The sequence below is a fragment of the Hibiscus syriacus genome, unplaced genomic scaffold (genome assembly GCF_006381635.1).
Source record: "Hibiscus syriacus cultivar Baekdansim isolate YM2019G1 unplaced genomic scaffold, ASM638163v2 tig00110332_pilon, whole genome shotgun sequence".
Taxonomy (NCBI): domain Eukaryota; kingdom Viridiplantae; phylum Streptophyta; class Magnoliopsida; order Malvales; family Malvaceae; genus Hibiscus; species Hibiscus syriacus.
The window spans coordinates 5086292-5158380 of NW_024062688.1; the positions used below are offsets into that span (position 1 = coordinate 5086292).

The 72089-nt window shown below is 34.7% G+C and overlaps 7 protein-coding genes and 2 pseudogenes across 7 annotated transcripts in view; 7 read left to right on the forward strand and 2 right to left on the reverse strand.

The window, feature by feature from the left end:
• The first annotated feature begins 1533 nt into the window (after window positions 1-1533).
• On the forward strand, window positions 1534-1998 carry LOC120119987 (casparian strip membrane protein 1-like). The gene has a single exon (XM_039139762.1). It carries the CDS (start codon window positions 1534-1536, stop codon window positions 1996-1998), a length of 465 nt encoding a protein of 154 aa, XP_038995693.1.
• Window positions 1999-12608: 10610 nt separating this feature from the next.
• On the forward strand, window positions 12609-15556 carry LOC120119988. Its single transcript, XM_039139763.1, has 2 exons — window positions 12609-14031; window positions 14766-15556. The coding sequence occupies exons 1-2, from the start codon at window positions 12609-12611 to the stop codon at window positions 15554-15556; spliced, it is 2214 nt and encodes a 737-aa protein (XP_038995694.1).
• A 2912-nt stretch (window positions 15557-18468) lies between these two features.
• LOC120119520 (chaperone protein dnaJ 10-like) lies at window positions 18469-23210 on the forward strand. The gene is given in 12 exon segments (XM_039139338.1): window positions 18469-18683; window positions 19011-19072; window positions 19252-19334; window positions 19457-19616; window positions 21128-21148; window positions 21150-21256; window positions 21735-21841; window positions 21844-21891; window positions 22109-22287; window positions 22380-22460; window positions 22565-22717; window positions 22896-23210. Coding segments are annotated over 11 exon segments (975 nt in total). The 5' UTR covers window positions 18469-18598; the 3' UTR covers window positions 22607-22717; window positions 22896-23210.
• Window positions 23211-26679: 3469 nt separating this feature from the next.
• LOC120119989 lies at window positions 26680-41026 on the reverse strand (annotated as a pseudogene).
• A 133-nt stretch (window positions 41027-41159) lies between these two features.
• Window positions 41160-41543, forward strand: LOC120119991 (G-type lectin S-receptor-like serine/threonine-protein kinase SD2-5). Its single transcript, XM_039139764.1, has one exon. It carries the CDS (start codon window positions 41160-41162, stop codon window positions 41541-41543), a length of 384 nt encoding a protein of 127 aa, XP_038995695.1.
• Window positions 41544-44366: 2823 nt separating this feature from the next.
• Window positions 44367-47602, forward strand: LOC120119521 (annotated as a pseudogene).
• Window positions 47603-49645: 2043 nt separating this feature from the next.
• Window positions 49646-52626, forward strand: LOC120119992 (CBL-interacting serine/threonine-protein kinase 1-like). Its single transcript, XM_039139765.1, is given in 9 exon segments — window positions 49646-49651; window positions 49926-50081; window positions 50174-50236; window positions 51720-51816; window positions 51898-51980; window positions 52080-52160; window positions 52243-52422; window positions 52499-52511; window positions 52514-52626. Coding segments are annotated over 9 exon segments (777 nt in total). The 3' UTR covers window positions 52612-52626.
• A 3388-nt stretch (window positions 52627-56014) lies between these two features.
• On the reverse strand, window positions 56015-61254 carry LOC120119524 (histone-lysine N-methyltransferase ASHH3-like). The gene is made up of 14 exons (XM_039139339.1): window positions 61208-61254; window positions 60904-60953; window positions 60616-60745; window positions 60366-60474; window positions 59290-59389; window positions 58837-58915; window positions 58557-58728; window positions 58387-58467; window positions 58053-58230; window positions 57689-57716; window positions 57519-57609; window positions 56681-56729; window positions 56520-56603; window positions 56015-56250 (listed from the first exon to the last, which is right to left on the reverse strand). The coding sequence occupies exons 2-13, from the start codon at window positions 60919-60921 to the stop codon at window positions 56532-56534; spliced, it is 1107 nt and encodes a 368-aa protein (XP_038995270.1). The 5' UTR covers window positions 60922-60953; window positions 61208-61254; the 3' UTR covers window positions 56015-56250; window positions 56520-56531.
• Window positions 61255-65202: 3948 nt separating this feature from the next.
• The window catches only part of LOC120119993 (testis-expressed protein 2-like), a 7901-nt gene continuing 1014 nt past the window's right edge, over window positions 65203-72089 (forward strand). The window contains exons 1-6 of the mRNA XM_039139766.1: window positions 65203-65611; window positions 65710-65924; window positions 66730-67381; window positions 67615-67957; window positions 69949-70028; window positions 71977-72089. The exon at window positions 71977-72089 is cut by the window's right edge and continues 82 nt beyond it. Of these exons, the coding sequence (XP_038995697.1) occupies window positions 65417-65611; window positions 65710-65924; window positions 66730-67381; window positions 67615-67957; window positions 69949-70028; window positions 71977-72089 (1598 nt within the window). The 5' untranslated portion in view covers window positions 65203-65416. The remainder of the gene's footprint in view (window positions 65612-65709; window positions 65925-66729; window positions 67382-67614; window positions 67958-69948; window positions 70029-71976) is intronic.

Here is a 72089-nt window from a genome sequence, read left to right on the forward strand (position 1 = left end):
AACTGGTTTGGTTGGCCATGATCAAGGTTGGCATGATAGGCTTTAAATGGCGCACAATAACTTTTGTGAGAAATTTGTAGATCACTGAATAAAGATTGATAGGGCGAAAACCACCAAAAGTTTCAAGGGTAGAAGTTGTTAGAATCAAGACAAGGAGAGTTCGGTTGAGGCCAGCTTCCAAAGGCTCTCCATTGAAAATGTCTTGAATGGTCGAGCATATCGAGGGGTCAACAATGTTCTAATTCTTTTGGATAAAATCAGCATGGAGACCATCAATTCCCAGAGATTTTAGTAGAGCCATGTCCTTAAGAGCTGCATGAATTTCGTCGGTGGAGAGAACATCATCAAGGGTATGTATGGCTGAACGAGGGATATAAGGGAAGGCACCCTTGATCGGAAAGTGTCTTTGAGGGTTATCATCAAGTGAGAAAAGATTACGGAATAGTTGACAACCTCAATTTTTAAGGTGTCATTATCCCTATTGCCTAACTCGAGAGTCGAGATGTTATTTTGTTGTTTGTATAAGATGATTTTTCTGTGAAAGTATTTTGTATTTTTGTCTCCCATAATGATCCAATCGGCCCTAGACTTTTGGCACCAAAGCAATTCTTCGTAAGAGCAATTTTGTCACACCCCAATTTAGGGGTTATGTTTCTTCTATATTAAATATGGAAATTAAATAACTTTTTAATTAAAGTATTGGGTTCAAAAGAATTTTTGGAGAAAATTCATGGACTTTAGTTATAATTTTGTCCTCCTTTGTTATTATAAATTTAAGAGATTTCTAGAATAAATTATTTTGTTATTGTGAAGTGATATGAAGTTTGGTTGGCAAATAATTTTTTTTATCAGACCAGTATTTTATTAAACAAATTGAGGATAATGAATTAGGTAGGATACGGATAAATTGTTGGGTGAGATAGGAAATAAAATAAGGATTATTCATCCACTTGCATTGAAAACTTTCCTCAAGTGTCTGCCCCAACACCCTATCCTTATCCATATCTCTCTGTCACCGCCTTTGATCTCACCAGAGGTATTCTACTAAAGAGAGACAGTCTTCATTTGTTGACCTCAACTCTCTTGAATATTTCATTTCCAAGAAAGACAGTGATGCCGTGAAAGAGGCACTTGATTCAACTTACTGAAACTGGATGGTCCAAGAAATGGAGTTCACAGTCGTATGTCTCTCGTCGTACGGTTAGTCTCCGATATCGAGTCTGAAGTTTTGGGAAAAGTGATCACTCAAATGTTAGCTTGCATACGCATAAGCATACATACATCTCTTCGGGAGTTGACTAGCCTCAGTATTAAAAATGCAAAAAATATTGCAATTCCAAGTGTTTGAAATGATGCAACATTTCTTTTCACAGTAGTTGGGATAACATGGTTTTTGGGAGTTCTTGCTGACCAGCTTCTTGGGGATTGGGGTTTCTTTGTACCATATTAAATCAAAAACATTTTGTTGATAGTGTTGGCAGTGTGGAGCATTTCGCCTGGGTTCATCTCTCTCTTACCTCCCAAAAAAATTGAATGAAGAGCGAAGATCACTCAGCCATTAATGTCCCGGAGTTGAGTACCGTTGAAAAAGGCAAAGCGCCTCTCATTTCTACTGCCAGGGAGCAAAAGAGCGGATACAAGAAAGGGTTGGGTATTTCTGACTTCCTTCTAATACTAGGAGCCATTATTGCAGCTTTAGCTACAGTTGCCACCATGAGAACTAGTGATGAAACGCTTACTTTCTTCACCCAATTCTTACAGTTCGAAGCCAGTTATGATGATCTTCCCACATTCATGTTTTGTGTGATTACAATAGCACTAGTTGGTGGATATCTCGTCCTTTCCCTACCTTTCTCCATAGTCACTATCGTTCGCCCTCATGCGGTTGCGCCTAGACTCCTTATCTTTATTTTGGACACTACATTAGAAGCTGCAAAGAACCCTGAACGCATGCATGAATTGATGAGTGAAAGAAGGAAGGAAATAAGAAAACTATGAATAGAAAAGAGAGAGCACGTGGGCTGTTTGAAAAAGTTAATAAAGGATGAAGGGTAAATCACAACATGAGTCATCCAAGTTTGGTGAGAATTCAACTTTGTCTTCTAGTTTCTATAAAGTTATGAATGTTGTCTAATGGTTTGAATAAGATTATTTTGGTCACTCACCTTGGTAGATAAGTATTAAATTGGCTCTTTGAGTTCTTAATTTGGTCAGTTATGTGCCTCTATTATAAAAAGGATTTTTAATAATTTATTTTATGGCGAGGAAATTTATTTTATATTTGGGTTCGTATATTTGAAGGTTTGGGTTCTTGAGATAAAGATTGGAAGTTAGAAATTTAGATTGATGAGCTTGAATTCAAGAGTTATTGTTTGGGTTTTATCGACGTCTTGAGTCCAAAACCGAAATTCGTTTTGCCAAATTCGTACCCGGTGAGCTGTTTTCAATGATTTATCTTTGGATTCAATATGGTTTCTCAATTAAATTACATGTTCTGAAATTAAGTGATAAATGAATCAACCATGGATATGTAGATTATAATTTATCTCATTAAAGGTAATTGTATGATAAATTATGAGAATATATCGATTAGGTAAAATTATGAAAATACCCATAGATTGTAAAATGATAAGAATTGTCCCTGAGAGTTGATTAATAACTCTGAAAAGACTTATTGATCTGATAAAACTACATATGTGTATAAGGAATGCTAGTTTGCTTAGAAAATTTGGATAATCAATTTTAACTCCAAGAGGGTTTGTGCAAGATACTAGAAGTCTGTTAAGGGAATCATTTCAAGATCAGAGAATGTTCAAGAAAGCAATAAATCATAGGATCTCTAAATTATATTATTTTTTTAAGAGTTAATACCGAAATTATCTGGTTAAGAAATTACGAAAATGCCTTTGAGAGATAAAATAGTCCGAATTGACCCTGTATGAGAAAGTACTTTGAGGATTTGTACTTAACTTGATTAAGTACGAATTAAATTGTTAAGATCATGTCTTTGTACAGAAAAATTTATAATATTCCGTTTGTAAAATCTGAGAATACACTTGACCCGAAAATATTCGAATAAGGAGTAAATACTTGAAGAGTAATTTATCGGAGGTATTTTGCTGTCAGAATTGTTCGAAAGGACTGAAGACCGGATGGAAGGAAATGATTGAAATATTCTAGAATTGTAAAATGACCAAAATACCCCTGGAATGGAAATGACTCAAGAATGTCACCAAGCTCAGGAATGAATGGATATACTCAAGCTTTGAAATGAATAGAAAAATATTGAGCACTAAAATGACCAAAATACCCTATTGGCCTAGAATAAGTAAATGTCTTGGATTAATTAAGGAATCCAAATAAACATGGATGTTGTACTGCTCTTAAAAGTTATGGGACGCAGTTTAAGTGATCAACCAACGTTAGTGTTATATCATTACCTGAATGATTTAAGTACCACTTGAATGTTTGTTCATCTTCTCAAATTTGGATCGATGATAATTCTGGAAGTACTTGGCTCAGCTCAACTCTAGAGCGCATACAGTACTAATAAGTGGGTATTCGTGAGTCAAATCAACCACGAATACCAGAAGAACTTTATTATATGAATAAAATGAACTGAAATGAAGTACAACGTGTATTTGAAATTCAAAAACGTCTGAATTATTCTGGAAAACTTTAAAGTAATTGAGATAGACTTGCTTACCAAACGAACTAAGTAACATCAATGACTAAGGATTAAATAGGTGATTTGATGAGTTTGGAAACACTGTTGAACTTACATGATGAATTGTCATTATGGGTTATGAGCCATGGATCAAGTACGTAAGTATTTCCTGATATTGTTGAAACGTGGAAATGAAATAAAGACCGTCGGAAGATTTATTCAGTGATGATTATGGGGATGATCTATGGATCTGCATTATGGTATTAAAGAGTGAGTACACTGGAAGGATAATGAATTGACTTGTTGACATGCATCAGTTTGAGAGTTGTGTAACTCGAGTTGTTTGATAATATGATCGATAGTCATAGATTATAAATGACTTGAATCTTCGATTCTATATTTCATCTAAAATCACTTCGGTCATGTTTGAAAAAAAAACAAGTAACGCATAAGGAAAAAATTCTGAATATCTCATTTGGTTCAATTGGGCTGAAATCCTATGAATTCAAAGTATATTCATGAATACCCCTGATTGTTTGGGTAATGGAATCACTCGTAGTAAATCCGAATTTAGAATTATTATGTATAAAGGTTCCTGAACGTTTTCCTAATGCACACGAAAATATAGTGGGATTCTAATGTATCAACCTTAAATGTCTGGCTAGATCGATTAGTAATCGATTCTCCTCAATAGGACCTTATTCCTGGAATTCAATCAAATTTCATAAGTTTCATGTTATCCAAAATGATAACTACAATGGCCTCTGAAAATACTTGGATTCTCTAGTGTGTTCCCTAATTATTACTGAACTGTTTTATTGGTTTTAATATGAGGTACACTGAGTTCTTTGGTTACTGTTTTATTGATGCACCATTTTAATGTGATGATTTATGAAATTTGTTTCACGGTGCAATTGAACTTTTGGATTGAATTACAATAGTATAGCTCTAATCAAGCTAATAAACAGAATGGGCCTAATGTGACTCTTGGGGCCCCAAGATACATTAGGTTGGCTTCCCTTGCTGTGTGCTTTGGGTAAGTTATATGGACTTGGACTTACGGGCTTAAGGATACAAGCTATAAAGCTTATCCTTAGGTTGGCTTTCTTTTTCCTGTGTGCTTAGAGTAAGCTTTATGGAAAATAGTTTTGGAAATTACTGATGGTGTACAAGAAAAGAGTTTAAACTATGATTTTCAAAAGTTAAATTTCATTATGATTTTATGAGATTTACTGAACTATCATTTGATAAGTGTACCTATTATGATTTTATTATACTGTTGGAACACACTAGACATCCTATTCGATCTCCTGAAAATGTCATACTTTGAAAGGTTTCTTATGAACTGAGATTCAGGGCTTCTACTCGATGAACTTCTAAGGGAACCCCAAATTATTCTACAAATTGGTATACGTATGATTCAATAAGGAAATTATATGGCTTTCCATTTATCTATATGTCATGTAGCATCATCTGGTAGTTCTGTATTACTGAGCTTTCCGAAGCTCACTCTATTACTCAACATTGCAGGTTAAAAGAATTGTACCAGTGCATCTATCGATATCAGTAAGGTAGTTCTTCCGGCGTTGTTTTCAGAGTATGATACATGTGATTAGGGGGCATGTAGATTGTATTTTGTTTTATATACGAGTCTGAAAATATGTTTTATTTCTGAATGTTGATAAAGCAATTATGAGTTACATGTTTTAATAAAAGTTTTAAATTTTCTACTATTTTTACAATGGGTCGCTACGGTGACCCTAATATGACACTCCAGATCGGATCGGGATATCCGCATCGGTCTGAGGGGGTTACAAATTTCAAGCTTCGTAAAAAGATCATATTCAAGATTAGAAAGGAACCCAGAGTAATGAATGCTTAGGGCGCACTGAATACCTCGAAGGTGAGCAATAAGAGAGCTTTTCTTTTTACCGATGTAGCCAAAAAGAAATTGGTTCCAAGTATCCGTTACTTTAGTGAAATTAAAGATAGTTTCAGAAAGGTTATTGCTCGAAACCCAGTTATCCTCAATCATACGATGGAAGTCTATATGAGAATGCCAACTTGTAAAGTATCTAAAAGGAATTTGGAAGGACGCAGATGAGGTCCACCAACCTATAGAAGAATAGGCATGTGATTAGAGCGCATGCGAAGAAGATGAAGGACAACAGATTCAGGAAAAGATTCATCCCAAGGAGAGTTGCAGATAACCCTGTCAATGTTAAAAGTTAGTTTCAAAGTTTGGTAAATGTTTCTTTGAAAAATATTTTTCAAAGTTTGGTAAAGTTTGGTAGATGTTTGTTGAAAATAGGAATGGGTAAATTCACTTTAGTCATTGCACTTTAGGGTATTTTCAAAGATTAGTCCCTAAGTTTCAACTATAAATACCCTAGCTCATTTAGCTTCAAAATCATCCCAAATCCCAAATCATTTCTCTCCCAATACTAGAGAGTTTCTTATGAGTAGTGAGTGTTTTGTAAACACCTATAAATTTCTCTCTTAGTAAAAGATCTGTAGCAGTGCGGAGACGTAGGCACAATTGGCTGAACTCCGTTATCAATTTTTTGGGTATTATTTTTCTGCTTTTATTTCGCATTCTCACTAATATGGTTATAGGGAAATTACTCGTACTCTGTTTATTTCCTAACAACTGGTAATCAGAGCTTTTGGTTGTGAATTTTGTCAATTTTTGTGAGATTACTATTCATTACTATTCACGTGATAAGTAAATTTCGTGAATAGTGAATTTTTGTCGGTGATACGAATTTGTCGACAGAGGTGTTCTAATACACGGCGGTTCGCGAAAATTGTCAGAACGATCCAAAGAAGCCAGATTCGAGTGGGAACGATGGCTGCAGACGAAGTGAATGTGAAAATTGAAAAGTTCGATGGTGCAGACTTTGGCTTTTGGAAGATGCAGATTGAAAATTTTCTGTACCAGAAAAATCTATATCAACCCCTCTCAGGAAAGCAACCAGAGGGCATGAAGAATGAAGACTGAGCTCTTCTCGACAGACAAGCCCTCGGAGTTATCCGACTGACGTTATCCCGCAATGTTGCTTTCAATATAGCAAAGGAAAAGACCACGACGGGTCTTATGGTGGCTCTCTCCAGTATGTATGAAAAGCCATCGGCCTCAAACAAAGTTCATTTGATGAGGAGATTATTCAATTTGCGGATGACAGAAGCGGCATCAATGGCACAACACCTAAATGAACTCAACACAATCACAACTCAGTTGAGTTCAGTGGAAATTGAATTCGATGATGAAGTTCGAGCTTTAATTCTCTTATCATCTCTACCAGACAGTTGGAATGCTACTGTTACAGCAGTCAGCAGCTCGTCGGGAAACAACAAATTAAAATTCGACGATGTTCGGGATCTGGTATTGAGTGAAGAAATTTGACGAAGAGAATCGAGTGAAGCATCAACCTCCTCAGCCTTGCACACGGAGTCCAGAGGGAGAAATTCAGAAAGAAATTTAAATCGTGGCAAATCCAAATCCAGAAGGGGAAAATCAAGAACAAGAAAGAAAGATTTTACCTGTTATAATTGTGGCAAGAAGGGTCACTTTAAAAAAGATTGCCGAGCACCGAAGAAAAATATCGGCGCACAGGAATCTGCCAACATGACAAAAGAGACAGGTGATGCCATGATTCTAAGCGTCAACAGTCCGATTGAATCATGGATCTTGGATTCAGGGGCATCTTTCCACTCCATCACATGCTGAGAAATCATGGAGAACTATGTCAGTGGTGATTTTGGGAAGGTTCATATAGCTGATGATGAAACCTTGAAGATCGTCGGAAGAGGAGACATCCGACTAAAGCTACCAAACCAGACCATCTGGACGCTGAAAGGTGTGAGACATATTCCTAACCTAAAAAGAAATTTGATTTCCGTAGGACAACTTGATGGAGAAGGTTATAGTACAACCTTTTCAGGCTGTGAATGGAAGATTACAAAAGAAGCACTCGTCATTGCTCGTGGTAAGAAGACTGGTACTCTCTAAGTAACCTCAAACTTAGAGAATATCATTGCAATAGCAGACGCTGATAGAAAATCAAACCTATGGCACCAAAGGCTTGGCCATATGAGCGAGAAATGGATGAAGACACTTTTTTCAAAAGGGAAGCTGTCGGATCTAAAGAATGTAGATGTCGGACTATGCGAAGATTGCATCTTTGGCAAACAAAAGAAAGTCAGTTTTGCAAAGATTGGCAAGACACTCAAGGCTGAAAAGTTAGAGTTGGTTCATACTGATGTATGGGGACCATCTTCAGTTCCATCTCCTGCAGGCTCATTATATTATGTCACCTTCATCGATGATTCTACAAGGAATGTGTGGGTTTATTTTCTGAAGAAGAAATCAGAAGTCTTTGATACCTTCAGAAAATGAAAGGCCATGGTAGAAAATGAGACTGGTTTGAAAGTCAAGCGGTTGAGGTCTGATAATGGAGGAGAGTACAGAAACAGCAGATTCAGAGAATTTTGCGCAAGCAATGGGATCAAGATGGAGACAACAGTTCCCATGACACCACAGCAAAATGGCGTAGCAGAGCGCATGAACAGAACTCTGAATGAACGTGCCAGAAGCATGAGGATACATGCCGGATTGCCCAAATTTATATGGGCTGAAGCTATCAACACTACAGCTTACTTGATCAACCGTGGGCCTTCAGTTCCTTTGGATGGCGGAATACCAGAGGAAGTTTGGAGCAAGAAAGAAATAAACCTTTCACACTTAAGAGTGTTTGGTTGAATTTCTTATGTACACAAAGACTCTGCTGAAAGAAGTAAACTTGATGCTAAGTCCAACAAATGTGCCTTTGTTGGTTATGGCGGTGATGAGTTCGGTTATCGGTTTTGGGATTACAAAAATCGAAAGATCATCAGAAGCAGAGATGTCATTTTCAATGAGAATATGATGTACAAAGACAGGTCAATTATAGAATCAAGTAGCTCCAATACCGAAGCTAAAACAAAGGAATTTGTTGAGTTTGAGGAGATTTCTAGAAATGATGTTTAGATCAATTCTGAAGAAGTTCAAGAAGAACAAGGCACACCAGAACTGAGACGCTCCTCCAGAATTCCTAAACCAACCCAACGGTATTCTCCTTCTTTGCACTACTTGTTGCTGACTGACAATGGTGAACCAGGGTGCTATGATGAAGCAATGCAAGTGGAGGATTCAGTCAAGTGGGAGTCTTCCATGAAAGATGAGATGGACTCGCTTATGTCAAATCAGACATGGGAATTAGCTGAATTACCACCAGGCAAGAAAGCGCTACACAACAAGTGGATTTAAAGGATCAAAGAAGAGCACGATGGGAGCAAACGCTACAAAGCGAGATTGGTTGTCAAAGGTTTTCAGCAGAAAGAAGGTATTGGCTACAATGAAATTTTCTCTCCAGTCGTAAAACTGACTACAATCAGATTGGTGTTGCAAATTGTAGCTGCAGAGAATTTACATCTTGAGCAGTTAGATGTAAAGACAGCTTTCCTTCATGGTGATTTGGAGGAAGAAATCTATATGAGGCAGCCAGAAGGCTTCATAGAGGTAGGCAAGAAAAACCTGGTATGCAGGTTGAAGAAGAGCTTGTATGGTTTAAAACAAGCTCCTAGACAGTGGTACAAGAAGTTTGATAGCTTCATGGGTAACAATGGTTTTACCAGATGCCAAGCAGATCATTGTTTCTACATCAAGAGGTTCGACAATAGCTTCATTATTTTATTGTTGTATGTTGATGACATGCTCGTTACAGGCTCAAACATGCAAGAGATTATACACTTGAAGCAAAAATTGTCGAAGCAGTTTGCTATGAAGGATCTGGGCGCTGCAAAGCAAATTCTTAGGATGAGGATCAAGAGAGACACAAATTCGGGGACTTTGATGTTATCACAGGCTGAGTACATCAACAAAGTACTCTCCAGGTTCAACATGCAAGATGCTAAACCAGTAAGTACACCTTTAGGTGTTTATTTTAGACTCTCCAAAGAACAGTCACCAAAGACTGAGGAAGAACGTGCATACATGGTGAAGGTGTCGTATGCCTCAGCAATTGGAAGTCTAATATATGTCATGGTTTGTACCAGACCAAATATTGCTCAAGCAGTGGGAGCTGTTAGCAGGTACATGAATAATCCGGGCAAGGTACACTGGGAAGTAGTCAAATAGATCCTCAGATATCTGCGGGGTACTACAAACAAAGCACTTTGTTTCAAAGGTGGAGATACGATACTGACAGTCTATGTAGATGTTGACTTAGCCGGAAATATTGACATCAGAAGGAGCACTACATGGTATGTCTATACTCTAGGAGGAACTGCAATGAGTTGGGTTTCTCAACTACAGAAGATAGTTGCTCTCTCCACAACTGAAGCAGAATATGTCGTTGTTACAGAAGCTAGCAAGGAGATGGTTTGGCTCCAAAGTTTCTTGGAAGAGTTAGGCAAGAAACAAGAAAACAATGTCTTGTATTGCGACAATCAAAGTGCTATCCATCTAGCAAAGAATCCGTCTTTTCATTCCAGGACGAAGCACATACAATTGAGATATCATTTTATTCGATCTCTTCTGGAAGATAGGATTTTAAAACTTGAAAAGATTAGTGGAGCTCAAAATCCGGCAGACATATTGACAAAGACGGTGACTACGGACAAACTGAAGTTGTGTTCAGCTTCAGTTGGCATGCTATAATAACAAGACCAGAAATACTGTTGCATTGATCGAGGTGTGAATACAGATTAAAATCAGTCTTCAAGTGGGAGATTGTTAAAAGTTAGTTTCAAAGTTTGGCAACCAACTTTGAAAAAAGTTTTTCAAAGTTTGGTAAATGTTTCTTTGAAAAATATTTTTCAAAGTTTGGTAGATGTTTGTTGAAAATAGGAATGGGTAAATTCACTTTAGTCATTGCACTTTAGGGTATTTTCAAAGATTAGTCCCTAAGTTTCAACTATAAATACCCTAGCTCATTTAGCTTCATAATCATCCCAAATCCCAAATCATTTCTCTCCCAATACTAGAGAGTTTCTTGTGAGTAGTGAGAGTTTTATAAACACCTGTAAATTTCTCTCTTAGTAAAAGATCTACAGCAGTCCGGAGACGTAGTCACAATTGGCTGAACTCCCTTATCAATTTTTCGGGTATTATTTTTCTGCTTTTATTTCGCATTCTCACTAATCTGGTTATAGGGAAATTACTCGTACTCTGTTTATTTCCCAACAGTCAAGAGGAACATGAAAAACACCCTGAGACCAAGTGAAGTTAGGGCCCATATCTCTAAGATCACATTCATAAAGAATGTCTGGGAAAAGATTATAGGGTTTAGAAGATATGACACAACCTTTTCTTTCAGTAGAAGAGAGAGTGGCGTTGAAATCACCGAAGATAATCTAAAGAGTATTGATCGTAGAAGCAAGGTTATGGAGATGAGTACAAAGAGCACGTCCTTTAGAGGCATTGGGATAATAGCTAAAAAATAGTATTTTTTGCTTTGATAGAAATACGGGGATCATTAGCGGGGCTAATGGAATCTGAGGGATCTGCTGTCGCGCTTTCGGTGATCCGTTCTTCTCTTCTCTTCAAAGATCTTCCATCACGCTCTCTTTATCAGACTATTCAAAGCTTTGTACGGTCTATTGATGGACTGACGTAAACTATTTTCTTACTCCACTGGGACTCAGTTACAATATTTTCCCCCAAATTCCCGAGATGGGATCCCGACTGTTCATCCACCGCCGGAAGTGTTCGAAGGTGGAACTAAAGAATGGGGTCTTTCGATTGTTGGGCAATTTTTTGGTGATGCTCCTAAATTAGCTGCTCTGCATCAAATTATCGATTCTATGTGGAGACAGCCCTTGCAAGGAGCCAAGGTGCAGATCAGCTATGCAGGTAACAACACTTACCTTTTTTTCGTTTAGTTCAGAACATGTTCGGGATTGGGTATTGGAGAATGGCCATTGGCACATCTTCAACAAACCTTTAATCCTTAGAAAATGGGTATCAACATGGAAAAGCTGTATTTTGATTTGTCAAGAATTCCTATCTGGGTACACTTATTTAATGTTCCCCTTGAATTGTTTAGCTGCGAAGGCCTTAGCTATATTGCTAGTGCCATAGGTTACCCCCTTTCAATGGATTCTATAACCGCCTCAAAATCTAGGTTAGAGTTTGCAAAAATATGCGTTGAAGTTGGGGCGTCTGAAGCTATTCCTAAGCTTGTTGATATTGTTCTTAGCAATGGTAAAACAATTTCGATAGTTGTCGAAGTACCATGGATGCCACCTTGTTGCAAATTCTGCAATGTGTTTGGACATAGTGTTAAAGGATGTAAGCAAAATCCTATCCCTCAATCCCCAACAATGGTTTGGAGGAAAAAAGATTCTGCCGCTCCATCCCCCCTGGATCCTGAAATTGCTTGCACTGAAGATAATCAAAATCCAACGTCTGCTGTTCCGAAATCTTCTTTGAACATTTCTTCTAAGTATATTGAAGGTGGGAACCATTCTTCCTTAGAGCCATATCACTTTGTAATCGAATCTGATGCCTCGGGTGCCCCTTAAAACCAGTATCTTATACGGGTAATGATCAAGGAACTCATACTAATCCTAATAAAGAAGATTACTCCAAAATTCCAGTTCAACTAGGAAACTCTGTAGAATTAATTTCTTCTCCTCCAGTCCTTTATAAAAGAAATAGAGGAAGGCATGTTAAAGCTCACGATGAAACAGGGTCCAGCAACCGTTTTGAGCTTCTAAACACGATTAATGAGAATCACCCTACCTCAGAAAATCAAGGGGAAAAAGTTAGAACAGCAACTTCTGGTGTTGCTGAATTGATCAAATAACTCAAAATAAAAAAGAAGTCTCATCTTGATAAATCTAAGGGTTCTTCAGTAAGGTGTAAAGGAGAGGATCCGGGGCCCTCATCCAAAGAAAAATGATCATTTCCTTTTGGAATGTAAGAGGATTAAATAATCCTCTTAAACAAGGCCAAGTCCTTCAAAGGGCAGCCAAGAATAATGTGGATATTTTATGCTTGATGGAAACTCGAGTGAAATTAGAAAAATCAGATGAATTATTAGCTACTACTTTTGAGAATTGGAATGTTCTCACCAACTATGGTTTTGCAGTGAACGATAGGATATGGTTTTTATGGAGGAAAGGTTTGGATTTCTCCTTATGTAAAGCTACGGATCAGAGTATCACTGTCAAAGGTCTGTTTAATGGTGCTCCATTCATTATTACTGCAATCTATGGTAGTAATAATGGCATTATTAGAAGACAAGTTTGGCAAGAACTCCGGCATCTTGATTCTAATTATAGTGACCTTCCTTGGCTCTTGGGAGGTGATTTTAATGTTATCTTGAATAATTATGAAAGTTCTGATCAAGAGCTTACGGGTATGTTCACTTCCTCTGACGTGTTAGAATTTCAGGAAACCATTCAGGATCTACAGTTACAAGATCATCCTTTCTTTGGTCCTACTTTCTCGTGGAGTAACAAACAAAGCGACAATTACCTTGCTCGGAAACTCGACAGAGTTCTCATCAATCCTTTATGGTTCGAATATTTTCCTCATTCCTTTATGGAATTCTTAGCACCTGGTCCTTCTGATCATTGTATGGTAGCGGTTGATCTTCACAAAGAGGCCCATTCAAATAGACCCAAATCGTTCAAATTCTTTAACTGTTGGGCTCTTCATCCAGAATTTCTAAACAATGTTAGTCAATCATGGAATATGGCAACACAAGGTAATCCAATGAAGTCTTTGTTCCTAAAGCTTAAACGTCTCAAAGTTAGCCTTAAACATCTCAATAAAGACCACTTCAGTGACATTTGGGCTAGAACTAGACAAAAAAGAGAAGAACTTGATAGACATCAAATTCTTACCTTAAGAGGTGATGATTCGTTGGAGAAAGAACTCGAGTTGCAACGGGAGTTCAATTCTTTAGCAGAAGCAGAGACCATGTTCTTAAAACAAAAAGCTAAAATGCATTGGCTAAAGGAGGGTGACAAATGTACAAAGTTCTTTCACTCAGTAATTGCTACTAAGAACAAGAGGCATACTATAAGGGTTCCTGTCAACAATCGGGGGGAAAGACTTGAATCATTTGATGAAATGTCCTCGAAAATACTTGAGTTCTTCAAAAATCTTTTAGGCTCCAAGAATCTAGAAGTTAAAGATTGCTTTCCTGCACTTCTTAAAGGTCTTATGCAACCTATCTTATCACTTGTAGACCCTGATGCTCTTGTCAAAGATGTTACTAGTGATGACATTAAAGAGGTTATTTTCAGCCAAGGCAATGACAAGGCTCCCGGACGGTTTTACTTCTCTGTTTTTCAAGAAAGCTTGGCCAGTGGTTGGTAATGATGTTATTAAGGCAATAAAGTACTTATTTCAAGAATCTTTTATTTATTCAACCTTTAATGCAACCACTATTGTTTTAATTCCAAAAAAGCCAAATCCTAGCACTGTTTCTGACTTCATACCCATTTTTTATTGTTCGGTTATTTACAAGACCATTACAAAGATTCTTGTCAATAGAATGACAAATCTGCTGCCAATGATTATAGCTCCTAATCAATATGCTTTTGTCAAAGAAATGAGTATAGTTGATAATACCCTTCTTGCGTAGGAAATTGTTAAAGGATATGGGAGGAAGTTCATATCACCAAGGTGTGCACTGAAAATTGATCTTCAAAAGGCTTTTGACTCCATCAATTGGGAGTTTATTTATGCAATTCTTAAAGCTCTGGATTTACCTTCTAAATTCATCGATTGGATTGTTTCTTGCTTTATGGATGCTAGATATTCCATTGCTCTCAATGGAAGCTTGGTTAGTTTTTTAAGGGTGCAAAGGGAATAAGACAAGGAGACCCGCTTTCCCATATTTATTTGTTCTGGTTATGAATGTGCTCTCTAATATTCTCAATAACGCTGCTTCTAGAGGGATTTTTTCATTCCATCCAAAATGCAAGAAAATAGAACTCACCCACTTGTCATTTGCTGATGACTTATTAATTTTCTGCAAAGGAAACTTTCATTCTGTTTTGGGAGTCATTTCTGTTTTGGACTGTTTTTATGAATATTCAGGGTTGAAGCTCAATGCAGGTAAATCTGAGATCTTCACTGTTGGTATTTCGGCTCATAATCTTGACTCTATCATCAGTTATACTGGTTTCAAACAAGGTAGGCTGCTTATTAGATACCTGGGGGTACCTCTTGTCACCAGAAAGCTTATCGATAAAGATTACCAAGCTCTGCTAGACAATATCAAGAGCAGACTTCACCAATGGTCTAGGAAGAAATTGAGTTATGTAGGAAGGGTTGAGCTTATTAAGACAGTTCTCTACAGCGTTGCTAATTATTGGTGTAGACAACTAGTTTTACCACAGTCCATTATCAAGAAGATTGAGCAATTATGCTCCAGATTTTTCTGGAAAGGATCGGACACTTCGCCTGTCGATGCAAGGGTGAGTTGGGTGAAAATTTGCAAACCGAAATCAAAAGGAGGCTTGGGATTAAAGGATATCAAGTCCTGGAACAACGCCTACCTAATTTTTTTGATCAGGAAATTACTAGTGAGGGAGGGTTCTCTATGGATAGCATGGCTTCATAACTACATAATTAGGCAGCATGATTTCTGGACCATGGAAGAACCGCAAACTGCTAGCTGGAGTTTCAAGCGAATGCTGAAGCTCAGAAATGTCGCTCAAATAGTGAGTGTAATAGCAGTAAAAAACACTAAAGAGATTTGGGAAGAGATCCGTCCTAAAGACACTAAAGTCGCTTGGCATAAACTAGTCTGGTATCCTCTTCATGTCCCGAAGTATATCATAATTTCATGGATGGTTATTTTGGATCGTCTACCACCAAGGACATAATGCAAAGACTTGGTATTATCACCAACGATCTTTGTATGTTCTGCTCGGAAGCAACATAAACTAGGAATCACCTCTTTGCCGAGTGTCCGAAGTCTGCTTCCATTTGGAAATCAATCCTTCAACTTTCTGGTTTGAACAGACAATTCTCGGACTGGACTAATTTGTTGGAATGGGCTACCTCTACATGGAAAGGTAAATCTATGTTGTCTTGCATTCTAAAGCTCTCATGGAACGCCTTTAATTACACCATTTGGGAGGAACGAAATCGTAGGATTTTTAAAGGAATTTGCAGAACCGAAACAGATATTATAAAAGCTATTAAGGAGATGGTAAGAACTACTTTATGTAATAGAAACTTCAATAGATTTGATAGCAGAAACATAGCTTTATGTAATCATTGGGAAATAGCCTAGTTTTGTTGTAATCTGCTCCCTTTCTTGTTCCTTTGTTTGAACTGTTATTTGTAAGCAGCTTGCTGCTATTTTTGGGTAATAAAATCTTGATTTATCCAAAACAAAGAAATACGATAGTGAACAAATTGGAAATGGTTAACAAGAATTTCCACATCAAGAAAGTCGTTCCAACAAAGTCAAATACCACCAGAAAACCCAGCTACTTCATCGCTATGAGAGTTTGGAAAATTGAGAGCTTTGATGACAAAGTCGGCACGAGCACCACTGATGCGAGGCTCCACAAAACTAATAAAATCAGGATGATAGTCCAAAATATATTGGCGAGCAGTTGTAACAAATTTTGAGTTTCCATAACCCTGAACATTCTAACATAATAGGTTAAAGTCCATTAAAATAAACTTAAAAAAGGAGGCCACACCATCATTTATTGACGCGAAGGGGTCACGGTCGTAGCAACCGGGTCAACATTCATAGCAGCTGAGGCAAGGTTCGGGGCATTTAGATCAATCATCGATGGAGAAGTAGCATGAGAAGAGGGGTTCGGTGGTTCACTAGGAGAAGGTCGATACTTAGCAACCATATTTAGATCAATCAACTTGTAGCGTTGATCGTTAGTTAACTAACTATTTTCATTTAATCAAGCGTATTTTATCCCAAAATGAAACGTGAGGATGCTTCAAAACAATGTGGGCCAAGATAACCATTTATCAAACATAAGAGACTAATTTTATCATTATATCAACTATTTCGAAACCTAAGAACAAAAACCTTGAAAGTATGTTGATTCTTTAGTAGTACATAAAGAATTATTAACCCAATATTCTTAACAACACATCATGATTAGAGTTTAATATTACATATTTTTATTATTATTTACTTTTCATTTATCGCTTGGATATTATTGATTTATCTTTATTTTGAGTTTATTTTGGATAGGAACTTCGTTGGATTAATTAGCCTAAAAACTAGTAGATTTCGACAGTTCATTCAACATCATATAGAAGATAAGCATAATTTCCTTGAATATTTAATTTGAAATTTACATGGGAACATGTTATCTAGAAGATGAAGAAGAATTCAACCAGAAGACTTAATATTTATATTTGTGATAAACCTTTTTAATTTAGGATTTTTAGTTTGATTGTTCTATTATTATTTTATTTAAGAATTAGTTATTTTATTAGAAGCCTTATTAAGATTTTTAGTTTGATTATTTTAGGAATTAATTATTTTATTTACTTAGAACTATAGGGTTATAAATACCCTTAGGTTCAACAGTTGAAACTCATATTGAAATTTATTTCTCTTAGTTATTTATTGAAGTTCTACTTTTCTTTCATCTCCGTCTCCATCTTTTTTCCTTTTTCTTTTCTTTTCACAATGCTAAGTATGATTCAATCCATGCATGGCTAAACTTCTACTTAGTCAAAGTTTTTTTTTGCGAAACTCAATTACATTCGTGAGAATTGAATCTTGATCTTCATACAATCAGATCATATTCTTGATTATTTGGAAACTGGAAGCGACAATCGGTCATTCTCTTAAAAGTTATTACATCTTCAACTCAAAAGGTGCAATTTGATTTGAAGATTGTTTTGCTTGAAGTTTGGAAGTCGGATCGTTGGTCGTAATTCGGCTTCCTGTGAACAAAATTAGCGGCGATCTGTTAAGGGGAATCAAGATCAAGTTCGATTCTCGGTGACACACTATAACCATAATTTAAAGTTATTTTGGATCTAACGGCGATAGACGTGGCTAGACCAACAAAAATCGGATTTCGAAGATAGACTTGGAAATTTCGATTAACCGGATATAAGAGTTAGCTATAGGAGTTGGGCCTTGTTGACTGTAGCTGACATACTTTTATTTCGATGACCGATCGAAATTGAGGCTAAGCAAAACCTGAGACTATATCATATTTAATGAATTTTTCTGCTTTATTTATTTTGTCATTATTATTTTTATTCAATATTTATTTATTTATTTTATTCATTAATTTTAACTCCCCTTTTAATTTCTTGTAGTTAATTCAATCCCGGAAACAACATTATCAAACTTCCTATAATCTTTGTGGATCGACCTTCTCTATATTACTTTATTTATTTATTTAAGAATCAGGAATTATTTTTATATGGTAAATTCGACATTTATCACATCATATCTTAATAACATTTAACGTGGTCAATACAATTGAAAGTAGTTGGAAAGCAAAAGATTTAATCAGAATGTTCTAAAATTTTAAAATCAATTTAGAAATCGTTTGGGGACGTCTATTGCAATTTGTCCCCAAAAGGGAATTGACTGTGCTGCAGCAGCCAGGGAGGCAATATTCAACGCTGCAAAGGAATTTAATTTAAGATGAAATCGAAAGGTGTGAGGCTGCGCGTGGAGTGACGCCAAAATTCGCGGCTTTTCATTTCCGTTTCAATTAATTTTGGAATATTTCTTCTCTATTATTCCATCGTTTTCGCATTTTTTCATTTTTTATTCTGTGATTTCTTTCTTTTCAATTTCACATTCATTTGATCATAAAACCAAACCCTTCCTGTTCTTTCTCGCATTTCTTTTGAATTTTTATTTTTTCAAGAAATAATAATAATCTCTGCAAAATTCTGTTTCATGATCGGCAATGGTGAAGGAGACTGAATTCTACGATATCTTAGGTGTCAGCCCTTCTGCTACAGAGTCCGAAATCAAGAAAGCTTATTATATAAGGTTTAATCTAATTTCCCTTTTCTTCCGTTTTCATAATCTGTTTGAATTGGGTCGTTTTTTTCAGGATTATACAATTTTCGAATTCAATCTGATTGTAATAATCACAGTTTCTTTTATTTATGGAATGTTGATCAATTCAAGTTACCCTGTTTCCTTTACAATTTTCTAATTTCATATTCTTGGGAACTTTGAGGAATCAAATTCAAAATCTGGGTCTAGATTTATTCTGGGTTTGCTTATTTAATGCGTATAAAGATTGATTCTGATAATAGATTGTGACCTTAAATGAAAAAAAAGATAAACAATTTCAATTTCTTTATTTATGCAGGCAAGAAAAGTGCATCCGGATAAAAACCCAAATGATCCTCAAGCAGCTGAGAAATTTCAGGCAAGCCGTTACATTTTTATTTCTGATGCCATTTGTGATTATTTGATGTTCTCTTTAATTAAGTCTATATCATCAAATCCTTTGAACATTGTAAGTGTTGAGGTGCAAACTGCTTGGATCTCGACCTTGGTATTTGAATTATTATTTGAGAATTTTTGTTTTTCTTAAGTTCTATTCAGGTGTTGGGAGAGGCTTACCAAGTATTAAGTGATGCGAAACAGCGGCAAGCATATGATGCTCATGGGAAGTCAGGAATCTCCACGTTAGTTTCCTACTCTTACTCTATGAATATATCAATTTTCAAGGCTCATTCACATTTTTAAAAATTGAAAGGAATATTGTATTCTCCCATTCTATTTATTTGATGGCTATTTTTTTTGGCAGTGAGGCAATTATTGATCCTGCAGCGATATTTGCAATGCTTTTTGGTAGTGAACTTTTCGAGGAATATATAGGAAAACTTGCTATGGCATCAGTGGCCTCACTAGACATTTTCACTGAAGGGGAGCAGTTTGATGCTAAAAAATTGCAGGAAAAAATGAGGGTAAAAATTCTTATCTATGTATGTAGATGATAGACCTTTTTTACTCAGATTTTGATTTTGACTATGAGTGATTGCAGGCAAAAGAGATCATTAATTCAGTAAACAGTGAATTGTCTTTTGCCTTGGTTGTAATCCTCAATTGTTGAATATAGAGTTGAAATTCGTTTTACAAATATATGGCAGTTTTCAAAACTGACTCGCAGTACACACACCTGGATTAGGCATGATAATCTTAGCGGGATCAAGTACTTTATGAAAGAAAAATGGTTCAAATCTGATGCAGGACTACAATTGGATGTTATACGGGGGACAAATAAGTTGTTAGAAATTTGGTACAAGGTTTATGGAATTTTAGGAGTGACAATCAAACTATTAATAGAAACATTTAATTTGGTGAAGCGAGCAGTTTGATTTTTTTTAAATGGTTTACAAAGGGTGTGTGACATGTATCATACCTCCGTCAAAGAATACCTGGTTAGTTTAGTGTTGTAGATATGGGCAAACTAATTTTGACTTCACAAGTTTTCTAAATCCACCCGATGTTTCAAGGTAACACATACATCCATTTTGTGTCTTGTGTTTTATATATACATTGGGACTGGGTCCTAATTATTTCATGAAAAGGAAAACAGGCTTGATATCCCAAGGGATCTAGGTGATGGTCCCTTTTCTTCCCCCCCCCCCCCCCCATATTCCAATTTTAAAAGAGAAAGGAAGGGGTGCTTATTATTTTATTATCACATTCTCTACCTTTTGTCAATTTTAAATGATAATAAAATTGATTGCTTGATAATAAAAAACTTTTGGGTTTTGATCACAAGGTGCTACTAAATTTTACAAGAGGTCACTATTCGTAGGGTTACTTCCAACTTTTGTTCTTGATCTCCTTACATGGTTTTCTCAAAGACAACAAAAAAATTTATTGGAGTTTTAAGTTAATTTTGTTCTGTATTCTATGTAGTTTTAGCATGTATGAGGTAATGAATTTCTTTCATTAGGAATGGACCTAGGATCAAACATTGGGAGTTGCCAAATTGCTTAAGGCCAAAACTTTGGGGTTGGGGCAAGGCTTAATTTGATTAAGATCTAAATTGACAGGGGCCTAAAATTCCATTAGACCATTTTTTGGCGGGGAGGGTCCTCCCAACCTGTATATAGTTTCGTCCCTGTCTTTCAGTTATAAGAAATGATTTATTTGCCTCTATTCCCTTTTACATGTGAAATTGATCAACTTAAAGTGGATAAAATACTCTCAGTACAATGATGAAACTTTGGTTTGATGGTATTCTTTCTTTTTGATTAACTTCAGTAGATAAATTATTCATTAATATCATCCTTTGGCCCTCATTACTTTCTTCCTATAAAATTTTGTTGTTCCAAGTATTGTAGCACCAGTGGAAATTAGAACAAAATTCTTTTAACCAGTGGTATGAGTATTTTCTGTTGCTTGCATCTTTTCATTGTATTAGAGGTTCTAAATCATTTTTTAATGTAAATGCATTTGTCTACAGGCTGTTCAGAAGGAAAGAGAAAGAGAAGCTTGCACAATTATTGAAAGATCGACTAAACCAATATGTGCAAGGAAACAAAGAGGATTTTGTGAAGCATGCAGAAGCTGAAGTATTAAGGCTCTCTAGTGCTGGTACTATTATCTTCTCTAGAAATGATGCATAAGAGTGAGAGGAAATTGAAAATCCTTTCCATCTTCTTGGATGAATTACTGCCAGTAATCATATTCACGATTTTTCGGCACTCATGATTTGACATTCTGAAATATTACATGAACTGCCTAAGTAGGATTTCAGAAATACCAATTGAAGACAAAATTGAACTGTCATATGCTTTTGAAAAAACAAAAGCGACCTTCTGACATCTATTACATTTGAAACTTGCATTGGGGTTCCATCTTTTTTCTCCTCAAATGGTAGATTATAAAATCTGAGGATGTAATCTAGTCCGGGATCTGAAAAGCACTTATATATATTGTTTTTCTTGTATATCTATTTTCCAGCAATCTTAATTTGGGATAAGTATATCTCTTTGTATTTCTTGTTCCCTCATCTTAATCATCATTATCATTATTTATTTGAGTTGTAATAGATTTGTTGTATATGTTTACAGTTATGGTGTTGATATGTTGAATACAATTGGTTACATCTATTCAAGACAAGCAGCAAAAGAACTTGGGAAGAAAGCGATATACTTGGGTGTCCATTCGCGTGAGTGGTTAGGGTTAAAGGTCACTTTATTAAATCCCAAGTAACTGCTGCAACAGGTTAGTAAATACTGCAAACTTCAATGGTTTGTACTTTGTACACAACAATTATGATTTGTTGTTAATTAAACTGACTTTACTGGTAACTTAAAGGGTGGGTCATTCATTCTATACTTACAAAGGATAAATCAGTTGTGCTGTTAGTGTTTCTTAGAAAGAAGATCCTTTCCAGGAAGAATTGTTCCATTGAATTATTTTTCCCCCCTTGTTGGGGTAGGTGCAATTGCTTTGCTTCAGCTGCAGGAGGACATGAAGAAGCAGCTTAGCGCAGAAGGAAATTACAGTGAGCAGGAGCTCGAGGAGTATATGCAATCTCACAAGAAGCTGATGATTGATTCATTATGGAAGCTTAATGTAGCTGACATAGAAGCTACTATTTCTCATGTTTGCGAAATGGTTGTTTCATCAGTCTCTTCTTTCATGGCTGTTCAATGATGATGGTTTTGATAGTTGTATTTTTCCTGTAATCTATTAAATCCTTGTTTTAGGTTCTCCAAGATAATACTTGCAAGAGGGAAGAGCTTCGAGCACGAGCAAAAGGGTTGAAAACTCTTGGTAAAATCTTTGAGGTAAGTATGTGTGATTTTTTCATGCTTTCTGTCCATTTTTTTCATCTCTTTTCCCTCTTATATCTTCTTTAACTATCCTGAGCTTTCTTGGAATGCGGATATAGAGGGTCAAGCCAGCAAATGGAATGAAAGTGATCCCATGCTGAGCAGTAATGTTAGATTGGATGGAATTGAACCAAGTCATAACAGCAATCCTCCAGATGGATCGACAAAGTCCCCAACCAAGGACAACTTGTCTCATTCTCCATTCACATCACAGCCGCAAGTATGGTTATTAAGCTGATTGATAAATTTTATCCATGTGACAGCTACAGATCCTTTTTCCAGACTCCATTGTGTAGCACTATTAACCGTTCATGATTAGCTGTTCCGTAACTGAGATATGGTTCTGCTCAATCGTTGTGTATATTCTGACCTGAAACAATTTGACATTGTAGAGCCCGTATGTGGAGGCCCCTAGTGTCGCTGATGGTCAATTTCCAAGGCCAACAGCACCACCTGGTGCACAAAAACACCCTTGAGAGACACTCAATTCGTAACGGTATATGTTTGTATTGTACAGCATTCATTTGTATCAATATTATGGGTGCAGCTCCAGCCAGAGAAGGTAATTTTTACGTATTTGTGTTCGAGTGATTTGAAGAGCACGTCCTACCCCATAGTGAGCATGCGTTTAACTCCTCTGACCGATTAGATTTGTAATATATCGTATAAAATGATATGTAATATTTTCGTTGTCATAGGCTGACTGAGATTGCCTACCTTGTTTTGGCATTTGTGTTTTGGTTTCACATGTATATCAATGATGCGAATACTCCCAGTGATTGTAGCATACGATTCTCATGGATGGGTATATTCAATTATTTTTAGAAGAAATTTATATTTTAATATTTGTGTCTAGATATGCGTCTAACCGAAGTGTTGGACATATTGCTGGTGTGCCGATCCGCAAATCATTCGGTTTTTCTGCATTTTCCCCATCAATCTAAGAGCGCTATTAACCTCAGAATGTTAACAATGAGAGTGGTCCAAGTGATGGTGAGGGCTCCTTGGTCATTTAGTAGGCGAGAAACGAAGGGTGTTGGGTGAGAGGAGAAGAGTGGTTTTGAAATTAAATGCAGAAGAAACAAAAATTATAGAAAGGGCAGCATTAAGTTCTAAATGGATTTATTTTCATATGGCATGGAGCATATTTAATACATATAAACTATATTATAAATGTGTATTTGGTGTGTGAATTATTTGGTCTAACACAATAAAAAAGAAAGTAATAACACGAATTTTATAATTTTTAGGGTCGAATCAACGTTTAACGTCTAAATTGACAACTAGTTCAAGTAGCAACATTTAGTCTAATTACTCTATTATGTATTTATCATCCAAATAAAATTTAGGGTGAAATTCGTGAGTAATCACTTTCGTTTAAGTTTTGTACATTTTTTCTCATTTAATTCAAAAAACATAATATTTGGTCACTTTTATTTTATTTAATTAAGATTTTATCAATTTTGTTTAATTAGGATGTGGTCACTAAGGGTTAACATTCGTTAGACCTTTAACGTATTATTGACATGGCACAATGAATTTAAAAAATTAGAAAGGGTAAACTATACAAATGGTCACTAATGTTTGTGTAAGTTTTTATTTTCCCCACTAAGTTTTGAAACTAACAAATCGGTCACTAAAACAACCATTGAACAATGATTTTATATCTAATTTATTCCAAAAGCTTTCTAATTTTTTGTTTATCATTCGAAATATTCGATTAATTCATGTTCAAAAAATTACTTTCTAAGTTTCATCTTTAAAATTTAAAAAGTATATATATATATATATATATATATATATATATGAAAAAATCAGGAAAAAATTGGGGTAAATTAGATGTAGCATCATTGTTTAGGACCTATTTGATGTTTTATTGACTAATTTGTTACTTTTAAAATTTTAGAGGGGAAAATAAAAACTTACTCAAATATTAATGACCATTTGTATAGTTTACCCTTTTTAATTTTATATATTCACATCAATTCATTAAATGTCTAACGATATTTAACCCTTAATGATTACGTCTTAATTAAATAAAAAAATCAAATATTATATATTAACATTTAACCCTTAATAACTACGTCTTAATTAAATAAAAACAAAAAATGACCAAATATTATATATTTTAAATTCAATGAAAAAATGTACAAAATTTGAAAGAAAGTGCCTTAAAATTTGAAGCAAAATAAAATAGAATAATGATACAGTTGCAAATATATTAAATTCACTCAAAATAGTTTTTTTTTTTACATAAATATATCTTTTTATTTAATTAAATAATAAATTAGTATATATTTCTAATTATTTATAAAAAAAATCAAACTTATTTTTGTCATGTAAGCACAACGAATTAGCACATATCTCTCACCCCTTATTTCTCCCGGCTGACGACGGACCTTTCTTGATGATCATTTCACCTAAAATCCTTTCAGGCTTTTTATTTGATCTCCCAAATTGATTGTTAGATGAAACTCATTTTAAACTATGTTGTCCATCTACTCTAGGATTATAAACGATTCGGTTCGAGTTCTAGTATCGTTAGGTTCAACTTAGAAAGTTTAAATTTGAGCTCATCCCGACTTGGAAGTTCAGGAATTTAAAATTATCAAGTTCGAATCGAACTCAAAATAAAAAATTGAAACTCGACTCACACTCGAAAAAACTTGAATTTGAAATATTCCTATAATTAATTCGATTGAAACTAGAACTCATGCTTGAATCTGAACCTTTAAATAGATGAAAACCTTTTATTATATTTTTAAAAAATAACATATAAATGTTAATATTATTAATAAAAAAATTATAAAAATCATAATATTTTCGGTTAGACGCAACCTAAAACGTTAACTTTTTCTTAATATTTTTCATTTCAAAAACATTCTTTATAACATTTTCGGTTCAAGTTAATATTTTAGATTGCGTCCAATCGAAAATATTATGATTTTTTTATAACATTTTCGATCGCGCCAATTTTTTTGTCATTCCTTAGCCTTAAATTAGATTGTTGTATAGCATAATTACCCGACATGATGTGAATTTTTTTTCTAAGGTGATGATATAACATGTTTTCTCATTCAAGATAAAGATGTGACATATGTCATATCACTTAAGATGTTAATATGATATATACTATGTCACTTAAGTTGATGACATAATATATGTCACGTCATATAAGATGATGATATGATATGTATTATATTGCATAATATGATAATGTGACATGTAACACGTTAATAATAAAACACATAAAATATCATGTCAATAATATTCATTAATCGTTAGTCAACTAAAATTTTCATCCGACAAAAATAATTTATCCAAAAATTGAACATTAAGAATTAAAATATTTCTCAAAAAATACATAGGCTAAAGTAATCATTTTAATAAATGTTAAGGATTGTTTTTAACATTCTACCTTATTTATTTTTATATTATTTTCAATAAGATAAAAGAGAAAGGTAATTAGAGGAGTTATCATAAATTATGAAATAAATCGTACTTACTTGCCAATGGGGTATAATTGACACATAAGATAATAGTGTCACTTGTCAACGGATGTAACATGATATAATTTAAATATAGCTTGGTCTTCATCTCAAATGTAACTTTGTTGTCAATGAAGTGTAACATAATATGATTTAAATATAACTTTGTCACTTATTATTTTCATTAAGTAGATTCAATGATCAAATATTATCTTTTTAAGAAATTTAAGTTCGAACAATTGCATCTTTAGAGTATAGGTATGTTATTAACTATAAACAAGTAATATATTGTAATCACCCAAACTATTAAAAGATAATTTTTATTCAAAATCTTTCTTGTTCATTAATACATATACACCCCGTAGACAACTGTTGTAATCCGATACCTTTAAGAAGAATAATACTCTCTGTAACCACTTGATGAGATTAAGACAAATATATATATATACATTTATGAATTCTTCATCTTTCTTCTTATTCTGTCACTGTTATTTTCTTAAATAGTACAAATGTACACAGAAATATTGGGGGGGTAAAGTCATAAGGATGAGGCAACCTCCAAATATAGGGCAAAAATTAAAGCAAGTAATTCAAATCAAGCTAGAAGATGCTAAGAGGCAGAAAATGGACTCACCGTCCAAATGGGAACGATTCCTTTCCCGGCAAGGCACGCATGGTTAAAAGTCTCAGACATCCGCAAGTTCAATAAGTTGATCAACAACACCCGGATCAGCCAGCGTGCTCGTGTCTCCGAGTTCATCCAATTGTCTAGACGCGATTTTCCGCAGAATCCTCCGCATTATCTTCCCACTCCTTGTTTTCGGGAGTCCAGGTGCCCAGTGTATTTTGTCAGGTGCTGCAAATGCTCCTATCTGCAAGTCGCCCATGTCGATTTCTTCTCATTACCACTACATTGAACACCTTTCAACCACCCGATATTTATCTAACCGGGATGTAAGGATACCGCTAGCTACAGCAATAGTCTAAATTTTCATTTCGAGGACTCAATGGTAAGGGACAGTTGAGATCATAGCATATATCTAAATTCCTGATTGTTTCGCACAGTGATTTCGCACTAGAAAAAAATGGAGTAGGACCACGCACTCGAAAAAATGCCACGACCAATGGGAATAACTTCTAACCTGATTTCGCACAGTGAGTATAAGGCTCTCTCGGAGTTCGTCGCTGTAAGAAATGCCTTCCACAGGAGTTACAAAGGCATATATGCTCTGCCCTTTAACCTGAGACCAACAGAAGATGAAAGCTTAGGGATTACTGACCATGTCTCTTGGCTACTTGATATATAATGCATCAAGCCCCGTTGCATACCTTGTGTTCAACACCAACCACAGCAGCTTCTGCACAATGAGGATGAGAGACTAGAGCAGATTCCACCTCAGCTGTGCCGATACGATGTCCACTGCGAATATTAAGATAGTATTACTGACAGTCAGTAGGAAAGAAACAGACACGGAACCTTCAACAGGCTGACTAGTTTCAAGATAACATACCTAACATTAATAACATCGTCGACTCTTCCCGTAAGCCAGTGGTAACCATCCTTGTCCCTGAAACAAAGATAACAATAATGTAGCACTCGTGCAGTTAGGACGCAATCACTGGATAAAACTAAAGGGGTGGCTTAGAATCATATGTCATACTCATATGCTGATAAAAGTGCAAACCAATGAAACGGGAATTTCGGTGGATACCAAAGTACCTGCGGCAGCCATCACCAGTAAAATAATATCCAGGGAATGGCTTAAAGTATGTTGTCTCGTATCTCTCATGGTCACCATAAAGAGTTCGAAATGCACCGGGCCATGAGCTTTTCACACACAAGTAACCATTGCACTCACCGTCAAGCTCAACTCCTTTCTCATCCTCTATGACAGGCTGCAGTTATACAATAAGAAGATTAACGGAAAGGGGGAAAATGCTAATTCTCTGTAACAGCAGTGTATTAAACCTGAACTCCGAAGAAAGGAAAGGTTGCAGAACCAGGCTTCTGTGGCCAGGCCCCGGGTAGAGAGTAATCTGCCAGTCGAGACAAAGAAAACAATAATTAAAAGTTAAAATAGCATGTACAGCTGAGAAAATTCAACCAAAATTTACAAGTGAAAAATAGTTCTGATAATATTTTCATGAGGAGATGGTACCAAAATATGTAACACGAAAGAGAAACAAGAACTTACCATAAAGCCACCTGTTTCTGTTTGCCACCAAGTGTCAGAAATAGGGCACCTAGACCCTCCAACAACATTAAAAACCACCTACAGTATGGGATCATTTTAGATGAAAAACAGTTTTTTACATATAAAATGAGATGGGAGACAAAAAAAAGAATTTTATAGTTGAGAACCTGCAAGAAGTTGGATTAATAGGCTCACCAACACTTCCAAGTACACGCAGGCTCTTCCCCAAGTAGTGTGTAACATACTGCATAGTCGGCAATAGTGATATCAATACAAATTTGGAAATACATCAAGAGGAACTCCAGTGGTTTTCTCCAAACACAAAAGAAAAATAGATCTTCAGGACTAAGAATAGTCTCAGTCAGATCATCCAAACAAGTAAACCTTCATGACAGAATCAAACAAAATGACTGAATGCTTGCAAAATTCAATGGAGATCCTTTCTTTATTACTCCCTCTGATTTTAGCCAGCGATTTTCAATGACAAATCAAAGACAAGTACCTTGAAGCCATGGAAATTATGAAGATGGGTGTCAAATATCAACATAAAGGAGGCAAAATAGTAACCAAGAGGTCTCTTTATACACAAAATTCTGATAAGCATTCTGAACCCAATATAAACAAGATTTGAGAAAGAATCTTGCTTCATCACCATCACGCATGAGAGAGCGCACCAATGTAGGGGCAGTGTAGAATATGGTCACCTTGTATTTGTTGACAATGTCCCAACACCGTCCAGGATCAGGGTAATCTGGGGCCTGCATATAACAAGAGATCATGTTGCTGCCTAGTGAAACATATATAATATATCCATCCAAAATATGTTGTTTAAGTACTATAAGAATCTAACACTTATTAATGGCTTGTCAAACCTAGTTGCTCTCTCGATAAACTCTCAGGAACACCTTATAACTTGTCAGAACCTTCCAATATACCATTATGTTTCACCCAATATGTTCTCATTAATCTAGATTAGTTGCCAAGATTTTTTTTCTCCTTAGCCCTTAATAATAAACTTAGGGAATCAAAAGTTAAAGCTGGAGTAGCTGAAAATCTTGGATGCTTATAATCTCTTTTTTCGTGTCTAAGAGGAATTGTTAATCCTTACCCCCTCAAACACAACTACTGTTGCTCCATTAAGCATGGGTCCATAAGTAACTTAACTGTGTCCTGTAATCCAACCACAGTCAGCTGTGCACCTAAATTTAAGAAAAAGGTATGTCAACAAAGACACAGCATCAGCAACATACTAAATGGCAAGAGCTATAAAGTTGTAAGAACATAAGCGTGAAGAGCGTCCAAAGTACCCGTAAACATCAGAGTCCTTGTAGTCAAATGCATATTTAAATGTTGTAGCTGCGTACACCATTTATCCTCCAGTTGTATGAAGTACGCCCTTTTAAAAGTTCATATTAGAGCAGAGGAAAGGAAAATGAGAAACTAAGTAGAATACTTCAACCAAGCAAAATAAATATCTTTGGCTTCCCAGTACTCCCACTAGTATACAGCAGAAAAAGGGGATCTTCTGCATCAACCCATTCAACACCACAAGAAGTCGGAAATTTTGGGACAACATCCTAGGAAAAAAGAGTATGCAATCATCCCTTCATAGTAAAATTATGGTTACTAGAAACAGGAAGCACGAAATGCCCAACAAAATTTTCAAACCTCCCACCATACATCTCTTCGTTTCTCCCATTTAGTGCTTTCCCTCTTCTGTGGCTATGCATACATCTGCATAAAAGAAGATATCAATATAGATAGACAGAAGGAGTAATAAAAATAAGAAAATAGCGACACAGGTGATAGTGATCAGAGCAAATTGAGCTAGTTGTTCAAAAACAAATCAGAGGGGGTGCTGGTCGCTAAAAGTCAAGTACTTACTACTTAGTGACTTGATTAGCATCCATCATGCTCAACATTTTGCTTAACATCTGGTTATGTTAGGTCAGATCCGACAGACATGTAAGAATGCAATTAGTCAGTTCAGTTTTAAAATATCAAAAACCAGTTAAACCAACATATATATCAAAACCGACATTTTCTTGGCTACTAAAACGTTCTGAATGAAATCAAAGGAACAGTAGACCAAGGGAAGACTTTATTATTATATTTTAATTAATCATTCTTAACTTCAATCAAAACCGACCTATTTTGCTAGTGATTGGTTCTGAAAAAGCAATTTGTCAACTTTATTATTATAGTTTAATTAATCATACTTGACTTTAATCATCTTTAATTTTATGTATGTACAAATAGAATATATTCATCAATAATTTTGATCCTATATACTATTTCCTTTATATAGTGGAATTAAATAAGTGCAAGAAAAAAAAGGGGAAAGCAACTTTCTTTCGCAATTTTTTTAATCAAAAAAAAAAAAAAGCAAGTCTTTGCTCGTAAGCTCAGGCAAATTTGTAGAAGGATAATGTTACCAAACATGTATTTCGAGAAAATGTTAAATATAATGTTTGTACTTTAAAATATTTAATATGATACTTGTATTCTGATAAAACGTCTAATATAGTATTTATATTTTGACAAAAATTAATATGATATATGAACTATCTTTCACGTATTATTATGTCACTTTAACTAATAAAAATGTTTAATATGATCCTATATATGAACTATCTTTCACGTATTATTGTGACATCTCATTTCTTTTTTAATATCTATTAAGAGTAAAATTTCTCTTCTCTCTCTTTTCTCTCCTCTTTTAAGTAGAAATAAATTGAAGACAAAAAAAAGAAGGAAAGAAAAGAAACTTTACAATTAATTTAACAAGTCTTATTTGGAAGCACTTTAAAGTATTTAATATGATATATATATTATATTAATCTATTGATTTACATCGAGTAATATAGAGACAAGGACAATCATTTCAACCTAATTTATTTTATTCGTAAACTACATATAAATATCTAAGTTTGAGAGTAAATTAAATAAAGGCTGCAATTGGAATCAAACCCAAATTTGACTTAACCACCGAGCTAATTTAGCTACTTGTTATATATTTTTTATAAAGAAAAATATTTAGAGAAAAATATAATTATAATTAATTATATATATTTATAAAAATATACTAACTATAATTACAATTTATAAGTAAATGCATTTTAAATCATGTGAGTCTACTTCGTCACCGGAAAGTCTTAATTAATTAATAATTTTCATCCAATCAAGATATTTTATCTCTGAAATGTTAATATCAAAACACTTAGAAAAAAATAAAGACTAAAATAATTATTTTTCTAAACATTAAAGACTAATTTTATCATTATATTATTTAAATTTAACGATAATAAATGGACTAAAATCGTATGTGATCCGAAATTTTCAAATTTTGACTTCACATAGACCCAGGACATATATATATGTAACTATAAGTATTTAATCAATAAACAGGACATATATATTATGTAATTATAAGTATTTGATCAATAAATAATTAATTTTAAATTACAAATTATAAAAATTCGTTAGAAAATAATTCTTTTATTTTAATTCATACTTTTTATAATATCATAATTTAAATTTATAAATTAATTTAAAATATTTAATGTCACGTTCTAATAAATAAAATTGATACAAGGGACAATTTTTAAGATAAAATAAAGATAATATTTTTCTCTCGAGTTACGTATTGTATACGTATCTGCATGGTCAATCCTTGTTTCTATTCAGCCTTTTACACATTCGTTAGTTTGAGTCTGTTGGACGTGTCATTGTGGAATGCTTTCTAGGTTTAATATATCATTTGATACCCGAAGTTAGTTTTAATGTTCAATTTAGTATACGACTTCTTTTATTTCATTTTGATACCTGAATTTAACTTTAATTCTCAATTTGGTACCGAGACCAAACAACCTAATGAATATTGTTCATTTTATTGATAATATCTATCTTGAAATTTTATTTGTCCTCACTACATAAGAAAATTTTCAATTATTTTTTTATAACCCAATATTCGATTTATTAATCAATTAATTAGGATCGGATACTGTAAAAATGAAGGCAATTGTCCTAACCTAACTTACTCCATCCACAAACGTCAATATTTAAACATTTGAATTTATTTAAGGGATACAATACCTCATCCCACTAAACTAATTGATTTTTAATAATAAAAAAAATTATTATTCATAAACATTTGTTTACTCTCAATAGTTTTTTTTTATAAATATGGGATAAATACAATGTAATATATGTTCAAAGACTCTCAACCACTTAATAACAAACACTTGTACCCTTATTGGTCCTTGAACCCAAAACTTTTAAAGAAAATTACAAATCTCTTAATTATTGAGATCACTTGGTTTGCGTCTCAATAATATTTTTGAATCATTTACCGTATTTAGTCTACCAAAAAATGATTAAACCTAATATTCCCTGAGTTTAACTAACAAAACACAATCCAGTGAAATGAGTCATTGGCGAAAAGTAAAACATTTTTGCAGATTGTCGCAACCGTTTTTCGGTTGGGCGCCAGAATTGGGCTTCGACGTGAATGAATTGGGTTAGAGTCGCCACCGACCACTTTAAAAAAAAATTTGGTGGGTCGGACACCATCTTACCTGATCTGCGTTGTACCAGAAATGTGTCGGGTTCGGGAGTCGGTTACGGTCAAGGAAGGATTAGTACCCTTGAACCGCCCTTTCGGTACCAATTAATTTTCCGGTTGTCTTTAATTGCGAAAATTGAAATTTAAAAACCCGATTCAAATTATTTATCTTCGGTTGAAATTACTACCGAAGAAAAAATAAACAAAATGGTAGATGACAAAATAAAATATTGAATGTTAAACAAAAAGGAAAAAATGAATAATAAATAATAATAATAAAATAAATAAATAATAATAAATAATGTATTATCATTTCCTAATTCATATTTATTATGAAAAATGAACATAAGAAACACCAACATGTGAAATAAACACAACAAATATATAACTCATCAATTTCAAAACAGTCAGCGTTGGTATTTTATAAAACAGAAAAAAAACAATTCGTTCATTGCATATCATGGGGGTTATCCAGCTCATTGTTCAAAGGCATTTAATACCCATTTAGTTATAAAATTCCACAAACAAACACGTTCCAAAACAACAAAAGCAATTAAAAAAAAATCTTTCGAACTGCAAATGTAAATTAAAGTCTGTGTATTCAGCTCAGGTACAAATCCTTAGCGCTTCTTCTTGCTTGCTTTTGCACCACTGGTGTAACACCGGACTTGGATTTAAATGTCTTGAGATCGTGTGAAGCAGCAGCACACTGGGTGTTTTGTGTTTCAGACTCTAGAATGTGGTCCCACGTTTTTCTCTGTATTTTGTATGTAAATCATGTGTTACAATAGTGAGTTACAATGACTATTTATAATACTTCTGGATCCTATTTTTAGGAGTTTGAATCCTAGTAAAACTGTAACGCTATGTTTATTTTTTGAATCCCACTAAATCAGGGTTAGTGAGAGTATTGTACCCAGACGAAAAAGTGTGTTGACAGTTGCCCCTCTTTGCCCATAGTCGTGTAACGGGGATAGGGCAAAGATTAAAAGACATACATTTCGTTCGGTGGAGTTGAAAACTGACTCTGATGTTTCAATAACTCACTGTCGAATTGAGTTGCAGATGAAGTCGAGTTCATGATATGGAATTGAAGTCGTAGTTCGGTATTTGAATCGGCATGTGGCTTCTCGTTACCCTTCGATCTTCTTCTTGGATCGGAATCGAACTCAGAAATCTTCGTTGACAGATAGTTTTTATTGACTTAAGATATGTTGTTTGAAAATGGTTGTTTGTCACTAAGGTACGACTAACCCAGGTCTTCTTCTCGACTTGAAAACTTTGACTGCAACCGGAAAGTAGTGTGATTGATTTGTCATCAAGCTGAATGGAATCGAACTCGACAATTTTGTTGGCAGATAGCCCTTATTGCCTTGAGCTATGCTGCAAATTTGATTTGCCTCTGAGTTGAATGCAATCGAACTTGAAGGTCTTTGATGACTGATAACCCTTCTTGCCTTGAGTTATGCTCCAAATGATGTGCCTTGGAGCTGAGCGTAGTCGAACTCAAAGGTCTTTGTTGACAGATAACCCTTCTAGCCTTGAGTTATGCTGCAAATGATGTGCCCTCGAAGCTGAGCGTAATCGAACTCGAAGGCTTTGTGTTTCAAGATAAACATTTTCAAAGTTTTTTTTTCAAGAGAAACAATTTCGAGGGTTTTTTTTTGTGTTTCAAGAGAAACTGTCTCAATAGGGACAAAATTTGTTTCAAAAGAAACTGTCTCAAGAGAGACAAAACTTAGTTCTAAAAGAAACTGTCTCAAGGGAGACGAAATTTGTTTCAAGGAAAAGATATTCAAAGATTTTATTTCAAGGGAAACTGTCTCAAGAGAGACAAAACTTGGAAACTGTCTCAAGAGAGACAATGGTGAGCACGATTCCCTTCGTCGTGAAGTTGAAATCGTGGGTGGCCCCTTCGCCGTGAAGTTGAGCCAGGAATTGGATATCCTTCGTCGTGAAGTTGAAATCCAAGTAAGTTGTATTGTTCCGAGTCCAATATCCTCCGCCGTGAAGTTGAAATTGGCTTTGGAACTGGGAAATTGTTTGTTGACAACCAGTCGTCCCTTCGCTGTGAAGTTGAACTTGTGTTGTCTCGAGTCCAATATCTTTCACTGTGAAGTTGAAATTGGCTCTGAAACTGGGAAGCCCCTTCGTCGTGAAGTTGAGCCTCAAAATGGCACAATATCCTCCGTCGTAGAGTTGAAATCATGGATGGTCCCTTCGTCGTGAAGTTGAAATCCAAGTATTATATGTTACGTGTGAACACGATTCCCTTCGCCGTGAAGTTGAAACCGTGGATGACCCCTTTATTGTGAAGTTTGGCTTCGAGCTAGATATCCTTCGTCGTGAAGTTAAAATCTACTCTCGAGCAAATTGTGCCGCTTTGAGTCCAATATCCTTCGTTGTGAAGTTGAAATTGACTCTGAATAAAATTGGAAAGTTATTTGTCGACAGACAGTTGCCCCTTCGCTGTGAAGTTGAGCAACCACAATCAATTTCTGAATGTGCTTTGAATCGAGTATCTTTCGTCTTGAAGTTGAAACTTGACTCTAAAGCTGCAAAAATTATGCATGTGAAAAAATGAACCTCTACAATGCATGCATAATGAATTAGTTCTTGTTTTATTCATCGGACAGAATCTCATTTTTTGACTGCTGGTTCCTACACGTGGAGGAAAGACCTTCAGAAGATCTGATAATTCACATCAGGATATTGAATTCCCAAAGATGCCCCAATATTCGATGTTGAATCTCAAAAAATGTCCCAACATTTGATGTTAAATCTCAAAAAATGCCCCAACATTTAATGTTGAATCTTCAAAGATGCCCTCATTGTTCATCATTTCTTGATTCAGCATTGATTCTAAGCATGAGCTTTGTGTTTGAAAGCCACATGTCATTTACCAAGATCCACTCTAGAGAGATTGTCTTGTTTTGAAAAAACATGTTTTTCTTTCTATTTTATTTTTAAAGTTCTGAAAATATCAAAAAAGAGTTTCGAAAAATGTTTAATCAAAAGTTTTGAAAATATTGCCCCTTTCACTGTTTTACAATTGAGACAAATAATAAAACTAGAGTTCATTGGATATCAAAAAATTAATTACATTGTTAATCCTTCAATAAATTATAGCTATTTGACACGTGCCAAGATCAAATCTATTTTTGGGAAATGGTTAAGTAAGGAAATGATAAAAAAAGTCACAGGTTATTGTGTTTGGTCAAAGGTTTGACATTTTTGTTTATTTGATGCTCAAAGGTTTGATGGGGTAGCTTGTATGCTCCTCTATTGGAAGTGTTCTCCGATTCCCAGCTTTCATGGTCACGCTCGGATTGTGCGATGCCTTATCAAGGAATTTGTGCGATCGCCTAATCTGCCCAATTTTTGTATTCGAGCCGCCTTTTCAGGTTTTCAACTCGAATTCTCCTTTGGTTTCAAGACGTCATTCATAATTTACGTCTTGAACCCCCCTTTGTTATTTTTCTGTATCATACATTAATTACACTGGTTTTTACAAATAAAGATTAATCCTGATGAGCGGGATGAAATCTGAAGATAGTCTCTTCTGTTTAGAAATCCATGTATGATTAGAAAGGACTTTTAAGGCACGTAACATATGTCATGGTTCATGGTTATGAAAGTAAGGGATAAAAGGCTTAAACAAGTGTTTAAGGGTGATTGAACCAATGATCAATTCATTTTGATGTCTTCAATCATATCTTGCTCAATTTGAATCTGCTCGTATGTGTCTCTCTCTTGATGCTCTATGATCTTAGAGTGGAGTGATTCAGTGTTTCAGAAATGATTGTGCTTGATCAATCTCATAGTTTGAATCTCGATGCGTCGTTTGAATCGAGAGAATCTTTGCATATGCATCTTGTCTTATTTTTTCTTCAATTTTCCTTTGTTTTTCTCTTTTTATTTTCTCTTTGCTTTTTTCTCTTTTTGTCCTTGATTGAATCTTCGTACTTGGCATTTGGTTTACCTTTCGGTATCTCATCTGAATTAATATCTTCACTCGTACGAGCAGATTTTCTCCACCTTGCCCTCCAGTGTGGAGGGTGATCCTTGGTTAGGGTTGAATCAGAAGAAAAATACTATAGGCTCAAAAGGGGACACAAGGGATATATATTTTTCTCCTGTTGTGAAGGGGTAAAGAAAGAAAGTCGTTCATCATTTCATACATGGAAGCTTTCACAGAAGAGGTATCCCTAGGGGGATAGATTTTCAGGATTAATTTTATTAACATGAAAACAGTGTAATTAATGCATGATAGAATTATTTCGAGTGAATTCTTCTTTCTGCTTCTTGCCCCCAACATGTCTCAATGATCAGGCTCCCTACGAGATGCCCCAAGTTGTGTCTTAGAAGAATGCTCATGTTCAAATGAACAACTCAATGCCTTGGGTTTTAATGGTATAAAAATGTCAATTTTGAGTCTAAAAAGACAACGGTGTGAATTTATTGACTCAAAGAAAGATATGGGTGTATCAAAAAGATAAAGACATTGTTAAAAAATTTCAAAGGGAGGTAATGTCAAAATTTGGTCTTTTTGGTAATGATCATGAGTTATTTTGGGTAAAGAATCAAGGTATTTTATTTTGGGGTTTGAGACAGAATAAGAAAAGGTCTAATTTTGCCATATGTCAAAAATCTATAATTCTTGAAGAATTAAAAGAATCCTTAATTCATTTAATATTCGAAGAACTAAAGATTAAAATTTGTTCAATTGCTCCACCTTAGAAAGTAGCATAAATTCAATTATTTAAAAGATTAAACAAACATGAAAGATCAAAAGCGTGTTCATACAAAACAATGCTCTCAATGCAAACGGTAAATGTCATGCCCCCTTCTCCGACTATCTATACCCCTGAATCCATCAGGTTTTGGATCTTGCACTCACAGTTCTTAGATGAATGTCCGAAGCTTCCTATATGGTAACTGCAAACAACTTCAACATTGTAGCCCTTAGGATATGTGGACTTTTTTCTCAGATCATACTGGCCGGCTTAGTACTATAATCAACTGATTACGCTCCCACTGTACTGATTTCAATTTTTTCTTTTAATTGTTAAAATATTGCTTTCATGTGGTGTCACGTGTTAAGAACACTCCATCGAATCCTCCATGAAGAAATTTCATGGCTATGAAAATACTTAAAAATGAAATGTAGATGCAAAATGCAAAAATGCATGAAATGTTTGAGGCATTGATCCGAAAATATGACTGTTATTATAAATAATCCTTATTGGGACAAAAGTGTTTTTATCTTTTAAGAGATAACAAACATATTTAAAGGTACATCCTGACTAAATCTTTTAAACCAGAAACAAGTTGACTAGTCTTATCCATTCATCTGTCACCGGTCGAATACCCTGCCGAACCGCTCCGACTTCTCTGGCCAAACCGTGCAAGTGACGAGCTGCTTTTTGTACATGTTCCCAGAAGTATCGAATGACTGCATCTCTAGCTTTCATCCTTTGCTGAATCTGTTCTATAACGGAAACACCATTGAAATCGTCCATCAAAGGGATTATCTTAAGTTCATTCGATTGTTTCTTGAATTTGTCGACAATGGCTTCCAATTCAGTTATCGTTTTGTCATATTGTTCTTGTTGTCTTTGAAGGGACTCTCGAGGTCAGTAACTTTTTTCTCGTCTTGCCCCTGCCACATTTTTCAACCTATTTTTGAAAAGTTGACCTGTGATATACTTGATTGTGGGCACCACGTCTTCTTGATCGAATGTGACACATAGTTGCCTTGCAGATTTTTCTTCTTTTCTTTCTCAGTCTTTTCTGACTATAGCCAGACTCCTGCATTTTCCACCTCTTGTATTACAACCCCTTTGTCCATTAATATGAATTATTTACGTTTAACGAACACGTTTTTTTTGGATCAACACCTCTTTTTTAATGATGAAACTTAAAATAAAAGAGAACAAAAATAAAGAGTTAGTGAGGTAAATCAAAACAAAAAATGAAAAATCCTACCCCACATGCTTATTATTCCTGCCCGAACATGATCTTTATCCCGCATGCTAATTTCAAACAAATCCTAACCGCATATTTGTCTAGTTCGCATGCTTTGAACAGAAAGTAAAGCATGAAATAAAATCAAAGCAGCCTAGGGTTTGGAATGAATTTTTGGGGTGGGCTCTAATTCCTTGTAATCTCCCGGTTTAGGTTCTAAAAAGGTACTCGAGTTCTCCTTACTGGTGCCCCCTTGGGCTTGTCAGACCCTTAGTCCTAAGCCCATTACAAGCTTGTATGGACTAAGTTAAACTCGAGAGGAAACATTTCCTTATGCCTGCACGGTGAATAAATTCACACGAAAACATAAGGTATATGAATCTCGAAGGCTACTTGCTAGGCATGTGCGGTGAATAAATTCACACGAAAGCGTCGCTTTTACCCCTACTTAAATAGGGTTTAGAGCTCGGGTTTAGAGCCTTAAGTGAGAAACAAACTTTGAAGGCTGAAATCATTAGAAAACGGTTAGTACAACTATTTACTCGAAAATATAATCAAAAGTAAGCAATAAGGATCGAAATGCTACCTTAAAATTTAAATTTACCATTTTCGTTAAAAAGACAACTGAAAATTACCTTAGCCTGATTCACTTACCAGTCGCCAAGCTGTCGCAACCGTCTTTCAGTTGGGCTCCGAAATTGGGCTTCGACGTGAATGAATTGGGGTTAGAGTCGTCACCGACCACTTTAAAATGAATTTAGGTGGGTCGGACACCATCTTACCTGATATGCGTTGTACCAGAAACGTGTCGGGTTCGGGAGTCGGTTACGGTCAAGGAATGATTAGCACCCTTGAACTGCCCTTTCGGTACCAATTAATTTTCTGGTTGTCTTTAATTGCGAAAATTGAAATTTAAAAACCCGATTCAAATTATTTATCTTCGGTTGAAATTACTACCGAAGAAAAAATAAACAAAATGGTAGATGACAAAATAAAATATTATATGCTAAACAAAAAGAAAAAAAATGAATAAATAATAATAATAATAATAATAATAATAATAAAATAAATAAAAAATAAATAATGTATTATCATTTCCTAATTCATATTTATTATGACAAATGAACATAAGAAACACCAACATGTGAAATAAACACAACAAATATATAACTCATCAATTTCAAAACAGTCAGCGTTGGTATTTTATAAAACAGAAGAAAAAAAAATAATTCGTTCATTGCATATCATGGGGTTATCCAACTCATTGTTCAAAGGCATTTAATACCCATTTAGTTATAAAATTCTGCAAACAAACATGTTCCAAAACAACAAAAGCAATTAAAAAAAACCTTTCGAACTGCAAACGGAAATTAAAGTCCGTGTATTCAGCTCAGCTACAAATCCTTAGCGCTTCTTCTTGCTTGTTTTTGCACCACTAGTGTAACACCGGACTTAGATTTAAATGTCTTGAGATCGTGTGAAGCAGTAGCATACTGGGTGTTTTGTGTTTCAGATTCTGGAATGTGGTCTCATGTTTTTCTCTGTATTTTGTATGTAAATCTTGTATTACAATAGTGAGTTACAATGGCTATTTATAATGTTTCTGGATTCTATTTTTAGAAGTTTGAATCCTAATAAAACTCTATCATATTTTTAGGAGTTTGAATCCTAGTAAAACTCTAATGCTATGTTTGTTTTCTGAATCCCACTAAATCAAGATTGGTGAGAGTATTGTACCAGGACGAAAAAAATGTGTTCACACATATAAGTGTGATTCAATTCTGACAAGTACATATAGCCATATGTTTCCCAAAGAAAATTGTCGATATTCGCCTGATTTTTGCATGTACCTTGTTGGTTTCTGAAAAAGAAGAACATTCACGACAAGGTAGCATGAATATACTCTAGGCTTAGTCAAGTTTGACGCCATTAATTGTTGCAGCTTATTTACTCTTTCCCTGCAAACCAATTGTCCAGAGCAACGATGAATGAGATGAAAGCACGTTGCTACTTTCTACTTACCACACTTATCGTTCTACTCATCACATCGATTATTGTGGGCATACTTGTTCAACTTTATTCTCTGATTATCTCGGCTTTCATTTTTGTAGTTGTTTCAGGGGCTTTGATTATTCTCTTACGAAGAGTTGAAGAGCATCAACAAGCTCGGTGAAGGTGGATTCGGGTCGGTTTTTCCGAGGAACACTACCTTCGGGTTCCGATGTGGCGGTGAAGCATCTCGATGGCTTTGGTCCGGTTAACTAGTCTTTCATAGCCCAAGTCCAGACAATCGGGAACATCCACCATTTCAACTTGGTAAGTTTGATTGGATTTTGTGCCGAAAAGTTCAACAGGCTTTTAGTTTACGAGCACATGCATGGCGAATGGTTCGCTAGACTGATGGGTCTTCAACGTCGACCTTGCTCTTGGTTGGCAAACTATGAAGAATATCATCTTTGACATAGCCAAAGGACTATCCTACCTTCATCAAGATTGCAACCAGAAGATAATTCACTTAGACATCAAACCCGAAAACATCCTTTTAGACGAGAACTTCAACGCCAAATTATCGACAATGATAAGAAAAGACCAGAGTCAAGTCATTACAACCATGCGGGGAACCCCGGGTTACATGGCTCCCGAATGGTTCATCTCCGTCATAACCGAGAAAGCCGATGTCTATAGCTTCGAGATCCTATGCGGTCGACGAAACATCGATGGATCTCGACAAGAGAACGACCGGCATTTACTGGAACTGTTGAAGAGGAAGCTAGAGGAAGGACAGCTCGTGGAGTTGGTCGACAAGCGGAGCGACGATATGTAGTCGAATGCGTTGGAAGTCGTGGAGATTATGAAGGTTGCGGCGTGGTGTTTGCAAACTGAATATGGCAAGAGGCCTTCCATGTCCGCCGTGATGAAGCAGTTGGAGGGGTCGATTGATGTTGTAGGTAACATAAATGAAGATTTTCCGAACGGATTGCCACCTGAAGCTGCAGAGACCTTATCTTCTATAGTTTTGCCTTCTATGTTATCTGGGCCAAGGTGATGAATATGGATGGGATGTAAACATGATGCATACAGAAGCGGGCGATGACAGTTGCCTTCATAAAAAAAATTTAAATTTATATATATATAATTTTTATTTTTATCATTTTAAAATTTTATAGATTTGACGAGAATTTTGTTTATGTTCGTTTATTTATTAAACGAATAAACATAAACAAAATTTTATGTTCATTTAATTAAATGAATGAATTCGAACAAAATGTTCGTTTATGTTTGTTTATTTATGTTCGTCGTTTATGTTTGTTTATTTATGTTCGTCGTTTATGTTCTCCAGACCCGTTTGAAATAACAAGAATTAATAAATTTTAACCTTAAACCCATTAATATTTCTAAACTCCATTAATTTTAAACTCAAATAGAAAATATCCAAATCAATTTAAAAAATATATAAATCCTAAAATTATTTGCAAAGAAAAAACTCTTCTCAAATATAAACCCAAATAATTTTTTGTTCATTCGTTTGAGTATGTTTACGTTCGTTCATTTATGTTCATTTATCATTTAAATGAACAAACATGAACAAGTTAAATTTCTTAATGAACAAACATACACAAGAAATTTCATTTGTTTAGTTGTTCGTGTCTATTCATTTATTCGATTAAAGTTAAACGAACGAACATAAACATACTCTCGATATTCATTTGGCTTGTTTACAGCCTCCATCCCTAGATGTAAGCTTGTTTTGTTTCATGTACATATATTCATTCCAACCGTATTTTATCTATCCTCATGTACGTAGGATTGTATTTGGGTTTGAGCAGGAGGGGCACTTGCCCAAGGCCCATAATTTTTTATACTTGAAAAATGATTTTATGTTAAATAGGTTGAATTTGTTTTTAATACTTGTTAATAAGAGTTCAATTTTTTCTCAATATTTATTATTACGAACTCAAATTTTTCTAATATTTATTATTGTAGGCCTAGTCTTTTAATTTATTTTTTTCTAACATTTGTGTTACTGTCCAATTTTTTTTAACATTTGTTATTAGAGGTCCAATTTTTTCAATATTTATTATCAGGTGCCTAATTTTTCTCAATATTTATTATTAAGGGCATACTTTTAAAACTTAATCTTTTTGCTAATATTTATTTGTTATTATGAGTCCAATTTTTTAGTATTTTTAATTAAAGGTCTAATTTTTTTCAATACTTGTTATTTTGAATATACTCCTAAAATTTATTTATTTATTAGAGACCCATGTTTTTCAATAATTGTTATTATGAAGTTACTCTTAAAAAATCAACAATTGTTATTAAGAACAATTACTTAAATAACAGTATGTAACCATAACAATGATCGTTTTGCAATAGTAATGATATTGTCCAAAACTATGATATCCACAATAGCATATGTTATTAAAAAAGTCACAACCACAATATTTGCAGCGATTGCAATACCATTCGTTATGTTTGCAATATCGATAAATGAAACACGATCGAAGACATAAATACAAATTGTAATTTAAATCCTTGATTAGAGACCTAATTTTTAGTTCGCCCGAGGGCCACCAAAATCATAGAAATGGACATGTATGTTCAAATAGATAAATAAAGAGTTAATATTAAAATTAACCTCTAACGTTTATTAAAATCGTCATTTTATTCACTTTTCTTTTTTTTGGATCATTTTTGGCTTATAACATTTTATTTTAGGACCAAAGAGTCTCTCTATAGTTCAAGACTTGTAGTTAACACACAAACAGAATTAACGCTCTAAAGTAAAGTTTTGTAAGCTTAAAATGAAATGTTGAGGGTTAAAAAAATAAGGGTCAAAGTGGCTATTTTAATAAAAATTTTAGAGGCATTTTTACCTTAAAATGAAATATTGAGATCAAAATGCTTTAAAAAAAAGAATATGGTCCAAAACAGTGGCAGATCTAGAAATATTTTTAAGGACGGGCACACATATGTTAATAATTTTTTTTTTAATAGAATGACTACAAATAAAATTTCAGGGTGACACTGATTATAAAATAAGTAACTAATCGAAGAAAACTCAGATTCAAGGGTAGACATAAAAAAATTTAGGGTGGGCACCATCAGTAAAATAAGTAATTAATTGAAGAAAATTCGAATTTCATGGTGAGCACATGCCCACCCTGAGTAAGCTGTGGCTCCGTCACTGGTCTAAAATAACCATTTGATAAAGACAATATTCTTTTAGGCATCAAAACAACGATGTTTTGGTGTGACAGGCTACGTCAGTAATCATTAGTCATGTTATTATCTTATTAGTGACTTAACGACATAGAAATATAATTGAATGTAAAACTAAAATTTAATACTATAGTTAATAAAATTAAAAATTTAGTGATATAAATGAGTCAGTTGATAAAATTCAGTGATATTTGAAATAATTTAGTCTTTATTTTATGTAGAAATTATACGAAAAATAATTTGGATATGGGTAGGATCAGTTGGATCCGAAAAACTAAAGGGCCAATGATATGAAGAAACGGCCGATTGCCAATTTGTCCTATGATCCAAGGTCTATCTTCTCTACCTTTCAACTCTGAATCCACCATTGACGAGATAAATTGTTTCACACCATCTCTTTTATTTTTCTTGGATCATTTTTGTTAATTATTATTGTAATTACGTAAAAAATTTCGTAGCCCATTAGAGCAATGCAGCGTAGTTACTAGGGTTTTTGTGTTTAGATCCGTATTTGATACTTTCAAATGCAATTCACTTGATTTCTAGTTTTTTTAAAATAAAATTCTGTTGTTGCTTTTTAGTAGAACAAAGTAAAATAAATGCGAGGGTTGGAAGTGGGAAATTACTGCCGCAATTTCAAAATTGAAAGGGTTAGGGTTTAGACAGAGAAACTCATCATGAGTCAGTAGCATTACCAGGAGCAAGTGTTTTAACTGGCCAAGTGGCCATAACTTTTGGGTTTTAGTATTAGGGTTTCTATTTTATTTTCTGGGTTTTTACCGAGGGGCCAATGAAGAAGCTCCGATGGGCAAGCGATGGCGATTTTTGGGAATTGGATGCCTCCACACCTCGGACCCTTGAAGGAGTGGCTCGTGCTGTCCCTGGGAAGGCTTTACCGTTGGGTTTATCAAGAGGGACCAGACTTTCAAGGCCGAATCAGATTGATTTCATGCAGCGGTTCATGGCCGCCCCTTTTCTTCCCTCCTACACCAATCACTTTGGCATCACTCTACAGCGAGTTTTGAGCATTCCTTTTAGTGAGAATTGGTCTTCCCTTCTGCTAGGCCAGTTCAACCTGCGCAAGTTTTGTCATCTTTAAAGGAAAATAGAGGAGCTGCCATGTCTATGCGCGACCTCAAATCGGTCGGGAGGCTTCTTCTCGACAAGTCCTTGTATGCTCTTGGATTCTCTTCTGAGGTCCTATTAACCCCTGATGACACTTTATACTTTAGCTCTGATTCATATTATGCTCACAACCCCTCCATTCCCGGAAAGAAAGCAGTTTACTGTCATAAGGCTAGTGCTATTTTGCCTTCGCTCTGATTAATTACTGGTCTAATTATGAATTTCACCTAAATTTAGAAGTTAGTCCCCCTACTTTAATTTATCAGAATTTGATGTTTTTCCTGGAAAATTGGAAGTATGTTCATTTGTTGGTATACACATGAACTACTGGCTTTTACTGCATATAAATTTCTAAACTGTTGGAGATAGGGATTCTAAAATTGAAAGGGTTAGGGTTTAGTCAGAGGAGATGATCATGAATCAGTAGCATGTTTTAAGTTGTATACATTTTTCATTCTTAAACTGGCCAAAACTTTTGGGTTTAGAATTAAGGTTTCTATTTTCTTTTCTGTGCATATAAATTGTCGGACTTCTGAATTTTGTTAGGTTAATGATTTAACTTCTCGTTTTTCACACAGATTTCCGACGAATTAAAATAGAGGGACTAACTTCTCATTTTTAGGGTTGAAATTGATAATTAGACCTATATTCCCTGCTACTACAATATACTAAGTAGAAAACATGTATGCTTTGATTCTATGGCAGTTTCCGCAACATAATTTGACAGTAGATGCAGCTTGGCCAGCTCTCTTTTTGGACAAAGAGACTGGTGATTACTGGGATGTACCCTTCTCCATGGCACTTGATTTGGCTTCTCTTCCTTCAGATTCTGGTCCAATTTATCATTTGTGCCTACACCATAACCATGGGTCACCGAAGCAATTTCAATGTGACCCCGTTGCACAAGTCCCCGCATCTCTACTTCCCGGTTTTTCTGCTAAATGTGCCTTTTCTTACAAGAAGAATGTTGACATTTGGAAGAGCCAAGCTCTGAAACTCAAGATGGTTCAACCTTATGACATTTTCCTTTCAGATCCCCATGTTTCAGCATCGGGAACCATTGGTAAGATTTAACAAAAAGTAGCCTGAAGACTCCCTGAACTTGTTGTAACCTAGATGTTTAGTTAATTATAATTCATGTTTTAAATATGATATTGACATCTTGTTCCAGCACTATAGTTGCTTGTTCGGATCATGAATGGTTCCATAGTTATGACTGCAGCTTTTGTGAAAATAATAAAATATCATTGTTTTATATGCATAGGCGCTGCTTTGAGTGCGAATTTTGGGGAAAATTCAGCAAGATTAGTTGACGAAGCTAAAGATATTAAGCAGTTATCGTTGCATCATCCACCTCTAAAATCTTCCCTTCTAGGGGATATATTTGCATCCATGTCATTTACAGCCCAGCATGGGAACTTCCAACGGCTATTTTCTGATCTTACAAGATTTCAGGCTCGCATGGATTTCCCTTCTGGTTCTAAATTCCTTTCAGGTGCCACACAATTAGCTCAAGATCTTTTGAATTCGCGCCAGCCTAGTTCCAAAGCAATTAAAACTATCTTCCCTACGACCACCCTTTCACTTCAGCAGCAGGTACTTCTTTTGAAATAATTCTTGTCATACTGATTTAGGATGTTAAAAAGAATGGCAGCTGAAGCCAAGGTAGTATTTTTCTGCTATTTTTGTGATAGTACTTTGACTTTCATGCATAGTTTGGAAAGTTAGAATAAGGATGTAAATGAGCCACTTGTACAATTGTTCTCATAAGCTATCCAAGTCCCAGGTCAAGCTATCAAGCGAACCGAGTTTGAGTATCTTAATACTCTATTTGAGCAGCTTGCAAGCCTAATCGAGCTTTTTATTTGTAAATGTTTCTTTAATATTTTTATATTAAAAAATAGTAGAGAGAACGTGCTTGAACTTGAGTTTGAGTGTATAACTTGTGTCAACGAGCTCAATCAAGCGAAGTTTAAATAGCTCGATTTTATTTCAAGTGGATCTTGAGCTTTAGATATTAGTATTGGATTTGCTTGAGCCGAGTTTTGAGCAGCAAGTTTCATTATTTGTTATTTTCATTACAGATTGCTGGACCTTTCAGTTTTAGAGTTGATTCGGGAGTCTTAATTGATTTCAAGGACAAAAGGTGGCACATACAGGCAGACCAGCCGGTGTTTGCAATCGAATATGCATTGCACGTCCTTTTTGCCGCAAAGGCGGTTGCTTGGTACTCCCCAAAGCATCAAGAATTCATGGTGGAGCTTCGTTTCTTTGAGACTTAAACCGACACACCCTCGGCCTCGGGTATGTTTTATAAATTACATTGGTGTATCCTCTACTTCCTTGTTCAATTCAAGGATGTTCCTCACCTTTGCACATGTTGTACTTTTGACGATTATTTAAGAAGCAAAGCTATTCAAGTAGGAAAGGGAAACATTGAATTTGATCTGAAAATAACCATTCTTTTCCATTGTTATTTAATTTGGTGTATTAAACATTGATTAATTAAGATGATGTCATTAGGTTTTTTTCATGGATCAAATTACTTATTCGTCAATTTGAGAACAAAGTTAAAATCGATTCAATTTATTATGGCTTTTTAATGTTTGAATGATTATCCAATATTTCTTTCATGTTTATCATGTGACATCCCCTATTCTTTCTACGGAGGATTTTACCTTTTTAATATTTTATTTTAGGATAAAAAGTATCTTAACGTTTGACAATTAATAAAAATTAATATAATTATACATTTTATCATTTTATATGATAAATTGTACGTTTAATATCTTAATTATTATTTTTGTTTTGTTTTGGTTAATCAATTATGTTTTTTTAAATCATATCAAATGTTATATTTGAATTTATTTTGATCATATATTATTAAAAAATTAATAAAACTATTAATGTAATATTTTAAAATTTTCAGTGATAATATGACATTATTTCAAATTTTAGTAATTACATATTGTATGATTTTTAAAAAATAATTGTGTGATCAAAACAGAATAAAAGCAATAGAGGAGTATGAAATTTGTAGTTTACCCTATCTTCTACTGTGATTTTTTTAAGTTGTATTTTAGTTTAAGAAATTGTGGCATGAAATACCCAAAAAAAGTAAAATGTGAAAATGTCACGTGTCAAAGCTTTACCTCCACAAACCATGTGACGACGAAGCCGTGCGTGGCGGCGGTGGAAGGAAGCAGAAACGATTGATGACCAACATAGTGACATCATTGGTGGAAAATTGTGAGCCTTGAGTAGCGCATGAAGAAATTTTATAATTAAATTGAACAAATCTATTAATTTTATTATAAAATTTCAAGTCAAATAGTAATGATCGAATTTAAAATAATAAATAAATTCAGATTTTAAAATAATTTATAGGTTTGAACCATAAATCTATTTTAATGGTTAAAAAATTATATCTTTAACAATAATTTAAAAAATTCTTAATAAATATTATATTATAATGATCTTAAACTATTAAAATAAATAAACAAATTTATAAGTTAAAATTTAAATTATATAGAAACAAATTACATATAATCATAAATGAATCTACTAGCGTAGATTGATTATATTGTCTAAACTACTACTGTTACGTATTTAATTAAATTATATTACACATACTATTCAGTATATATATATATATACACGGCACGCATTAATAATCCCAAAAAGTATACGCATTATACTTTATAAGACTTGCACTCTATTGCTTTTCATTGCATTAATTACTCCACAGCTGGTTTTTAAATTAAATTAAATTGGTTATTTGTTTTTGGAATAAATTAACTTTTAATCTCTGAATTTGATAATACTTTCTAATCTGGCCTTTAATTCCCCCCCCCCCAAATTAGTCCCTTAATTTGTACTTTTGACCATTTCGATAATGTAATATCGAAGCAGTTAATGATATTAATTATTAGACTAATCCATCATTATAAAAATAAATAGATGGAGTTATGTTGGATTACAATATGATAACTATATTCCAGTTGTGATCATAGTGCATAGACCAAAACCAAAATTTGACCCCTTTATTTTTCTTAAATGGAAAGTTAATCTCAACCTCAAATTAAACAACATTAGGACAAGGATAACCTAATAGATTTGAAGACGAGGGTATCATCATGTTGTTAAGATTTGACATCAAATCTTTTGTTTTATCATTTCTTTTGGTGTTCATATAGGATCTACTATTAAATTTTTGGTAAACTATGTACCTAGTCACTAAACTATAATTTTCTTTAGTTTTGGTCACCGACTATTCTATTTTACAAAATAATACATAAAGTTACGTTTTGATTCCGTTTTAGTCAACCACCATTAAAAATAAATGATACAATTGATATATCATCATAAGATAATATCACATTATGATAGAAAAACAAAAAATGTCATATCGATAGTTCTGTTTATTTTTTAACGACAGATGATCAAAACATAACGTTAGGTGTGATTTAAAAAAATAATTATATTGTTTAATTAGATAAATCAAAATGATAAATAGAGACGAAATACATAATTTACCCTAAATCTTTTATTATTCTATTCGTCTCTTTGGGACTACACATGAGAGTATGTACTTGATTATACTAGGAAATTAAGAGATGCCAAATTACAAAATCTTGAAATTACAGAATTAATTCATCAATAAAAATATAAATAATACATAAAATATATATGAATTTAAAATTTCTAATTCGACGCATTCCGAATCCATTATACTTGTATATACACACGAATATATTGTTACGCTGTTATCTATGAGGTGATTGAGATAAAGAGATGAAACAAGGTGGAGGAGCGAATAAGCAGCAGCAAGAGAATAACAACAGAGGAGGAGGAGTAGAAGATACTGAAGCTGGGGAATTACGAGTTAGGGAGAACTCTACGAGAAGGAAACTTCGCCAAAGTTAAATTGGCTAAGAATCTCCATTCATCTCTCCCTTTTGCTGTTAAGATCATCGACAAATCCAGGCTCATTCAACTCAACATCACCGATCAGGTCTCCCCCTATTTCTTTTCAAATTCACATACTCTCTTCTTCAATGGGTTCTCCATTTCTTTAATCTTTTTCTTTTTTTCTTTTTTTTGCAGATAAAGATAGAAATCTCCACCTTGAAGCTGCTCAAACACCCCAATGTGGTTCGTTTACATGAGGTATTGTTTTAGTTTTTAATCATGCTCCAAGTCCCTGTACCAGTAGACTAAATTGCTGTGATTAGAATAGAGGGACTCAATTTTGTATGTCTTGAGAGTAGAGGGACTAGGCGCAAATTAGAACTATTATTGTTACTATTGTGCTTTCATTGCTTTCTTGTTAGACTAAACCACGTATTAGGTCACCCAACTAATCTTGAGGTTCCGTTTTTGTCACTTCACTATATTTTTGTTTAAAATCGTACCTAACGTTATTTGTTGGTTCAGTTTTGATCACTTGTAGTTAGAAAATAAACAAAATTGTTGATACGTATCCTTAAGGTATTATCATGTCATCATTGAAAAAATTAAAAAAAAATTACGACGCCAGCAGTTCGACCAAAATGGAGCCAAAACACGACGTTAGGTATGATTTTGAAGGGAAAAAACTAGTTGAGTGACCAAAATGGAACTGCGGGAATATGTGAGTACTAAATACATAATTACACTTATTGTTATTATCCGCTGAACCAATGTTTTAAGCATAGTACTCATGCTTAATTATCTGGATAATCATGATAAAGATTTAAACTTGAAAGATATAATTTATCTAGGAAAGGACAATTTATGTCGATCCGGTTTTTGTTTTTCGTACTTCTGGAATTTGTTCCCTCTACTTTTAGTTACAAGAATTGAGTTATTCGACTTCGGTTAAATTTGAATATCTGTTATCAATTAGACTAGACTCTGTTTTTAAAGTAGACAAGTAGAGGGATTAAATTTTGAAAGTCAAAAGAGTACTTGGACTGCAAGCATAATTGTACCAAAAAAAGTACGGTTCAAAAGTTCTCACACCGGTTGCCACCTCTCACCCCACAGATATTTTCATATATATATATATATATATATAGATGTCTCGGATTATTATGCTTCTGAACGTGAAGTAGGTGTGTCACAGTGAATTGAGACCATAAATCTGGTTTGGTGTTATTCATGAGTATGGGGGCCATTTCTGGTTATGTTGGCCTGGCCTTGCTCTGAATCACTCTTTGTGCTCCATGGCCACATCAATTGAGTCCCACATGCCACTGCTCGATTTCACGTGATTTCGGGAACGGAAACTGAGAATTGAGGTGTTTTCTCCGAGAAAAATTAAATAACGAAAACCGTAAACAACGAGAGAGACAAGGTTTTAGTGCAAATGGAGTAGCTGAACTTGATTTTGAGTTGTATCTTCCGATAACTACTATAAACTCCTGAATGTGCCTAGGCCAGCTTTTAAGCTTCGAGTTTTCGGTTAATTCATCACTATCCGCTGTATTCTTAGGGAGTGAGACTTGAGATTAGCAAATTAAAGACAATTCGAGCATGAAAAACTCGGTCTGATCGTCGGAGTTTTAGCTTTTCACCGTGTGTGTGTGTGTTGTGTTTGTGCATTCTTACCTCTAGCTAAGTTGAACATTCAGCTAATGACTCTACTGATGCCTTCACTTTAAACTTGCAGGTCTTGGCAAGCAAAACCAAAATTTACATGGTCCTAGAATATGCAACCGGATGGGAATTGTTTGACAAAATTGTAAGTGACTCGAATTTCTGGCAGGGTTTCTTCTGCAATAACAATAAATTTAGTTGCGTTCTTTAGCTGCTTCTGATATCACAATTCAAAGGCCTCCAAAGGGAAGCTGAAGGAAGGAAGTTCTTCCAGCAACTAATTGACGGTGTCGGTTACTGCCATGACCAAGGTGTTTTCCACAGGGATCTCAAGGTCATTTTCATGTCTTTCGACATGTTAAAGCAAAAATCAAACATGATATATGAATTTCATGAAGTTAATCTGCTAAAATCTGTTATTTCTATGTTTCAGCTCGAAAATGTACTTATCGATGCAAATAGCAACATAAAGATATCTGATTTTGGCCTCAGTGCATTGCCTCGACATATTCGGGTATAGTACTCCTTTAGACATGAAATTCATGAAAAAGAAAATGATTTTATGTTCTGGTTTTGAATTCGATTCGAAATATCAGGAGGATGGCTTACTGCATACAACATGTGGAAGTCCTAACTATGTTGCACCAGAGATTTTTGCTAATAGAGGGTATAATGGTGCCACCTCAGACATATGGTCATGCGGCGTCATCTTATACGTAATTCTCACCGGTTATCTCTCTTTCGATGATCGGAATCTTGCTGTTCTCTATCAGAAGGTATTCGAGGGCCGTAGTTGGTGATTTCTACTATGTTGTGAACTCCGATATCTAATCCTCTCTAGTGAAATTTCAGATTTGCAAAGGGGATGGATTCCTAAATGGTTGTCATCTGGTGCTCGGAACATGATAAGAAGGATACTTGATCCGAATCCGGATACCAGGATAACGATGTCGGAATGTGTGTGATTGCAGCAGTTTCTTTCGTAGAAATTTGCACAACCAAGCTCCAGCACCTCTATTGATCATTGTTGGTATAAATATGTCACTGTCAGGTGTTTGAGATAAGTCCATTATTGTATGTGGTTGAATTAAGAAAATCGTATGGCGATTCTACGGTTTATAGACAGGTGCACCATTTCTTTCCCGCTCGATCGCTCCGATTCTGTCGTCATAGTGTTTGTTATTCTCAGTTGTAATTGAAACGATGATGTACTCAGTGACGAAGCTAGCAAGGCAGTGGGAGTGACACTGCCCCTTGAAATTTTTTTGTTTAGTCTCGGTTAACTTTGAAGTTAGATGACTTAACCAGCCTCTTCCATTATCTAATCTTGATTCAGTCTCTCGATGTACCTGGCAGTTATGTACAAAGCTATCGAGAGACCTCGGCATTCCTCGGGGTCAAGGCCAAGGACTGGCGTCCATAGAAGCTTGATGGACTAACTGGTGTTTGGCTAGCTCAAGCAAACATTAGAAAATAAAAATAAAGTTATTTATTGTGAGTAATGTTGTTCCTATTTAAAAAATAAATAAAAACAAAACTTAAGCGCATGATATCAACTTGGTATGGAAGCAACTACTAGACATTTTTTTACGATTTTTAATTAACCAGTGTTTAATTAATTCGTGATATTAGTTCAGTAGAAAGTTTTATAATAAGTTTATATGACTTATTAAAAATTGGTTTTCTGTTTTCAGTATTAAAATTTCAAAAATAACTAAATGGTCATTGATGTTATTATTTTATAACAAATAGGACACTCAATATCTTTATTGCAGTCCAAAAAAAATCTGAATAACTGAATTGACATTTTTTTTTACTACGTTAGCGCCCTTTGACCAGCTACATCAGTACCCTTTAACTCCATTGTTTAGGACAACACCAAGACTCGGAGCTTACTCATCCGAAAAGAAGTTGCAAGCTTTATCATCTGCAGTGAAGAAATTGGGTTCTTCCATCTTCACATGGTGGTGAGGTTGATAGGTTGTTATGGAGAGATTCATTGTTATGTTCAGGGATTTAAATAATGACATGTTATCAGAATAACGGTCGGTATATAAGAATCACGATACCTACAATGATAGTAATAGCACTCATTAGATACAAGGCAAGCTCTTGATCTAGTTTCACTTTGCTCTCTTGTTTTGGACCTGAAATTCTTCTCCAATGCCTTAACTTGATTCAGGCTTCTTCTCAAAAACATGCCATGATTGTTCCAGGCATCGAGTGGAACTCCGTGTTGTATATATGGTTGTTTCTCGGACTATGTTCATCTGCAGATCAAAAGGAAACAAACAACTTCAATTACAACTTGGTTTCGTAGGAGGCCTTTGTTGTTATAACAGACGTATTTAAATCTCTAGACAAGTGTACAACAAGCAGTGCCCTCTCTATTATTACAGTTCCTGTCTTTCAGCAACACAGTTTCTTTACTTATCTCAGTACCCATCCAAAACAATATGTATAAACAACCCAACTGGATTTCTGCAAGTTTTTCCTAAATGAATGTCACAAATTAGAATACACTCTCATAAAAAAGAAGATTGTAGTGAAGAGTTTCTGTTTTTTTAAGTGAGATTTAAGAATACAAATCCTTTGTACCCCTTAGAAAAAAATCATGCCACGTCTTCTTTTAAAATTTTCTTTCCTATTTATGCTGGAATTCACTTTTTTAATTTTAAATTAAAAATAAAAGAATTATAACTAATTAATAGAAAAATGGAATTTTCATTTATATAACAGAAAAATAAAAATAGTTTTATTTCTACACTTTCAAAAATATTTAATCAATATTTTATTCATACATGATATATATATATATATATATATATATATATATCATTCGAATATAATATTAAAAAAGAATTTTAAACTTAAATTAACTTTTTTATAAAATTAAAAAAATAGATATATTGATCAATTTCCATAATTTTAATTAAAGTAACTGTGTAGTTCAACTGGGATATGTTAAGGAGTCTATAAGTATAAATAATTGATTAAATATTTAATAAAAATTATAAAAAATAAACTTAATAATAATACACAATTTTTTTCTTATCAATTAGAAATTTATTTCATAAATTTAATATTACTGTGAATTTGATAATTATTTTTATGTTTTAAAAAGTTTATTTAATTTATTTGTATTTTTTAAAAAATAAATGTCTAATTATTTATTTATAAAAAAATTATCATATAAACAAACTTCTTAAATTATAAATTTATTTCAATTAAAATTGTGTCAATTAATCATTATATTTATTTTTTAATATTGTAAAAATTTTAAGATGAGATTTAAATTTTTTATATTTAAATTTATAAAATAATTTATATATTTTTATTATTCAATAATTATATTTTAAGTTAATTAAAATGTATGATGATTTAGGACTAATTCTAATCTAAGAAATAATTTAGGAACATTTGTAATTAACTCCACTCAAGCATAATATAATTTCTTATTTTATATAATTTGAAAAGATTGTTCACTTATTTGTCTCTTTTAAAAGTTTAATTATTTATATAATTTTTAATTTAAATATTTAATCATTCAAAAAATTATCAATTAAAGATTTTCTGAAACAGCACAAATAAATTTGTTTTTTACCATTTTTCTACCTCTTAATTAATTTTTATACTTTTACTTTTAATTAATTTTTTTTAAAAGGAATTCTAATTGAAATACAAAGGAGAAAATGTAAAAATATATATATATATATATACACATGGTATGATTTTAAAAGGAGCACGAAAAGGGTACGAAGCAGGGCAGGAGATTTGTATAGTAATTGACCAAAGGGTGTACACGTGGCCAAATAATACCATTTTAAACCGCTAAATATGTCACATCAGACTCATGTGTGTTGTAGTAATGATTGTTAACCGATAGATTTATTATAAACCGATCACTTTAGTGATCGTTTCATTACTTTTGAAACTTTAGTACTGAAAACATAAATTTACTCGAATTTTAAAGATCATTTATGTAATTCACCATAAAAACAAAATAGTAGTAGAAGTCGACGGTAATAGGTGTCATCGGAAAACTTGCTGTCGATGAGGAGGCCATTATCGGCAGTATTCCTTGATCATTTGATTCCCGTGTCCTCGTCCTTTCAAAAACTGAAAAGATGAAGAATTCGGCCGCAGAGAGAGTGAGTCCCGTACAAGAGCAGCAGGCCACGGGAGTTGGGATTCTCCTTCAAATTACGATGTTCGTTCTCTCTTTCGTCATCGGTCATGTTCTTCGTCGCCACAAATTCTATTATCTCCCTGAAGCCAGCTCTTCTTTGCTTATTGGTGAATGTTATTGTTTTTCCTTTTTGATTAAAAAGAAATCTAGGTGAGTACAAACACACCTCAAGGGGAGAATGGAAGATTATGTTTTTTTTTTCCTAAACAAAAATGAAAGAAAAATACAACATCCCTTGGCCTCGTACAACAAAGATGGGAAAACACTCGTAAAAGAAAGATTAACCACACTGATGTCTCATTGTGCAGAATAAAAAATACAACACGAGTACATTGCATATGAATGCAACCGAAGCCGGTCATTTTCTCGGCGTATCAGGCTTTCCGCTAACATTTCTTCTTTAACAGCGGTGTACCTGCAAGACAATCGATTCCAGACATAAACTTTTCCGACTTAATACCATTTATGTACTCACCATTGTTATCAAAAACAAGATGTTGAAACTCATCTCGATGGAGCGTAAATCAATCTACAAACACTTGTACAATTCCCTGTTTATTTCGAATATGCTAAATTGTAACTCAAGCAATTATATGTATCTCCAAGCACTAAACCGATGGTTTCCTAAGAGTCTTGATGGCAGCCAAATTGTTTGGCGAAACACTCTATATCAATTCCATTTACCTATGGTTGACCTTACAAAGTGATGAGCTCCCAATCCTCTTTCGAGAGATCGAGAAATTCGACGCCACCATTTTCGAACATGACCTGCAACCACATAAAAACACTTAACTTGCATATTATCGTTGTACTTAAACACAAAAAGGAAAAGAAGACTTTCTTACCGTGTGCCTTTTTGAATACTTGTCGAATCGTTTAATAATCCCAAAGTAACTGAAAGTTTTCAATCAGAAACGAAATTTGTAAGGATCTGTACGAAACAGGATCTGTAACCTACGGTACTTAACAAATACTTAGCCGACTAACAGAAGCAATCTGAAATATTTAGCCGACTTAAGAACGATCTGAATGACTTGTTTTATAAAACCTCATCCGATTCGGATTTAGTTTCCTAGTTTCATCTTTCTAAGCCAACTGGTAACTTCTTTTGTGTACCCTATTGTATTCGTCACTTGAAATATATGAAAGTGAATTTCCCTTGTCTACAAAACCATCCAATGTTCTTCCAAGAATTTTTTTCTTTCATTATGATATTATAATTTGATTCAGGAAAAGAATTTTTTTTATAACTCATTAAAACCCCCCTTCTTAATTGTCAATATACCATAAAGGTAGACCGACAAACACCGGAAGCAAGAAAAGAGTACCTCAAGTATTATTAAGAAAAGGGTTTAAAAGAACCCACAACAGTACAACCTGATCACAAGAGACACCCCATTACAATAAGCAAACCACCTAAACTAGACCCAGAAATTCCTTACATCAGCCAATCCCTCTTTTTGCTACTCATCCGCTTCCCAATTAGCGCTTCTCTAAATAAGGCGAAGTAAAACCACTTTAGACATTACAAGAGACAAGATATCTCTAACAATGGACTCATAACAAGAGGGACATGATGCAGGATTCTTTAACCATTCAGGAAAAGAAATTAATCGCAAGAACAGGCCATTTATACAACTAAACCTATTACAATATTCGCAAAGTCGAATCGATCATACATACCTATCATTTATCGGACGAGACATTTTGATCACTTCACCGATGCAACATCGAAAACGCATCTGCTGTTGATTATAAGCATGCCGAGAAGTTCCTGAAATTAAGTGCTAGATTTAAACATTTGATTCACTCAGAGTTTAATATAAGAAGAGGATAAAGGAGAATTCACTTACCAGCAGGCAAACTTCCATTCTGCTTAATCCACACAAAAAAAAAGGATAATTAGTTCAAGTTTTTTTGCTGAAGACCACAATGCATAACCAAAAAGAATAAAACAACTCGGTCACAATCAAATAACAATGGGTCGTTGATGTATACATCATGGGTATGAAAAGAAATTAATTACAAAGGATCAAAGAATTAGGATTTAGAAGGGAGAGAGGGAAGGAGTGAATAGGTCAAAAGGCCTTGAAACCATAACCAAATTGCGAAAGATAGAACTAAACCATGACCACAAAGTAACTAGGGAAGGAATGTTCGAACTTCGAAACGCATCTTGTATTCTTGATATTGAGAAAAAGGCTTCTTAATACGTACATCTATTCCGGATAACACAACTTTCATTGTCAGAGAGGACATTACCACTTGGCATGCTACTAGCTTTAATGCTGCAGCATCTGATGACATCTTCGTCTTGCTAGGTTTGACCCCCAGCTTTCGCCTGCAGCCAGCCGCACCACAGTGACAATCTTGATCTGCACCAAATTGAACAAACCTGCTAAATTTGTTAGATTGTACCGAGACTAATGGTTTCAAAGGAACCAATACCAGCGACCTCAGCATTTCATATGGAAAAAGGATTGATTTTATTATCCGTGAATGAAATGACACGTTTCTTTTCACATGTAGCGAGTCAGGCAAGCATTCATACTGATAATCATAGGTCAGAGGCTCGCCCTTTTTTATATCTCGCAATGCAAATATGCCAATCCTTGTTTCACCATCGATTATCCTGACAAAGAAAAAATAAACAAAAAAAGTGTGAGATTAGCATATCACTTAATATTAATGCACGTCTACTAATATGGATAGGTAGAGAACCATTTCTGCATCTCAGTATTGGGGCAGCAACTATGGTTTATATATCTGGATTTGTTCCCCTTGTATGTGGCATCAATTACCATATCACGATTGATTTCACATAAGTAGAAATTGGTTTCTCCACGATGCTTCATCTTCCAAAGCCTCTCCTCGCATGTTTTGTCATCAATAACTACAGTGACAAAAGATTATTAAAAAAATTTACAAACTTCAAAAAGTAAAATATGAACTGCTTATTATAGGGATAGGAACTACAATGGATAGGGCCAGAGTTACATACCTTCCCCCACGTATTCTATTACAAACTCTCCGTGCTTAATATCTTCATCTGCCACAATGCCTGCCCCACATTTCTCGGTCTACAAGTATTACCTCATTTAATTTCACATTTCAAAGTGTACAAACAAGAAACGTCAATTGAGAGTAACCAGTTTCCAACAAAATGCACAAACCGTCTCTTGGAATACGGACACAAGATTTTTTTTATTAACAGTGTCATGCCAACAAATCCATGTTATAATCTTTCAATAAAAAAGGGAAGGTAAAATAGGCAAGTGTAGCTATTATTCGGAAGAGATCAGCTCTTTCCCTTATGCTTCTACAGATCCTAAAGGGTTTCAAGACTTGCGGTAAAGGATACTCATTCCATTTTAGACATGGATAGAATTTTGGTCTGATGAAAACTTCAACAAAACACAGATAGAATCAAGATTAAGAAAAATCCAAACTATACCTGAATCAATTTCAAATTTTTGATAGGTCGGTTTTGGAATGGTTTATTGAGGCAAGAACTCCCACAGCTGCAGCCAGAAGAGCAACTAGACAGTAGCATCCTGCATGTAACAATAATATTACATACGCAACTCCATAGTACTTGTGCAGAGTAAGAAGATAAGTCAACCAAATCACATGTTATTCCTCAGCCCAAAAACTATTCTTTTTGGTTTGTGAAGGTAACATTGAAATCAAGTTCTAAAACAGTACTGATTTCAACAAAAATGGCTTGAAATTTTTTCTTTTTCTTGTCCGTTCATGATAACTCTCAATTCTCTGCTGACACGGTAGATTAGGCTGATGTCCACAACACCAAAAAGTCAAAAAAAGAGTTATCTACATACTAAATATTTATAATCTATGTTACTTAAATTAGTGTGAATACTGGATAATGGTAGTGTCTGACATAGGCACGTTCAATTTGTTCCAAGTTTTCCGTGTGTTTGGAGGATCTTTTAAGGGTCACATCCCAAATTCATGTTCGTAATGTATCAAACACAAGTGTCGAACATGGGTCCAAGTAAGGTAGTTTATAAGAACTGTATACTTTCAAAGTTCTAACCCATATCACGTGCATGCTATCACCAAAGAAAACATCACTAAAGGGCAAACACCTATCTAGCAGCTGCAAAAAGTTCCAGCAACCTTGACCACAGACACTATAATAACCCTAGTTTATGCCAAGCTGATAAAACGTAAGCAGAGATTTCCCAAACTTAACCCACTACAAATCCATAAAGCCAAGTTAAATTAACCTCTCACATGGTATAACGTAAAAGAAAAGTATGTAAGATAAAGCATCTTCTGAAAACAATTTCTGGGGTACAGTAGTCTTGCGCTGATATGGGGTTCTAATCCAATGATAACATACCATTTAAGGCTCAAGATGAAATTCACTTCAATAACTTTCTGATAAATCAAAGTAACACGTATGCAAACCAAAAATATAAAAAATGTTTACACTTTCAAAATCCAAAGACAATCACTTATAATGTAGTTCAATCGTGAATTCTGATCAATTAAGACAAATCTTACCCACAGTGGCAATCTCTGCCACAAACACCAGAACCGGAGGATGAAGTGCAAGAACAGAAGATGCCGTCATCATCCAGGCGCCTTTTAATCCTCTTTGTAAGATATATGTCTTAAGTTGTTAAACCAACAAAATCAGCAATCCATAGACATATATAATCAAAGGAAAGTCATATCTTAGAAACAAAATGGAAAGCACAAGATGAAGGTCATAGGCGTGAAAAGAGCCATTTACGAGAAAAAAAAAGGATACTGCGCCTTATAAAGGTGTATGGTGTAGGTTTCCACTTATTAAACCAATCTGGCAGTTCAAAATCAACTGGATGTCCGATTTGCTTCAACAACTTATCGAACGCATAGCCAATGTGACTGCAATCAGAACTCTGGAAAAAAAAAACGAAAATGCAATAAGAAAATTTACCATATCTTGAAAAAGACCTAGTTGCTTCAAAATACAACAGAACCACAATGTACTGACTACTAAAAATTGCCTACAGGAAAGAATGAGACCCATGGCAAGCAGGAAAGATGTAAATCAAACCTTCTTTGAAGCAGGCATGGTCTCTCAAGTATTTTAACCGCAAAGAATACCTGACGATAATTGCCTACACAAACCAACATGGAAGAATCAGTATTCAATGGCGAAGTTGAAAAATATATGTAACTCAAAATCAGTAATTACAGGTTCCCAAACAGAAATCGATTTTCCCTGCTAAAGAAGCTTTTTATTTTAAATTTACACCCAAAGGAGCTTTTTTAACATATAAATACCAAAACCCATGAGAAAAAAATGCGAAACAGCGAGAGAGAGAGAGAACCCAGAAAATATTGGAGATCGAACTAACAATTGTAGAAGAAATTTGGAGAAGCTCAAATAGAGACTTTTATACTTCAAGCAGCCAAATTGGTGGAGAGAAAAGAAATGGGTAATCAGATGGAAATAACAAAATTGAAAGATAGATTCGAAAGCAGATTGTTTTGGAGCAGTAGTTTTATGGATAAAGTTCACAGATGGTCAGTGAACTATTTCAAAATTACTTTTTTTCAGTTAACTTCAGAAGTTACAAAATGAATATTAAACATTGGATTTTGTTACAAAATGAGACATATATTTCCCTCCATTGTAACTAAAATTTTATTTCGATATTTTTTAATATTTATAAGTAATAATTAAAAAATTAAAAAAATGGATTATTCGTTTTTCGTTGGTAGTTTCTTGAGCAAATCTTAATTTGCAATTGTGTCCTTGAGTTGCTTAGGAAAACCTTGTTAATGTTCCTTTGGGAATTTGGGATTTGCCTTCCTATGCTTTGTTCCAGAGAAAACTACACTAGTGATCCCTTTTATTTTTCGTCTATCTTATTTTGATCATCAGTTTTCAAAAAGAGGTTTAATTGGTCACACACATTATCAATTGATCGTATTATGGTATTCGATTTTGGAAAAAGTAATGACTTAATCACTTACGTTATCGATATCTTATTTTGATTATTGAGCTGTTAATTTTCTTTAATTTGATAACATAGTACATTAATTTCTAATTTAACTCCTAAACTATTAAAAGTTTATTTCTTTACCCTCTCTATCCAAAAAAGTTACCTCATCTAACCCTAGACCAAATACTTGTTGTGCAAACCTCAACGCCCTTGCATCCTTGTCCTTACGATGAGAAAAAATTTTGTTGACTTGTAAGAGGTGCAAGGGGTGTAAGATTGGGACACGATGAGAAGAAAGAAGAAGAAGAAGAAAATAAAAGAGGTGATAGTTGATGATCATATAACCTATGATCGACGATGCTCCAACAAATAAAATCCTAAAATAAAAATATATCATTTTTTTTGGTTGCTATATGACCTATTTTTTTACTTATATTAACCTAGTTATATTTAACCTAATCTAGCAAAAAAAATCCTATCTTGATTTTCTACATATTATGTCTTATCTTTTAAATCAATAACGAACCATAAAATTAATAAATTTTTTCTCCAATTGTTACCTAAAACAACCATTTTTCTCTTTTTTTTATAACATAATAACCTTTTGGGTAAACTACAAATTTAACCATCTAACTATGACTTTAGTTTTGTTTTGGTCACTCAATTATTCTTTTTCAAAATCATCACTAATTTCACGTTTTGGTTTCATTTTATTTAACAGTAATGTTGACGTGTCATCACAAGGTAATGCCACACCATCACTGAAAATGGCACGTTAGAAGTTCTGATAATTTTGTAACGATGGGACCAAAATGAAATTGAAATGTCTAGTGATGATTTTAAAAAGAAAATAGTTAGTGAGTTTTTAAAGGAGAAGATGATCAATATTATGACACTTTTGAAGGCATGGCTACAGAGTTAGTGAGTTTTTTTACTAACCTGATTGGTGTTGAGAACCCTTTAGTCAGGAGCAGTTCTGTTGAGGATCTAAAAGGTCTGCTAAACTATTCCTTGCCAGAAGGAGATGCTGATTTTTTAACCAGAGAGGTGGGTAATATGGAGATTAAGGAGGCCATGTTTAAGCAAGGAAAGGACAAGAGCCCAGGCCCTGATGGTTATACCTCTAGGTTTTTCAAGGTTGCCTGGGACACTGTAGGTACTGACTTTATTTCTGTTGTGAGGTATTTTTTCCAGTCCTCTTGTTTACTGTCTGCATTCAATGCCACTGTCATAGTTTTGGTGCCTAAATCCCTTAATGCATGCCTAACAAAAGAATTCAGACCTATCTCTTGTTGTTCAGTAGTTTATAAAACTATCACAAGAATTATTGTTAATAGACTAGCCCCTTTCTTCCCTGACATGATATCCCTTAGTCAGTCAGCTTTTGTCAAGGGTAGAAACATTGTTGATAACACCTTGCTAGCTCAGGAAATTGTTAAAGGCTACTCTAGGAAAAGCCTTTCACCTAGATGTGCAGTCAAAATTGATTTACAGAAGGCTTTTGACTATGTTAGTTGGGAATTCTTGTTGAATGTACTTGTTGCTATAGGGCTCCCTGATATTTTCTGTAACTAGATTAAGGCCTGCATTACTACTCCAATGTTCTCTATTTCTTTAAATGGTAGCTTGGTGGGGTACTTCAAAGGAGCCAGGGGGATTAGGCAAGGAGATCCTATATCTCCTTACCTATTTGTCATTACCATAGATGTTCCGTCCACTCTCTTAGATGCTGCTGCAAAACATGGTATCTTTAAGTTTCACCCTAAGTGTAGAAGAATATCTCTCACACACCTTTGCTTTGCGGATGATCTGCTTGTTTTTTGTCATGGCTCTTTAGATGTTGTGTTAGGAGTGCAAAGCACTTTAGATAAGCATTATGAGCTATATGGCCTTAAACTGAATGCTCAGAAGACAGAACTGTATGCTTGTGGTTTGAATATGCTTGATCTGGAGCAAATCCGATTGGCTATTGGGTTTAGGTTGGGACAACTCCCTGTGAGGTATCTTGGGGTGCCACTGGTGACCCGCAAACTCACAGGTAAAGACTGTGAAACTCTATTGACAAAGATTAAGGACAAGCTTAGGCATTGGTCTAACAAGAACCTGAGTTATGGTGGTAGGCTCCAATTGGTTAAAACTGTACTGTTCAGCATTTTTAACTATTGGAGTAGGCAGCTAGTTTTTCCCAAGGGGATCATCAGGGACATTGAACACCTTTGTATGCGTTTCTTTTGGAAGGGTAGTGATTCCTCAGCAAAAGGAGCTCGTGTGGGATGAAATTAGATCAGCTCCTTGAAGTCTGAGGGTGGGTTGGGTCTTAGAAACCTAGTAGTATGGAATAAAGCTTGATGTCTGCTACTTGTAAAAAACATATTGTCTAATGAAGGCTCCCTTTGGATTGTCTGTATTAAAGAGTACTGTCTCAAAACAACTAGCTTTTGGGATGTAGAGTGCAAAGCCCATTTCAGTTGGATCCTGAGCAAACTTCTGAGTATGCGAGAGGAGGCTAGACGATTATTCTTTCCTTGTGCCAAATGGAGCCTTATTAAAGGCAAATGGATCTGGGACAATATCTGGGATTGCAGGGTGAAGGTAAACTGGCACACGCTGATCTGGTTCCCTGCTCACATCCCCAAATTCTCTTTAATCTCGTGGATGGTCATTCTCGATAGGTTGCCTACTAAAGATAGGCTTGTCCGTTTTGGTTTGGCTATTGATAATGTTTGTGGTTTGTGTGGCTTTGGCATTGAATCTCGAGATCATCTCTTTGCTGAATATTCTTTTGCTAGGGAAGTGTGGGATATTGTTCTAACCTCCTGTGATGTTCGCTATGACCTAAACAATTGGGATGATCTTTTTAATTGGTTGATTGCAAATTTGAAGGGCTAATCCCTCAGAGTTTGTATCCTGAAACTTGCTTGGATTGGACTGCTGTATTCTATTTGGGAAGAGCGTAACCATAGGCTTTTTTAGGGGCTTGTCTCACTCGGCTGATGTAATTGTAAATAGTATAAAAGTGGCTGTAAGAGTCAAGTTGTGTAGATATGGCATGTCTAGGCTTGATGATGTTAATAGGCGTTTATACTTGAATTGGGGTCTGTCCTAGTGAGGTAATTTTGTTGGTTGTAGCAGCTAGTTTGCATTTTTGGATGAAATATAACTTACTTATCCAAAAAAATTAAAAAGAAAATAGTTGAGTGATCAAAATGAAACTAAAGTGATAGTTGGTAAACTAAATACGTAGCTCACCCTAACTTTTTTTGTTGTCATTTTTAAGTATAGGAACCAAAAATTAAGTCAAGCTATAGTATAGGGACTTGTACAATATTGGATGCCGTTATTTTTCATAACTGTATTGTTTTTGCATATTATAACTGAACGTTTTGTAGAGTGCAATGGTGCACGAATTCCGGAAGAACAAGGAATAGTTTAAGGAGAATCAAAGAATGTTGCATAGAATGACAAATTCCTTTTGCGATTTACTATTTTAATTTTCCTATCAATTTCTTCTTTAATTAAAAAATGTAAAAAACAAACAAACAAACAAACAATGAATAGAACAGTTGCAAATGGAATCAAAACAATAAATAAATAAATATATACATATAATTCGGAAGGATGTTGATAGCATTCTTCGTTGGATTTGTTGCTGGGATTCTTGCAGTCCTGGGTTTGGAACTGATAGTATTTTTGGTTGTGGTGGCTCTATTGAATCGCAAAATCCAACGAAGGATCAAACATGAAACCGATGCGGCAGCAGCAGCAGCTCGGAATCCCCAGCATTCCCTCGATTCCATTTGCCAAAACATGCAGGTAATGACGATTTTAGAGAACCCCAGATTGTTATTTTTTGTTGCGATTGCTAGGATAATTTTTGTGGGATTTTGAATTCATCGTTATCTTTGTCTTAGGGGGTTGTTTGGGTTCTTGATTCAGAAAAAATTTCATCCAAAGAGCAGAAGAGAAGAAGGGATGTAACGATAGAGGTCACTCCTGTTCGAAAACATGCCAAAATCCAGGATCGGTACCTGACTCTCACGAGTTCCGATTCGTCCTGCATCTTTATTCCTCTCAAGGGCTGCATCATTCAGGCTGTTTCTGCTACTAACTTGCCCTCCAGGAAATGGTATTGTGCCCCCCTTTCCATCATTTGTCCATTCGTTTTATAGAATCGATGTTTTGTTATTAATATATCGAAACAGAGATGACAGTGATAGTTTCCTCCATTTTTTGAAATTTATATGATGTCATTGTCATTTGAAGATTATAGATGCCATCGGCCACATACTTTCTTGTAATGATTGTCGTACTCATGTTTGACTCTTCTTCGGTAAGTACAGGATATTGAATATTTTTACGAATCTTTATTACAATAGTAGACATGATCTTTGTACTCCTGCAATTGGAGGAAGAAGAAGTTTGGTTCAACATTTCTGTAGTTTGATTCTGATATGAACGTTCTTCAATGGTAGTATAGGATATTGGGTACTATTCTGACTCTATTAAAAAAATCGACGTGGTCTTTTTACTCCTGCATTTGGGGTCCGAGTTGAATTTATGGCTAGTAAAGAATCCGTAATGAATTAAAAAGCCATCGTGTTCAAATATTATTACATAAAATTACATGAATGAATATAAAAATAAATATGTTTCTTTATAAGTGATATTGCATTATGAAGTTTTATTTTAGACAATGTTATCTCATTTCATGTACCTGTAAATAATTTTTTTGAATACTTTTAGCGCGCTCTGCAAGTCCGAAATTTTAATCAAAAGCCAAGTCAGACATGTAGACACATACCAGTTTCCGAAATTGATATACGAGTCCATGTAACATAATTTGATATAAGCTTAATCATTTGTTCTAGTTATGAGCTTTCAAGACATTTGACTCTCCTTCATTCCTTTGCTTCGAATTAATGGTTTGACAGGGCCAAGAGATATCCGATAAAAGTTGAGAGCAAGAGTTCGCTATACAATGGAAGTAAAATAATTTACCTTTATCTGGAGACTGCCTGGGAAAAGGAGTCTTGGTGCAAAGGTCTTCGTCTTGCTTCATGTGAGGAAAATAACAGATGGTTCACCAAGTTGAATGTGGACTTCCATGCTTACATGGCATTGCTAAGTGCTGGATATTCCTCATTTATGAAGCCCTCCTTAGGCTTCAGTGCTGAGCCAACGGAAAGGGGAAGCAAGTCGGATGGATCTATATCAAAAGTCAAATTATTTTGGAAAAGGTTGTCAAAAAAGAATTCAAAAGCTAGTGACAAAAAGGGAAATTCAAGTAATCAATCCGCCTGTGAGGAGAAGAAGGCTTGTGAGAAACAGCATCTATGCCAAGAATCAGTGTCAAACAAGTCGCTTAACACTTCAACTGAGGAAAATATGGTGTTTACACCACCACAAGGTTTTCCTCGTTCAGCAAGTCAAAATGCTGCTGCTGCTGCTTCTGACGTTGAGTCTGAACATGAAAAGCATAATTCTGATGAAGGAATACTTTGCTGGAACTTGATAATTTCTCGAGTCTTTTTTGACATCAAAGCCAATGCAGCGTTGAAAAGTTCCCTTCAAGCACGGATTCAGGTTAGAAAGTCACCAAGTTAAGATGTTATTTTCCTTTTTCCCTTTTGTCTTATGCTTGGTATTGCCTCTTCATATTTCATGTTGGTTTATCTATTACATTTTCTGAGTAAGTCTACTCTGCCCGATTGTCTCCACCCCACTCTTCATTTTGCTGTCTACTTTTTCTGTAGTTAGTTCTTCTGGAAAGTATTTCAATGTCCATTGATGATTGTTCTGATGATTTGATATAACAGAGAACATTATCCAACATGAGGACCCCTAATTACATAGGTGAAGTCCTTTGTACTAACATAGACATTGGGAATCTCCCACCTTATATCCATGCGATGAGGCTTCTTGGCAATGACATGAATGAGGTATCGGCATTCGAGGTTGATGCTGAGTATTGTGGTGGAGTTCTGATGGATGTTGAGACAAGAATTGAAGTCCGTGACCTAGATTTTCAGAAAGGCTTAGAGGATACAAATTCTGAAGGAAACTCTGTCGAGAATATGTCTTCAGACCTTCTTGAAGGCTTTGAACATTTCGGAAAGCATTTGAATCTTAATAAAGAGGATTTTGTCGACCCTAGAATTGGTTAGTATAATAATGATACTGAATTTTTATGCACTTTCCATTAAAAATGGCTCAAAAAGATATGCATGATGCATGCATACAGTTTGTTAATTCTTTAACTATGAAGTTGTCAAAAAAGTGAATTTCCATTTATATTCAAAGCACTCGGACACATATTGGTGAACTTAGAAAAATTCCAAGATGGAAGGCCTTGCTTACTCCAAGTCTCTTTCCTCGAGTTTTCATCTCTTTCTATCTTTCCATCAATGATGTCCCTCTTAGTATATGAGGTTTTATGAAGAGAAGCAGGTAGCATGACTATGTATATGAGATGCCTATTATCTTGGTTTCTTGTTATCTATTGTATAAGGTTTAGTCACATTAGCTAGCCTTGTGGTCGGCTTTGCCATCTGAGATCTAGTAAACCATGAAGGAATCATGCAAAGGGAATAGGCATGATTAATTGATTCGAGGAATTTTTCCTTGGATTACATGTTTTTCAATTCAAAGGTGAGATGAGGCTAGTATAGGACAGCTTTGGTAGGATTTGAGAATACGGGGCTTGTGTTTATAGTTGAATTATGCTCTGAAAATCTAAGAAAAACAGAAAAAATGAATAAATAAACGGGGAAAAGCTTCAAAATGATCCATCTTCCTAAAGAAAGAGCACTATTTGAATAGCCTCCTACTCAGCCAAGTGCTAAAAGAACTATAACTCTTATCCTTAGGTGGTCTATGTTGAGGCCTGTAAATAATACTAACTGTATAAAATCCCATGCAGGTTACTCCCTGGATTCTTCTTTGCATTTCTATCATATATCATATTTTTTTTTAAAGGTAAACGACTTTATTCATTTCAAAGAAAAAACTGGCCTTGCTAAGGGACTCATTAAAAAACCTCCCTAATCCTAAGTGGAGGAAAAAGAGTGCACCCTAACAAAGACCGCACAACAACACTTGGCCTCCTAGTAGAAGATCCCACACTTAGAGCTATTAACCAAACTACTTAGGGACAGATACAAACAATAGACCAGAAACCGAGGGCAGCAGTATATCTACTGTATCAACAAAACTAAAACTCATACTAGGGCTGCTGGACAGTTCCTCCCAAAACCACCTGTCTTGCTAGAAAGTCGACCATCGCATTGCACCTTCTAGGAGAGAAACTGAGAGCGACATTATCTTGAAGTAAATTGGTCACAATGGGTAGAAGTAAAGATGACCATTCCGCTGGGATCTTCGAAACATCCCGCGGCCAATTGACCACCACCTCAGAGTCCAACTCAACTTCCAGCCCGAACTGTCCTATTTCATCCCTCAGCCAAAGACGATCATATATCATTTTCTGAAATGTGCTTTTATGCCTCCATTTCCATTGTCTGAAATTATATTGAATCTTGTGGTTTTGTTTGATTCCAAATATAGCCCGAGGAGCAGTTATGGTTGGTACTTTTAATTCAGTCACTATTCCCCAATCCGACATGGAAAGAAACTTAAAGAAATAAATAATGGGAGAAACATGAAGTGGTTCTTAGAGTAAACTGCAAATTATCTGTCTACTTGTTTGTATTTCAGCCAAGGAGAGAAACCAGAGAATTTATATCCTTATTTCATCGAGGAACTTAATGGATGTATTTGTAAAATTATACTAAATTTAATTAGCTTCCTTTATCTTCTAATCTATTTACATTTTGTTGATCTATAATTACAGTAGTATGGAGAGGAATGCATGAATAATGTTTTTGACCTCTTTTCGCTTCACTCCGCCTTGAAATTTCCAAATTAATAAGTTCAACATTTCACTTTGCTTCACTCTACTTTTCTTTTATTCAAAGGTGGTGCAACTTTTACTTTGTAGGCATTTTTTTTCAGATGCACCCTTTTGTAGCTTAACCTATTTATTCGAAGTATAAATTCTAAATCAATCCTCTACTTGTCTTTTTTATTTCTCTTGATTTGGTTAGGATGAATGTCCTATTTCATCTTTTGATTTCACTCTCTTCATGTTTCAGATTGTGGAAAAGGGTCTAAAGATAAATCGGGTTCTCGGTTGAAGTCTGTCCTAAATAACATAGCCAAGCAGGTTTCACAGGTGTGCGCATCTCTTATACATATAGGCGTTTCTGGTTAAATAAACTCATAAAAATGGAATTCAATGATCATCAACTCTATATCTTCCAATCAAAGTTGTTTCAACTTGTATTTAAGAATATAGAGGAACCCTTGTTTTAAATTCCAATCAAAGTTCTTTCAACTCATAAAAATATTTTAACCCCAGATATGGAGTAGTCTAGGAGCATGCAAGTTGAACTTTATAGTTATTGCCTGAAGTATCTCTTAAGCTGGCTGGTACCAGAATATCATGGAAAACTTTTAGTTACGTGTTATGAAGCACAAACTTAGCTATACCATCTGCATATTTGTATCATATTTATGTTTGACATGGATATGACCTACATGTCTGGATACATATTTTACACTACCCATATACATTTAAAAAAATTAAAATTGAATTTATTATTTTGGATGCTAGTTAATCTTTAGGCTAGATTTCTGTTCCATGCAGTTGAGACTCAAATTAGAGGTGAAATTTTGGTTAGAAGATTATGAGGTCGATGGAATGGAGGGAGATGCAGCTGCTGCTAAATAATATAGAGTTTAAGGAAGTTGATGTTGAGGAAGATGGAGTGAAGGAGAGGCTGGTTTTTAAATGTTGAAAGGGAATTGAATAGTCACTCTGTCCATAAAGAGAAATATTTTATCCAACCACATCGCTTTTAGGTCCCATCAATCAAGTAGTGCATGTCAGTTTCCTTTGTTTCCCATGTCATACATCCATTTGAAAAAAAAAAGTCTCCAAATCAGAATTATTTTTTCTCTTCGGGATCAGAACAGGTGCTAACTCCAGAATGCAGCTAGCCACCCATTCCCTTCTCTGGTGAATATCGAGGATTGTTTACGTCTTTGTTTGCTTTGGTGCTTTGGATGTTTTGTGGAGTTTTTGCTATCTCTGTTGTTGATACTCGGCAAAATACTGTAGACACATTTTTTATTGCCTATGTTCATGTAACTTATACTGCATAATAGTTTTATTTTGGAAGCAGCATAAATAAATAAATGAAAAATGGAAACATTTAAGGGCTTGGATGAGCCCTTAAATTTCCTCATTCAAAGATGGAGTCCTTCTCTATCTCCAGTCCCCAGGTATGGGGGTACTAATGCAGTTAATTTTGGGAGTAAAATTGTTTATTCTTTAAAATGATTGCACGAGAGAAACATAACCTAATGAGTCGAAGGCTTTTGTCCAAATATAAGTATGAAATGAGGAATATTTTGACATTAAATTAGTTAGATCGTTTGGATCTATAAGTGATGAGGTGGAAAGGTCAAAATAACTTCCAATACATAAAATTTGGCGCATGTGACAAGTTTTTTGGAACAGAGGAACTAATAGTTCAGTCTGATAGAGAAACATCAGTAATAAAATTAGAGTTTGGAACTGTTATAAAGTTGGATATATCAAACACATTGCTGCATTTGGTGTACAAGTCAGCTGAAATTATTGCTCGAAGCAGTTACTGTATATGCTTTTGGATTAGCTTTTAGGTGGCATGATTAGTGATTAGTTCTAGCTGATTTTTTTCGGAAACTGGCGTTTATGAACTGAATGATTTAAAAGGTCTAAGCAAATTTGAAGAAGCCTTGAGGAAACTAGATTATTTTCAATAGTAATCGAAGGGCAATAGCACTTTGTTGTGGAAGTTTGTAAGCTTCTGAATCTGACTAGTGAGGCTCTTAGCCTGCAGAAAATCATATAAAATAAGAGTCACTGATAGCAATTTTAGTGAAATACTCGTATCATGTATAAAATAGGCCAAACATGTTCTTAACAAAACTTAGCTGGTTAATAATAACAATAAACTGTTTCTGTATGGATGGTTTCATTATGTTATAGTGAACTGAGCATGCTGTTAGGATGTCTGTTGTTGTAAAGATTTTATTCTTGTTGTGCTTAAACTAAATGATATTTCAAATTGGAGGTGCCTTTGACTTTGTCAGTAAGGGTTGTATCCCTTCGAGGAACACTGCGTTTATATATAAGGCCACCTCCTTCTGATCAGTTATGGTTTGGCTTCACATCAATGCCCGACAT

Coding starts and splice junctions, on each gene's coding strand:
- LOC120119524 (XM_039139339.1), bottom strand. Junction 58,916..59,289: donor AAAATTTGAAATTGATTCAG/GTATAGTTTGGA, acceptor TAATACTTGTAG/ACCGAGAAATGTGGGGCAGG. Junction 58,231..58,386: donor CCTCTGACCTATGATTATCA/GTATGAATGCTT, acceptor CAAATTTAGCAG/GTTTGTTCAATTTGGTGCAG.
- LOC120119988 (XM_039139763.1), top strand. CDS start 12,609: ATGATCATTTCCTTTTGGAATGTAAGAGGATTAAATAATCCTCTTAAA. Junction 14,032..14,765: donor TCAAGAAAGCTTGGCCAGTG/GTTGGTAATGAT, acceptor ATGAATATTCAG/GGTTGAAGCTCAATGCAGGT.
- LOC120119987 (XM_039139762.1), top strand. CDS start 1,534: ATGAAGAGCGAAGATCACTCAGCCATTAATGTCCCGGAGTTGAGTACC.
- LOC120119991 (XM_039139764.1), top strand. CDS start 41,160: ATGAAGAATATCATCTTTGACATAGCCAAAGGACTATCCTACCTTCAT.